At 40.2% G+C, this 72,089-nt stretch overlaps 1 protein-coding gene across 3 annotated transcripts; it reads left to right on the top strand.

Moving 5' to 3' along the window:
• Positions 1 to 12,037: 12,037 nt before the first annotated feature.
• KANK1 (KN motif and ankyrin repeat domains 1) lies at positions 12,038 to 68,946 on the top strand (the record flags this gene model as incomplete). 3 transcript variants are annotated; one of them, XM_084238285.1, is made up of 11 exons in its annotated part: positions 12,038 to 12,074; positions 41,321 to 43,993; positions 55,250 to 55,483; positions 56,128 to 56,236; positions 57,331 to 57,558; positions 58,883 to 58,970; positions 61,944 to 62,163; positions 64,846 to 64,988; positions 65,744 to 65,944; positions 68,220 to 68,318; positions 68,884 to 68,946. In XM_084238285.1, 11 exons carry the CDS (start codon positions 12,038 to 12,040, stop codon positions 68,944 to 68,946), a joined length of 4,095 nt encoding a protein of 1,364 aa, XP_084094411.1. The 3 variants fall into 3 exon arrangements, with proteins under 3 accessions (XP_084094411.1, XP_084094412.1, XP_084094413.1); XM_084238286.1 differs by having other exon boundaries at positions 41,321 to 43,997; positions 55,290 to 55,483; XM_084238287.1 differs by lacking the exon at positions 57,331 to 57,558 and having other exon boundaries at positions 41,321 to 43,997; positions 55,290 to 55,483.
• Positions 68,947 to 72,089: the final 3,143 nt, after the last annotated feature.

Below are 72,089 nucleotides of genomic sequence, written 5' to 3'. Positions count from 1 at the left end.
AGGTTTCCAGGTAAGGGGATGGATTTTCCTTCATATCTTGGAACAATAATTTGGTGTGGTAATGTTAGGGGGAAAAGGATGTCCTAAAGCTAATTCCAACATATAACTGAAGAGGTGTGAACTTGTGCCTCTGAATCTTTTACAGCCTTGTAAACCAACATGAACTCAATCAAAAAAAAAAAATACAGCGACAAATAAATAAATAAATGGATAAATGGGTAAATAAATAAATAAATTGTTAGGTCTTCTGTACAGATCTGTGTTCAGTGACATATGTGAAGATTCCTAGGTTTTGGACTTTCCTGGGGTTGGGCCTCTTTTACATATCTATCAATAATAATGTTAGCAAAACTGCTCTCTCAAAAAATGCATGTTTGCTAAAACTCACAAAGCTTTGTGTTTGCTTTTGGAAGTTTTAAGAACCCTCTGAAACCTGTTATAAATGTTCTTTGTCTTGTGTTCCGCAATGGGGGCTAAGAAGATGAGCAAGCCTCATCACATTAGACACAGTCTTTTTCTTTAGTTCCAATAAAAGTAGTATCTTATGTTTTTTTAAAAAAAAATCTTGACACTTATTTTTGTAATGTGTGCATCTGTTTGTATCCACATGAATTATTTGTAAATACAACCAAAACCTATCTTCCTGTTCCTTCTGTTCTTTGGAACAAGACAGTTCCTTCTAGAAGACAACACAGGCTGAGGCTCAAGACAAGGCCAGCATTTCTTTGTGCTTCTCACAAAATCTCTTCTTATCTTTCTCTCCACTCCCTTCCCTTTCTCTTTCTCTTTCCCTCCCTTCCCCTTTCTCTCTTCTCTTTTCCATATCTGGTGGTCTAGGGTGGAGCCCAAGAACATGCCTTTCTAATAAATCCCCAGGTCAGGCTGACATTACTGGTGCAGGGCCTCACTTTGAGAAACAGTATCCTACAGAATAAGAGTCCTAAAAACAGTGTTTTCTCTAGATTTCTTTGATAACAAGAATCACTTGGAGATGTATATGAGAAAATAGAAACTTCAGCTTCATACCAAACTTCTAAATTCATGGGGGCAGTTTTGCGGTGCTATATTATTAGATCTTGGGGAATATAATTGCTATAGGGTAAACCCCACATATACCCACCGCACAGTAGAATTTATTTACCGCTCTGAGTCATAGTTTGCTCTCACATTACATGTTTTGGCCCTAGGACCCCCTCAGCCCCTAATTGTGTATCTTCCTGTCTTCATCCTCATGTTTTTTTCAGCCATCCTTATAAAACATAAATATTTTTATTCCAAGTCCCAAATATATTGTGCAAAGAGAGAGCTGAATGCCTACATCTGAGAACTTCTTGAAGTTTTACTTTTTATAAGCATAGTGATAGCTTGGGGGAGTGAGAGAGAGAGAGAGACAAGAAGAGAAGAAAGGGGGAGAAAGAAATTAGATTTCTAACAAGTTCTCTGGTGATGGTGATGCTGTTTGCCAAGGGACATGCTTGGAGAACCAATGTCACAGGCCGGTGACTCTCAAACATCACACATTGAGATACCTTGGGAGAATACTAAAAAATACCTATGCCTGCCTGCCCCCCTTCCTCTGGAGGTAATTTAATTGGTCTGTCGTGTGGCCAGGACAATAATTCCAATGATCCGCCAAGGTTGTGTTGCATGTCTGTGGATCCCTCAGTGTGCCAGGTAACAGATCGAGAAGGCTAAGGCCTTGATGGAGGAAATAGGGCTGCACCATTGCCTCTCACTCTTTAGTGTGTATTGGCATCCTCTGGGGGTCTTGCTAGGATGCAGATTCTAATTCAGCTGGTCTAGAGTGGGTAGTGAGGTTCTACTTTTTTAACAAGTCTAGTCGATGCTGCTGCTATTCGCCTGGGTACCACATTTTGAGTAGCAAGTGGCTTAGAAGGTGTTTAAAAATGTACGTAAATGTCTAACGTGTCTATCAACACATCGCTTTTATATTTACTTTTTAAAAACAACCTAGAACAAATAACAGCAATGCATTGGGGTGCCATATACCTCAAATTAGAAATAAAAGGTATTTTGCCATTAATAAACATTTATCTTCTTCTGATGGCTAGAGATTTTTATTTTTGCTTTCCGCTACTCCTGACATGTAGTTTGAAACAAATGTTTGTGAATAATCTTGCTTTAGTATGATGCACATATACTAATCGGTCTCCTCCCAGTCCTTCCTTCAACAATCTCGCCGTTCACTGTCTTTCTGAGTATGGGGATCTTGCTGTCCAGCTTCCTCATGGCCGCTGGCCCTGCCTGTTAGGTTGTAGCCCCATGAAGTAAAATGCTCAGTAGTGCCGCAAGGGCCTCAACCCTGAGTTACAGACATTTGGCTCTGCAGTACTGCCACAATGCATACTCTGGATGGGAGCCAGCCTTCCTGGGACTTGGCCCAACCTTCCCATCCTGGGTTAGGGGTGAAGCCTTTCTCTGGCAGGTTCCATCCTCTGGCATTTTTCCTTGAGTGATAGAGTTGAGACATTGCTGTCTGACTCTCTTAGAAGGGGGAACAGAGAAGTGGGGCAAAGAAGAGAGCCAGGATCTCCAAGTAAGGACAGGGGATTGAAGTCCTGGTTGCTGAGAAGGCTTCTTAGGTCTGTTAGTTTACCCAGCTGACCTTAGCACAAGTGTGGCTGGTTAATGTCATTTGACTTCACCTTCAGAGGCCATGTCTGCTGTGGCCTCTGACCATTTGAAATTGGGAATGGACCCAGAGTTCCTGCCTTCCCATCCTGAGCAGGGGACAGAGCTCTCTCTGCTGGGTGTAACAGTCGCTGGTCAGGCTGTCATTATGCTGCTCTTATACAAAGCAGGAAACAAGGGTTATTTCCTATTTTTGAAATAAATTTGTGGCCAATGCCCATGCATCATCCCCACCCTGTGCCCTGGAATTGGCCCACCCAGCAGGGGAGCTGGCACCAGGGGACTTGTGCAGAGTCATGAGAGCTGTATGCTTGCCCCAGCAGGAAGCCTGTGACAATAAAAAAGCAAAGAATGTTTTGAGTCTCCTGCAGTAAAAAGGGAGAAGCTTAAGTGAGATTACTTCAACTAAAGGAAAGTAACATTCAGGATTAGCTGGAACAACCTGTATGACATGGGATGACTTGAACTTGAATGTGGCTGGGGTGCAGAAGATGCTACTTCCTCCTTTTTAAACCTACGAATTCACTTTCTGGTTCTAGCTTCTCCCATAACTGTTTTCAATTTGTAGCAAATATGATATGTTAAGAATGAGCTCAAAATTTTGAGAACTTATGTTAGGCAGCAAATTTTATAAAGTACTGTCTGGGTTAGCCACTTGACCTCTTTGAAGTTTCTCTTAAATACGTATGAACTTACAGTTCTGGGGAAAACACAAAAACATTTGGGAAGTTTCTGTCTGACATGGCTCAACCTTTTTGCTATGAACAGTAGAAAATAAAAACTTTTTAAATGAAATGACTGGAGAATCTTCAAGGTGAAATTCTCTATATGAAGTCTGATTAAACCATTCCTAGAATGTCCAGTGTCTTCTCCCTGAGATAATATAACTAAAGCTGAGATAATATAACTAAAGCTCCCAGCTGCCTCTCCTTAAAGATGGTAGGAAGCCTCAGCCAAACATTTAAAAATAAGATCATTTATTTCATGTTGCTTGTCATCATTAAACCCCTCAGTGACTTTATTTTGCACTTAAAATAAAACCCAATCTCCTTACTCTAGCTAACAAGGCCTAGCAAATTTCATCTCTAGCTCTGCTTACCTTTTCTCGTTGCCCATTCTGCCCTTTTCCTCTCTAAATAAGCTCAGTTGCTAAAGTGTATGTAGCTTTTTCCTGCTCCAGAGCCTTAGAACCATTCTTTTATAGAAAAAAAAGCATTTTTAATTTTGATGAGGATGACTTCATCAGTTTGTGTATTTATGGATGTTTTGGTGTCATTTCTAGAACTCTTCTCCAAGCTTGAGGATCTTTTTTATGATTTCCCCCAAATGTTTTATAGATTTTTGTTTGTTTTTGCTTTACATACAAGACTGTGATTCACTTTGAATAAACTTTAGTAAGGTGAAATATTGAGATGAAGGTTTGGTTTTGCTTGTAGAAGGCCAATTGCTATAGCACCACTTCCTGCAAAGACTGTCTTCCCTTTATTGAGCTGTTTTACATGCCACTGTCAAAAACTGTATGGAGCATTGTGTTGGACTGCTGCTGACTCCATTCTGTCCCCTGAATTTTCTCATCTCCACAGACCCCTAGCTATTACCTGAGGTCATTTTCTCTAGTGTCATTCCCTCAAGAAGCCCTTAAGGACCACCCATTCCCATCCATCTCCATCCCTCTCCTCAGTTTCAGTCCTAAGAAATTTTGCTTCTGTTATTCTCATTCAACACTTGTTTTTTCTTTCATGGCATTTGGCATAAAGTGTTAATAATTTGTCAGTCTGTGTGGTGGTATGCATGTAAATCCTGACTGTCAGCCCCAGACATATAGCTGAGTCTCTTTTATCACTGTGGTGCCTAGTAATGTGACAATTACATACTGAGTGCTCAATGAATAGTTTTTGAATAAATGTATGGGGAAAAGCCAGATTACCACGACTATTTTCTAAATCACTGGGCACCATTTTCTTAAAATCAGAGGATATTCCTGGCTCTTTGAGCTTTGAGACTTAATTTTTTCCCAGGTAACTCATCATTTAATGCAGTAGTTTTGAGAACTCTTGGCCTGCATCAATCACCTGGAGGTCTTATTAAATGCAGAATTTTGGGCCCCACCCAGAGTCTAATATTCAATAGGTCTGGAATGGCCTGAGAACAGGTCCCTAAGAGATAATGCTGATGCTGCTAGTTTGGGGACTACCCTTTGAAGGTTAAGAACTAAGGATGTGTTTTGGTCCCCTTTCACTTAGTAACAATCCCAGGAATCCTGGAACTTGTTAACAGCTTTAATTGATTTAAAAGTGCTCACAGAGAATAATACATAAAAATCCACTGCTGGAAAAATTATAGGGGAATTGTTTGCTAAAGCAGTAAATGTGAACTACATGTTTTAAACAATTTAAATGGAAATGAACAGAAGTCAAACTACAATAAATGAATTTTCTTTTATGCATAGCTGTTATATTTTGGTTCTGTAATCTTTGAATAGGAAAACATATTGATACGTTAACTCATAAAGTACCACCAGTAGGGACTTTTGCTCATAAGTACAAGACTTCCCTAATATGCACCTATTAATAAAATTAAGATTGTAGTTTCTGGGATGGTCTGTTTTCCCTGATCGTATTAGAGATGAACCAAAGCAAATAAATAAATATGAATTCTTTGCACCTCTATTAAATCATAAAATTACTTTCTTCTGAAGGCAACAAAGAACATAAAGGTAGCAAACTTAAAAAAGAGAAAGTTCCAGTAGTGCTAATTTTCTTACCTTTTTTTTTTTTTTTTTTTTTTTGAGGAGCAGCTGGCTTTCAGCCTAGGTGGTTATGATCTGATAAACTCTCATCACAGAAAATTTCCTGGAAAAAACATTTTCTTGTGTCTGTTCTCTTTAAGAGTTCAGGAAGTTGTGTGGGTCCCAGCAACCCAGCTGAAGCAAAGCCAGGCACTACTCTGAAAGCATTTGGAGGTTCCCAGATGGTTTTAACCTGTTCATTGCGGCGCTGCATCCATGCCCACTTTGGTGCACAAAAAGGCAGATCACAACCTGGGAACTCTTTTCAAATAATGCAGAGAGGATAAGTAAGGGATTGCTTTTAGTACAGCTAATCTGTTAAGCATACAGTGAACCTAAATTATTTTTGGATCCAAACCATAGTTCTCTGCTAAATTATTTGGGGGTGAGTACTAGCTTTGTTCACTGCTGTATCCACAGGGCTCCAAACACTGCCTGGCCCATCGTAGAATCTTGTTAAATGAATAAATAAAGTTATTTACATTGCTTCTTCCATATTTTCTCTTTATGACCTGCATTTTAATTTGTTCTTATGAGAACCTCCTCCAGCCTATTAAATATATGAGCCCCAGAATAAGATTGCAAATATAACTGTTTGAACAAACAGAGCAGACAGTTTCTTAAATGAGCAAAACACAACTTTTTTTTCTACGTTATAAATGAAAACCAGTATCCAGGCAAAATTGTAATTTAGATCTTGATTGATAATTGAGATTTCCCTTCACCATACCAAGAAAATTATCTGCTGTATTTGAAGAGGCCAAATGGGATCATGTCATAGTTAGGTAATTTGGTTGCAAAATCACCAAGAGCTGCTGGTTAACATTACCCTCACAATTCCTGCCTTAAGAACCAGCAATTAGAAATTACCAGAAGATAATCTGATGATGAACTGTGGCCAGTTTGTACTCAAACATACTTTTAATTAAGTTACTTTTAATTAAATTCTTGACAGTAATATGTGGGCAATCATAGATGGTATATAATAAATTAGACAGGTTTTTGGATGCCTGTTTGAAAGACTGACTTACTTAAAGAAATAAATGAGCTTTGCAGTTTTCATTAGGGTAAGATATTTGTGTTTGTGTATGTGTGAGTTTTCCAGTTTGGTTAGTAGGATCGACTTCCTTTCTATTATTCTTTAGCACCCCGTCTCATGTTACCTTTCCCTTAGGCAGGTCACTCATGTACTTCACTAAGCCCTGGTAGAAGCAGACAGTGCTCTCTCCACCGGTCTTCTTATCATATACTTTCTCATCTCCTGCTTTTGCAGGGGCTGTTCTTCTGCCTAGAATGCCCCTCCATCTTTCTTGCCCTGGAAAACACTCATTTACCCTTTAAAACTTAAGCAAAGTGGTTTCTTGTAAATGAATGTTTTTGTTATTTCCACCACTCTTGGGCCAAGTCAGACTACAAACTATGGATTAGTTTGAACTGTGGCTATAGTGCTAGTCTGTGCTTTCTCCTTTTCCTGTGTCTGCTTCCAGCACTAGTGTGTGACCTTCTGGGAATGGCACAGTGCCTATAGTCTGTCTTGATGTCTCCAAAATAGAAGCAAAATAATGCCTATTACAAATTTTGTAGGTCTTTGAAGTGTTGTAAGATATATTGTAGGTCTTTGAAGTGTTTTAAGATAATTCAATAAAATATTCAAATAATCAAATAATATATTGAGAAGAAGTAGCCTCAGGTGATAATAGTAGCTGTGTTAGGGTCGTGAGATAGTGAATGATTATTTTTTGTATGTCCTGTCTTTTCTAGATTTTAGGTAAAGGTATTTATATTAATCCCTTAATTTTATTAGTGAAAAAAATACTGTGACATAACATATTGTAAAAGACTCTAGATTCTTGATATCATAGTGTTTGTTAGCCCTTTCGTAAATGCCATTTTAAGCAGCCAGTATCTTATTCCAATTTTGAAATTCCTGTGGTTCTGCTGAGAGCTACCCAAAAAATTTCTTGGAAATTTTTTTCAGTTGAAAAGTACTTTGTTTAAGTCAAGTAACATTCATAGTAAAGCTCAATGAGCAAGATTCATAATCCAGTTGACTGAAAATACCATGTGGAGCCCAAAAATGTGATGATGATTAAATACTGAGACATTTCCTGTGTGTCATCAAAGTCGTTCTTCAAACTTAGGCAATGTAATCTTAAGAAATTAAGTTGGAAATATGATTGCTTTCAAAAAAGTATTAGCTACAATTCGGAAACATAATTTTCTTTCTAAAAGGGATTTGAGCAAAGCATCCTTCTAATAAGCATGTGCATCCCCAAGATCCCAAGATCGACTCACTCATTTATGCTTATAATTCTTATTTGTAAAGGAAATAGTATCCTTACTCCAGATCACATACTCACATGGCCTCGAGGATGAGCTCTCAGGCTGAATTGCTTAAATCTAAATGTAGCTCTTATCACTTACTAGCTGTGTGACCTTAACAAGTTCTGAACCTCCCTGTGCCTCAGTGTCCTATCTGTTAGTACTTTATAGGACTGCTGTGAGGTTTAAATAAGGTAATAACTATTAAGTGCTCTAAAAAGTACCATCCTAAGATGCACATTTTTCACATTTTAACACCTTTGAAATGAGGATGTGCCTTACAGCTAATATTATTTTATTTTGATTGAAGTAACACTGGTTTACAACACTGTATATGATTTAGAGATATAGCCTCACACCTCCTTAGATGTATTTTACCATACCACACACACCACCTATGCACATATAAATCTTTCCCATAGTCCAGTGGACTCTCCCTCCTCCTTTGCCCCTACCCCACACCCTCCTCTATCTGGTAGTTCAAATCTACTGTCAGATTGCTAGGGCTTGTTTGGTTTCATCTTGTCTATTCCATTGTTTTGTTTCTCTATATTCCACATGTTAACGAAATCATCCGAATTTGTTTTTTTTTTTTCTTTCTGCCTTATTTTGCCACAGTTAATGTAATTTTAAAACAGCATTTTATCAACATTTAATTGACAGCATCTTTTAAGGATATTAGTGGTACTTAAAATAGTGGTGTACCTTAGAGTAGATATTATTTTAGATTTTAATAACTAATAACAATAGTAAGAGCTTGAGAAATGCTAGTTTCCATCAGTAATCATCATCAACTTCTAATCAAGACCATGGTATGTGATGAATAGACAGTGCTGTTTTCATTGATGTCTCCTTAGAAAAGGTCTTTCAATCTGTTTCTCATATTGCTTCATATTAAGCTAATATAAGTATTTATGGCGTTATCTATGCGGTGTCTACATTATTCTCTGTGCCACACTTGGAGAATTGCAAAAATGTTCATCAATACAGATCAGTCGCTGGAAATGGAGAAGACAAATTACTTTCTCTGTTGATGTATTTTCTTAAGTCTTTCCAAAGAAGTGCTTTTTCTTAGCTAGCAGAACTAAGCCACCATTGTACTACTTAAGATTTACTGCTCTGCACTTTTCTCTGAGGAAGAAAAGAAGCAGTTTATTGATCTATTATAGCGACTGGATGGTGGCCAAACCTCTGGTTTATACGCTACATATCATTAAGAAGTTCGAGACCTCACAGTTTGAGGCCACCTGTCAGGCATGGACAATAACTAGGAAAAATCAATACATATTATAAAACTGTTGTCTTTGTGTGTTATTTTATCAGTGCTGTGCTTATAGTTCCTAATTTTAGGTTTCTTCCTCACTTTTATTGTTCAGCTTGGGGAAGGGGCAAGAGATCAACATGGATCTGAGATAAAGATCTTACGCATGGTGAAAAAGGTTCAATAACAGGAGAGAAGCTTGGACCAAAGTTTATGAAGCTTCTGGGAACATCTCCATCCAAATTCCTTGACACATATTTCATTCCACATAGCATGTGCGGCTTGTTTCTTCTTGCCTTCTATTTGCCCTCAAGAGTTTAAATGGTGGTATTTACAGGCCATTATGAAGCAAGAGTGCAAGCACATAGAGCAAGAAAGGGGCCAGTAAACAGGAATTTTGCTCAGGTTTTTGTTGTTAACTTTTAAAAGTATAATTAGTTGGATAATTCTAGAAGTTGGGTTTCTTTCTTTTGTCCCTATTTAATTGACAGCATCTTTTAAAGAGATCAATGGTACTTAAAACAGTGATGTACCTTAGAGTGGAAATTATTTTAGATTTTAATAACTCTCAAGTAAGAGCTTGAGAAATGCTAGCTTCCATCAGTAATCATCATCAATTTCTAATTAAGACCAGGGCATGTGATTAGTTGACAGTCCTAACCCCATTCTTTAGACATTCCAGGCCTTATATCCTTTTTTGGATACAAGTCTACATTTCTTGTCATTCATATTTCTTCATCGTTCCTGAACCAACATAGTGTTGCATCCTTGTTAGTGTTTTTGACAGTACAGGACAATCTCCTCTTAGTCACCACAGCATTTCTACCACCAAAGCACCCATAATCATTCATATCCTTAAATATAATGTTCCCTCTATCCCTAAAGCCTGACTTTAATTTCACCAGTCCTGACTATACACAAACGCCATTGCTGTCCAGGTTCAATGCCTTGGACCTGAACTAGCGCTTTTTCCTGCAGAATGTCAGGTGATTGCCACATAGTCAGAGAGATTAGAGCCATCCTGCCTTCTTGGTTAACTGCCAGACAGAAACAAGGAACCAGCAGGGAGCTAGGGGCCCTCAAGGGGAAGACTGAGAATCAGGTCTCTGAGGTAAGCTGAGCAGTGGAGAAAAGCCTTGCAGGGGAGCATTCCTGTCAGAGCAGCCTGTAAAAAGCCAGTCCTTTAGAGTTTGCAGAGTTGTTTTCATAGTAGTTAGCTTTGAACTGTAGGTAAACCCATTCAAAGAGTGAGGAAAATGTCACTGACTGAGCAGTAAGAAATTATCATCCTGTGCCATCAAAGTCAACAGGCATTTCCTCTTCCTTTAAAAAAAAAAAAAAGATTTATGCATACAAGAACTGGGGTACAGGCCAGTGGTGCGGGGTAGGGGGCGTTGGTGAGAGGATTTACCAGAGACAGAGTGGGGAACAGAACAGGCAGACTGACTGAAATACACTGCTGAGGGGAGCAGCGGGTGAGTCAGGAGAGGTCTGCTGCGCCAGGGGGGTTGCTCCCTGCCTGGGGATCGAACTGGTGCTGCAGAGGCTGCGGATAGCTTTATAGGTTGCCTCTTAACTCCTTGCCCCACCAGGGGGGCCGCTGCATTGCATTTTTAGATACTCCCCCCCCCAATGTATTTTAATGCAAATAAAACCAAAATCAACAAGAAGCAACTGTTTCTTTTTTAAAATAATTATTACTACAGTAATAAAAGAGCTAAAATCATCCATAGTTGCTTCACCCAGGGAGAACCACAATGAATATTTTAATGCATTTACTTCTCTCGTTTTCTTATGTGTAATTTTAAAAATATGTACATACATATTTTCCATAAAATTAAGTTTATCATAGAATACAATTTTTGCCCATGTACATTGAGTATTTTACTGTATTATTAAAGACTTTAAATTATTTAAATGCATTAGAATCTAGTATATGTGGGCATTTTATTATTTTAACATTCTCCTATTGTTGGGAAGGTCATGTGTGCTTCTGAATTGACACTAATTCTTAGTTTGGAATTACTTCAACTCCATTTTTTAAAATTCTATAAAAGCTTCATAGTCCTTGTCTACAGTTAGAATTTGGACAGAATGAAATATTTCTATGTGTATCTTTGCTTTCTATGGCAGCATTTTTCAAAAGGCATTTTGTAAAGGTGAAGGTTGAAGAGGTCAGTGTTCATTTTCTTATTTCTATACTGGTTGTTTTAAATCTTCTGATTGTAACATAAGTCATGTTGTAGTAATCTCAGTCAACTTTTAAATAAAGAATCAATATAAAATGAGAAATGTGTTGCCCAACATGAACCCTAATGTTCCAAAACTGTGTCATTTGAAGTTTATCTAAAAAGACAATGGGAGCCATTGAAGATTTTATGTTGAGATGGGACTGCCTTGGTCAAGTTTGTGTTTTGGAAGACTGAATAAGCGAAAGACTCATACTATCTCAAAAGCATTTGCATAAAATTAATCTTTTTAAAAATGTGAACTTTTGGTGCAGCAACAGCTTTCAAGTGCAACTGAGGAAGTAAAACTGTTGGGGGAACAACATTTGGAAGAGAAGATAAGTTTAAGAACCAAGTAGAAGTAATGAAGTTCTATAGACAGTACACATTACAGGTCATTTGTATATGAAGATCACCTTCCTGAAAAGGCATGTTTCTGGAGAACTAATATTTTGTTTCCTATGAGAGTATGATGTCTAGAAATAGAGCTGCTTTCAGTGCCTCTCCTGGCACATTTGTGAGCATGCTATCCTCGTAACATCTGGTGGTTGGGTCCAGTGCAGCCCCCACCTTGGTCCTCTGCTGTCTCCTTTCCTGTTTGCTTTCTCCATTAGCAGTCATCTTTGTAAACAGTAGTCTAAGATTTAGTGTTGTACATATTTTTAAACGATCCATTTTGATGGGGTTTTCTTTATTGTTTCAGGTTGAATGCGTTTGGTAACTTGATGCATAAAATTTGCATGACTCCTCACTCCTTTCTGGATCTGTCATTGGATTTAAGCCAACATGGCTCACATCACAAAGGTTAATGGCTGTGCCTCAGGTAACTCTGTGTTCTGGAATGCATATGTGTGTGTATAAGTAGGTGTATGTCTTTGTTCTAACTGATTTCTTATTTCTCTTTTAATAATGGGTAAATGATTGCAAGTTGCCCAGATAGCAAGGATTTCAAAGCAGTTTTCTATCCATTGAAGTTGGAGTTGTGTGGCTTTTTTATTTTTGAAGGTGAGGAGGGGCAGGTTTTAAATCTCTTAGAGAACTTGCTTTTATCTTTAGAGTCTATGTGTACCAACATCAGTTAGGTAAATTATTACCGAAGTCAATTTTGTTGAAGTGTTGAAAGATAAATGTGAAATCCTGAATGCTGATGCAAGTATAATATATACTCCTCCTGCACCTCTTTATGAGAGATTGAATGACGAGAGAAGAAATGAGTTTGGATGCTTTAACCAGTCCCTAATATCCACTACCAAACACTTTTTGTTTGATGTTGCTAAACGAAAAGAAAGTGACTTTTCCTGAGAGGAATATGTGACATCATATAAGTAATTAAGAAAAAGACATTCTAACACTCACTTTGGTTATATTAGAGACCTATACAGTTTGCATATCGACCCCAATATTGTTTCTGTAAGACTTGGGAGAAATTTGTAGAACAAATGCAAAGAAAATTCTCCTAAGAGATGGTATGACAATTTGTCTTCTGAAAATTCTTCATTCCTCTTTTAGATTATTTGCCAAATAGCAGAAAGTGTAAGAGTATTAATCTTTTCTCTGGGAATTCATGAGGAGAGCCCAAATTGAAGTTCTAGCTCTGCTGGCTCTGAGCACTGTGTAATGGAGAGAATGTGGAATTGGAGTCAGAAGACCTGAATTAGAGTCCCAACTTCAGTCCTAATTATGAAATACTGGGCAGGTTTATTTCTTCATGTGTAAAATACCAGTTAGTATATCCACCCACAGGGTTAGAACCAATGGGAGCTCCAGAAACATACTTAAAAGTGCTATATATAAGCTGTAAAGCACTTTTAAAGACAACAGCAGGAGATCTGTGATGTGGGCTTGCCCAGCCCGTGCTGTACCCTTTGGTTCCAGCAGTTCAGCAGCAAGTATCTGACAAGAATGCTTAAGCTTATCCAATACCAAATCCAAATAAATTCAGTTGTTCTTTCTGGGACAACTGATCTTTCTCTGTCCATTATTTTACTAGTCCTTAGTACTGCCTGACTTCTCAGGACATTTATGAATTCTGTTCAGGGACTCCTGTCAATAATAACATGTGAATGACAATGTCTAACATTTATAATGCTCATATGTACCAGGATGCCTAAGATGCTTTACCTGCATTATTATACTTAAAACTCACGGTAATCCTGTGAGATTATGCTGTTATCCTTATCATCATTGTGATAGCATAGAGACACTCAGTAACTTACTAGACACAGAGACACTCAGTAACTTAGTGAAGTAAGAGAAGTAGGTTTATTATTTGTGTCTCTGGTAAAATATTGACGAGGAGGAGATTAGAACATTATGAGATTTCATGAGGATTGTAGGTGGACTTCAATCTCCTTTGATGCTGTGACTCCCTGCCCCCTTCTGCCCTCACTTCCACTGTCAAATTCAGAAGACTAGAAGGGGAACTTGGGGATTGTTAGAACTCAGGACTTCTACTCTTTGGCATCTCCAGCAAAATCCCATCTTCAAGCGTTTAGCTATCTACCTATTTGCCTCAAATTCCTTTTCAACTTGTTTTGTGCTGGAATGTCCCTTTTCTCTTGGTCCCTGAAGTCCAGTGATCTATCTATAACTCTTCCTCACCTGATATCCTGCCTAACAGGTCTGGACTCTGAAGGCACAGAAGAGCTTTCTGATTTGTGACTTCTGAGGTGTGAGAGTATGAATTGTTACTACGAGCAGGTACAACGAAAGGGAAGGGAAAGGAAGATTTTTGCTTATTCTAGTCTCCATGGTTTCTGTAAGTCTGCAAGAAATTATGTGTAGAGACTCAGTCATGCACAGTTACATATACACACATATACATATATGTATATGTGCACATATGCACAAATGCATATGTACATTACATATACATGTGTATATATGTTAATTATAGAAACATTTTATAGAAATGAGGTATTGTCTAAAGTAATTAAGCAGAAATACAGACTTTCCTCATTTCCCATTTTGTTTTTAAGTTTTCCATATTTTACATTGTTGAGATTATGCTTATAAAAATCATTATTTTACCTTTTTTCCCCCCACTTTGCCTTAAAAAGAAATACCTGCCCATGGTCTGGTTAAAAAAAAGAAAATAAATACCTGCCCATGATTTAAAAAAAAGCAAAGCTCAAACAATGCAAAAACATGTTAGTTAGAAGTAGACTATTTTGGAATGCAATTAACATAAAAAATATTTACAAGCTCAGATTAGGATGAGCTAAAAAGGTTTTATGGTAGCTAATGAGGGCAGGTTACTGATCCTTTCCATGAGAAAAAGATAAATTATTTGGTTAAATAAGTGGTTTTAAATGTGGGATTAACTGTTTTTTCACTTTCCAAAGATAAAGTGTATTATTAAATGTACTTTTTAAAAATTCTACTTCCCTTAGATATCCTAAGCCCAAAGAGTCACCCCTAATCCTCCCCTTAAGAAGTTACTGCTTTGGACTCCTTAGAACATGAAGCATAAACACAGATGTAGGTGGAGTCAGGGCATTGGTCAAAGAAACACTTTTAATGATCACAGGAATAAAGTAGAAGAGGAGCAGCTGAGCAAAGCAACCCACAGACTAACTGTACCTGTGGCAGCAAAATACTTCTGAGGATAGATCATCTCCTATCTGTGTCACTGTTTAGAACAAGGGTAAGGGACCACGCCAAGTCCTTTATACTCTGACTTCCCCATTGAGTTCCACAGTTAGACTGGGTCACAGATACTGATCTTAAAAGAAGAGAGTTAGTCTTAGACTTTGTAAAATTTGTTACATTTCAGACATACAAAATGTATAAAAATTTCATAACAAGCACCTGTGCACACATCACCTAGCTTAAGAAATGAACTTTACTAGACCATGGCATATATTTTGAGCATTTACTATGTGCCAGCCATTGTTCTGCACACATGGGGATACACTAGGGAACAAAACAGGCAAAAATCCCTGCTTCAACAGTCATACATTCTAGTGGAAGGTGAAATCTGCATATACTCTCCAAGTAAAATAGAGACCATTTTGCACTTAAAAAGTGTTTGTTGTTCATCTGAAATACAACAAGTTTAGCTGGGTGTCCTTTGTTTTTATTTCTAAACCTGGCAATCCTACCTGGAAGATTGCATCTGCCTCCTTGCCGCCCACCCTATCCATGTCAGTCATTTGTCATAGTATTATCTTGCACCAGATCCTCCATCCTACCTCTGTTGACAGGTAGTTTTATTTTAATTAATTTAAAATATTTTATTATGTTATTACAAAGAGTTCCCTAATGTGACTTGTTAACAAAATGAGTTATGGGCATCATAAATTGCCCGTGACTCTTACAGCTAACTAGGGAGCATATGGGGGCCACTGGTTAGGAAAATTGCTGTATTTCTGTGGGGTTTAGGGATGGGGACAGTCTGCTTTTCCCCAAGTTTCTGAATCATGCTGTAAACTGGATACACTGATTGATACCTCTCTAAACACTAATTAATGTTGTGAAACTTTAATTAGAGCTTAGAATCTCTTTAGAAGTCAAATAACAAGTGGCTTATTTGTCAGATGAAGATAATAATACCTGTCCTACCTTCTTCACAGGATTGTGATGAGGGAAAATAAAACAATACCTGTAAAAACACTTTTTAAAATATAAAATGCTGGTCAGATGTCAGGGGAAGTCACTGTCCTTCTTGTTCTGCCTTCTCAGTCATGAGCTCCTGATCTAGTGCACCTGCTCAGGTGCCATGGTGACAGGCCCTGTCAGAGCCTGTAGCATTGGGGCAAATTGCACTATTCTCCTGCACCCAGACAGTCAGATGAAATAAAATGAAGTGACTTGTTTTGCCTGCATCTCCATCTTTATTTTTGCTAATAGTTGCTAATAGTTGATGGTTTATTCTAGCTTTCTTCCCTTCTTGATATTTCTCTTTCACAGCACTTTTTCCAGAAGATCTATATTTACTTACTTAAAGTGCTTATTGAACTGCATTTAAAATTTGATAGGAGAACAGAAGGGAAGAATTACTCAAAATTCCACAGAAGGTATTAGTTTTAATATTTCTTTCTCATAGTTGTCAGGCACACAAAGACAATTTCAAATAAATGCTCATTTGTTTTGATACTCAGCTCTTAACATTAACATTCTTAGCATTGTTTCCAAGTCTTCCTAGAAAAAGTAGTTTTCAAATCAGGATTTTTCCATGACTGTGTAATATTCCCTTAGAATGTTTCTGTTGAATTTCTCTTTCTTTTTTGTTTGTACATTTGAACCAGTTCCAGATTTTTCCTCTGGTAAGTAATGATGCAGGGAGCCAAGTCTTGTGTGGTCATTTTTCTTTGTTGTTTATTTCCTGAAAATAATTTCATAGAACCCAGACAGTTGGGTTAAAGGGTACAACTGTTTTCATGGCTGTTGGTAACCTGTTGTGGGGCTTGAATCTTGTTACCTTGACCAGTTGTTTGGCTCTAGGTTTTGTCTCCATGCAGATTTTAAATGAGGTACAAAGGCCACTGATAAGACCTGGTCACTCACATGAAGCCAGAGACTCAAAGCAGAGCAGTCAGAACACTGCAGTATAGTGCAGCCCACTCTTGAGTTGTGTAAATATTTTTTCTGGGTAGAAGCATTTCTCAAACAGAACTCTGAGCCCACTGCGGTGAACCTGGCAGGAATTGCTTGCTGTGTGTCAAGTACAGACCAGTTTACACTGACTGGTCTGGCTGGAACCATCCTGGTGTTTTCTGAGGCCATCTGTAAAGAAAGTCACGGAGCGTGGCAGAAGTGGTGTGGTGGTGGTGGTGAGTCTTAGCTCTGTCCTCTGAAACAGCTTTACTCCAAAGGTAGAGGAGGATCTGCTTAGAACTGGGGCTGCTTTAATCTGGCCACTGTGCATGACCTTGCAAGGTCTCCTGATTGAATGTCCAAAGGGATTAAACATGTATTCTTACCCGTGCTTGCAATCTCTCACAAGTGGTGTGTTCACTGGTGTATCAAAAGAGCTGAGAGGGTAAAACAACATTTTTATTGTTGACTAACATAAAAACACAGGTAAGAGCTGGGGGTGGAGGGGGGAGTCTTTTTTATTTCACCTGTCTGACTCCCTTCCCTACTTTAGATGACAAAACATAGCTTGCTAGCTCAGTTAGTTAATGGCTAAGCCAGAAGTTGAATATGGACCGTCTTTTTTCTTTGCTCAGGGCATTCTGTTGACATTAAAAATCAAGTGTGGTATCTATGAAGTTATGATTAAACAAATCAAGGGGGGCAGTATGTATTTTAGAAAGACATAAAACCCAAAAGTAGAATGGTTAAGATTAAAATGTCTTCCCCGGTAAGGGTTATGTTATTTTTTTCCATAGTGTGAATGATTTCATAAAACTAAATTAACAAGTATATTCTAATGCTTCACATGGATTTAGTACATCATGCAGTTTCATCTTATTGTCAGATATATTTAGTAATTTGGGTTTTGGGTCGTACCTGTTTGTATTCATCCAGCCCTTGGAGAAGTTTTAGAGTCCCTCCCTCTTTGGGGCTTGTCTATTTTACAAACTCAAGGCTTGGTTTTAACCTGTAGTCTGCTTCCCCTTATAAGCTTTCTTGCTCCAAACCTTGAGCAAGTCATAATGGGTTAAGCGCCAGATTTCTGACAGGCGATTAGCCCTCTAGCTAAGCTGAGGAAAGATGACTTATCTGCCAGCGAGTATCAGCTTTCTTGTGTGTCGGAAGGTTAGAGATGGACTCTTGTTAGTCCTGGTTACTAGGCAAAGCTACTCTTTGGTTGGAGATTTATGCTCAGATGCTCTGTGGGTACCCACAAGAAGGAAAAAAACATAAAATAAAAACCCATCGGGAAGATTTGCTATGTTAAGACTTGAGCTCTTGCTACCATTCTGAAACTGCATAGCATGAAGCAAAGAATTAAAACACTTCCTAGAAGATTTGAATAGTCTGTACCCTACACACCCGAAGACTGCCCATTGTGAGTATTGTATTTATTTCTGATTATGCACTTCCCCTCTTTCCTGAAGGACTTGGGTGGGCTAGCTGATCCTACCAAAAGTAGAGCTCATTAGTTCCTTTTCCAGGGTTTGCCTTCTTCCTGTGTACTGGATAATTCCCGTTCATCTCTTTTGTGTAGTTTCTGAGAAAGGTTTGTATGGGGCTGGAGGAAAAGGAATGACTAAAGCTCACAGTTTCAGGTTTCAGGTCTTTTTCTATAACAGACTGATTTGATCTGGCCTGAAAAATATTAGTATAGTGCTCAAATTCATACATGCAATAATTCTTGCTCTTCTCTGGCAAGACATTTAAAATTGCATTGAGTAGATTTCTCTAATAAAGATCTCAAAGGAGACACAATCAGAAAATCATATTTAATAATATTCACTCAAGCAGTTGTGGGAATTCTAAGTGGAAAAAGTAGTTTAAATGATGGCTTTCTTTTTCCTGTCTCGCTGCTCTGTTGAATATTTTTGGAATGAACTGTGACTGATTTACTTATTCCATATGCTTTAGGGAAAGTATGCTCATGTTTTAGAGACTAACCCTGGTTCTGCTTTTGTATTACAATTCATTGTGAAACCTGAAAATGAGAAGTTTAAAAATAAGCAGCGCATTGTATGTAGGGGATTTGTGATTTCAGGTAGTTTGGTATTTTACAACTTTAAAATTTGTAACTATTTTGAGGACCTTTTTTATTGTGACCCAGATTTCTAACCCTAACCATTCTTGGCTGAAAATTAAGATTAAATAAAATTCCATAATATTCAGAAGGACTTTCTAACCAACTAGAAAGTAGAATTAGTGACTTAGATAGAACTGAGGTAAGGGGCAGTTGTTAGGTACATGGACTGGCACTTATCCTGAAAGTAAATCTTTGCACTCTTACTCCACATTGTTTATGACAAACCAGATTTGAGTGATCCGGGACATTTCTCCAGCTGTACTGGAGGTGGTGGGCTTGGTTACAATTTCACTGTATAATTCTGTGTCTAAAAGAGGTGGCGATGCAGTAACAGTTTATGGAAGCAATTTGCTATTGATAGTCACAAATACTAAGTTTATTTAGATCCCTTTTCATGGTTCTATTTAATTGGAAAAGTTTTCTCTCCAAAAGATTTTTCTTTTTTATATTTTGTACATGTCTCTTTTTTATATTTTGTAGAATCAAGAGATAATCATGTGATTTTTTTTCAGTTTCTTTTTTATATTAATTTTTTTAAAAAATTTTACATCATTGTTCATTTTTAAACAATATTTGCTTCCCCCCACCCCCTCAGTTGTAGTCCCCATAGAGTTTCCTTCACCAATGCACCTGTGCACCATCACCTCAGTCCCCTCTTCTCCTCCCTCCCTCTCTCTGATCCCTCTCCCTCCTCTTCCCCTGCAGTATGTCTCTGATTTGTAATTGTCCATTTTTGCTTTGTTGTGTTTTGTACTGTTAATTGTTTTTTTACACTGATGTCTTACTTGGTTCCCCTATATTCCTGCTATAAGTGAAACCATCCAATATGTTTCTGTTTCCTCTGGCTTATTTCACTGAGCATAATTCCTTCTGGTTCCATCCACGTTTCTGCGAATGGCATGAGTTTATCTTTTTTGATTGCTGAATAATTTTTGACACAATATTTGGCTTGGTTGATAAATGCCATTAGCTTTGCAAATAATTTTGTGAAAACATTGACCCCGCTTGTCATGCCAAATTTTCCCACCACTGCCCACTTTTCTGAATGCCTTTTCCTTTTGCATCAACTGTCATACTAAGGCATTTTAAGTGGTTCTTTCTAGCAGGCACTTCTAAGGGTTGCCTGGAAGGAAAGTAGAAATTATTCCCAGACTAAAAATAGAAAAGAGGGGGAAACGTGATATTTCTAATAATTCATAAGCCCAATTACTTAATATCTTTAAAACCATAGCTATGTGTATTAACTCTTATTTTCTTTTAATTTAAAAAAATTGACGCCCCTTTTGCCTTCAATATCATATCCTCCTTTCTAAGTCCTTATACCACCAAGATACAGCTATTTTGCTTCCTTTTTCCTAGCAATTTACATTGATTGACTTGACTGGGATGCTTTATTCAAATCAACGACACACCATGAAAATGTTTTTTGAGGTAGCCGGTTTGGCATGTTCCAACTGTGAGGACAAAGCCTGATTTGTCTTCCCATGACCTCAGAGAAGAGGCAGAAGTACCTGCTGGCTGAATGCAGCATGCACCCTAACCAGGGCTCCACCCCTTCAAGTGGTGAATCAGCCTGATGATATACTGATTTTGTAGCATACCAGGGTGGAGACCTGGAAGTCTGTAGGCTGGTAGGGGAGGAGGGAATGGTTTGCATGTCAAACCATTCCAACAATGCAGCTTACAGGAAAAAATTGCAAAACACTGAAGCCTGGTGCCACCAGCTTTTTCCATTAGCACTACACTTTACACAGCTTCCAAATCTACTCCAGGGACAGCAGTTTGGCGGTGAGAAGGCAAACAGTCACATCATAACATGAGCTCTGTGGCTGGTTACTTGTCAGCCTGCCTGGTAAGGAATCCCATTGGGCCCTGACTATTGCTTCTTCACTCTCATCCATCACACACATACAAGAGTTGTGGATTCTCTGAAGAAGGTGCTTGGACGTTTTTTGGGTACTGGAAAACAACAGCTGCAATTCACGCCATGTCAAGATACTGGTTTTAAATGAAGAAACCTGAGACAGAAAATCTTGAAGAAAGGTAAAAGGGTCTTAGAGCTAGGGATCTTTTCTTTGGACATTATTCTTTGGTATTCTGTTCTTTGGACATTTTGATTATGAAAAAATAGACTTTCCAAATAGTGGTGAATTTGAATTGGGAGGCAGTTTTAGAAATGGAAAGGAATGATTAAAAAAAAAAAAACAACAAACCTCAGTAGAGTTGTGAATACAACTCACAGTTCAGTGAGTTCATTCATTCAATTGCTCATATTTTAATGACTGCACAGAAATGTATTTGGTAGAAGTACAGCCATTTCCCTTCTTTGTGTAATGGACCAACCTCAGGTCCTATGAAAGTTGGTCTTTGTCCTATTCTCATTACTTTGTGGTTTTGTTTTGTTAAGGATGACTGGCAAGATTAAGGATCATTAATTTTTTTCTGTGACTCCAAGCATTTCAGCTTTCACAAAACTTTAATCTCTATTCCTTTCTCTTAACTCTAAACTTTTGTTTTGTACCTCATTTGGACAAAAATCATAGTCTATTTCTATGTCTTCTGTTTCAATGCCTACAGTAGCCATAATGAGCCTGCCCAGTCCTCCAGGCTCTGGGTAATAAGAGACCAGCAGTATCCAAAGAGTTTTGAAAGAAGTTTTGTACTGTTGAACTGCTGTTTCTCAGTCTCATCCTTCCCAGTTCCTCTTTGGTAACTTTGTTCACAGAACTGTTCTTGCCCTTGGATGTCATTCCCATACCTATTAATAAAAGCCCTTCTATCCTTCGACTCCTCCTTCCTTTCTACCTCTTCCAACAAGTTCTCTCAGCTACTCCCAGTGGGAATGTATCCCTTTGTCTTCTTTATTCCTAGAGTGCTTTGTATCCTATTAAATAGTTGCCATCAATTGCTTTTAATTTAAGAGCCATGGTTGAGTGTCATACTAATCTGTAAGCTTTGAGGTCTCAGAAGCAAGATTCATGTCACCTTCATTTTTGTGTGCTCATCCTACTTGCCTAGTACTCAATGTCGAGCAGGAACGATGTTCAACCAGCAAATATTTGCAGCACTCCTACTTTGTGCTAGCATAATGCTGGGCTTAGAGTCCACAGCAAAAATAGGCGCAGTGACTTCTTCAGGATTTGTGGGATTGAATTAACCCCTTCCATTTTTCAGTTTTATTTTACTATAACCTTTGAAATTTTCTTCACCATATTTTTTCCTGAATGAACAAGTAGCATTCACATTGTAATATTCCCTCACTTGATTTTTTCTTCCTCTTATCTCAAAGCCAAGTGGAAGTTGTAGTCTCTGCTTTATCTCCATTCTGTGCTCCAAGGTAGGCTTTAAATAGTATTGTCTGTTAAATACTTTGGGTTTCAGGGAGAGAGGCCCAAGTGTAAAGTGGCTGTCCAAGGGAGGATTACTCTGTGAAGCCCTGGGAAAGTTTGTTCAAGCTCTCATGGCTTCATTTTTGTTCCTTTCACTCTTCCAAGCAGAGAGCAGGTGGAGCTCCAGTCATTTCCTGTTACTACAGGTTTATTATCGAGTCGGGTTTGGTTGGCCGGTCAGAACTCTGGATGGAATCAGAGTGAGTGACTTTTAAGTTAGGAGTGTGACCAACTGGTCTTTTTCCCTTCCCTCTCTTGGTTTTCTTGGGATGGTCACTATAGATCTGTCATCCTTTAAAGATGGGAGGAAATAATCTGTCCTTAGAACCTCTTATTATTTATACCCTTTATAGTTTTTGTGGTAATCTAATTTAAGATTTTAATTTCTTATTTAGTGCTGTGCTCTCATTCACCTTGTCATTTGCCTTTATTTTTAAATGTTGATTTAAAATTTTGAATGCAAATGTATTGTGAGACAATCTCTTTCTTAAATTTGATGAAATTAGTAATCATGGGCCAGACTATAAAGAAAGCCTAATGTGTAGAAATTTAATGTAACTCCAGTTTTAAGCCTTTAAATGAGTTTGGGGAAATGCACTTTGTTGAGTAACTTATAGTGAAGATGGGATTAATTTTTTGTCTTACAAGAGAGGCCTATCACCCACCTCAGCGTTCTCTTCCTAATTTTACTGTTCTGACCAGAATCTCACACCCCCGCTGGGACACACCCTACTTGTGTTGACTGTGGCCTCTCCTCAGAAAATCTCCCCCTCACATTAGGTCTTGGGAACAGATTTGTCTAATCCAGGCAGGTAAAGGGGTGTCCTTTTCCAACACCCAACACTGTGCACACCTAAAGGAAGAGAAAGGGCTAGGAGCCCTTGCTTGACCTGTCCTTTTAATCCTGTCAGGTTCTGTCAGCCCCCTTTAGCTATCCTGGAGGTGGCTGGAGACAGGAACTCGGTAATGTGCAGAGGACCACCGCTCACTTTTCTCTCTCATCACCGTCACCGCAGACACCCAGCTTTGGGTGTCACGCCCCTTCACAAGTCTGAAAGAGGCGGCTGGGTAAGAAGGCATAAGGTATTTGGATTCTTTCAGGGTCATGGGGAAGTCTGAAATACAGCAGGAAAAAAACCCTCCAAGGGAGTGACAGTAGACCTTCATGCTTTCAATGTGTGTCTTTTTGTTAAGACCAGTACGTGTAGCGAGGAGGCTTTTCCACATAATGAGTCTATCCTCTTGAGAAATAGTGGTAGTGACCCTCATCTGTTTGTTTTGGTTGTTGTTTTTTTATATTTTAAATGAAACATCTAGTAGTAAAAGAGTTAAATTTGAAGATGAGAGATCCAATCATTTTGTAGCAGAGTTAAAAATGTGTTTTTAATTTCCTTATACTTTGTTCCAACAAGGAATCTTGCCATTTAAAATGGGAAGGAAAAAGTTGGTCACCTGGAAATGAGGAAAGGGAAAAGATGGAAACAGGAATAAAATGAAACCCAAATGGAAACCCTTGCTGAGTGTCAGATGGTTGCCTGAGAGTATGTTCTGCTTGAACAATCTAATGTTTTGTTTCAATTTGAATTAATGACCAAGATTTTAACAAATGGGTAATTTCACATAAAGGTACAAATTTCTTCAGCTTCTCTTGAAAAATCAAGAGATTTGACTCACTGGATATGAGGATATAGCCCCACAGTCAACTGAAGAGTATGGATACTGTCTGGTCTCTCCCAAATTCCTCTGTGCCCCTTCCTTTCAGTTACTGATCTGAACATTGAAGGTATTTGAACTGGTGATCTAGACCCTGATGTACTTCAGTTGCTAAATCCCCCAATTTAGCTATAAATTTCCTAGAAGCCAAAAAGAAAAAGAGTTACAGGTTTTGTAGCCCAGGTCCCTGACAACAGCCTAGTATCACCCCAGGAGCATCTATAACTGCTAATGCCCCCAGCCCCACCCCTTGGAGATTCTGATTCATTGAGGTGGGACAGGAAAGGCAGTGACATGGGGTTGAGAACCTGTGGCATGAGGGTACCTGCTCTGGGAAGTTCCAGCCTTGGCAGCTTCACTTTGAATGACAATGGTAATGTTAGTCTGTCACTCCTCTGGGTCCAGAGCCCTGCCCAGCTGTAAATGAGGGTGTGGCTATGGATTCTTGGCATTTACATACAGCTCTATAAAGATATCAATAACTCAAGGCTTGGCTCCTCTGGAAGGAATTAAATGGACTGAATATGTCTTGGGTACCAGCAGGGCTGAAGGTACCACTGGAGTTGAGATGAAGACAAAGCTCCTAAGAGTTGGTAGGGATGTAAGATATGTGCACAAATGAAAACAGGAGAAAACAAGCTGCTCTGAGAGCCTAGGTGAAGAAGTGGTTGAATGGCTAAGGAACAACTACAGACAGAACTGGTATTTTAGCACAGGTCCTTGCAAACAAGAAGAATTTTGTCAGAGAAGCATCAGAAGGAGAAGGAATACAAGCAAAGGCAATGAAATAATAGCTTGCTTTTTCTCTTCCCCACCAATGAAAAATGCCATCTCCCTTCTTCCTACCCATCTTTATCCTCTGAGTGCTATGGGAAATAACATACCTAGCTTGTGGCTTTTCAATAGGTTGTATATCAAATTTAGCAGCAGAGTAGCAGTAAGCTGTTGGATGCTTAAGATTCATCTGTAAAATGCTGAGATAATCATACCTACCTCCTAGCCGTGTTGTGAAGATTCAGTGAGTTCATATTTGTATGAAGCATTTGGAACAGTGAGGTCCAGAAAATAGATGGTGTGGATAGTGGGGAAAGGCAGGGGCAGGTAGGCTGTTGGGTACTGATAACACAGGTGCATTTGTGCTGAGAGTGAGACTGGAGGGGGTGTTAAGAAACCAATGAACAGGGCCTCCCCGGTGGCGCAGCGGTTGAGCGCTGGGTTGCGAAGCTGCCCGCAGCCTCTGCAGCACCAGTTCCATCCCCGGCTGCTCCCCAGCCACCGGAGGAGGGTCCCACATGGTGCACAGACCTATACTGTCGCCTGCTGCTCCCCTCAGCAGTGTACTTCAGTCCTTCTGCTTGCTCTGCTCCCTGCTCTGGCTCTGGTGAATTCTCTCATCCTCCCGCACTTCTGACTGTACCCAGTGCTTGTATAAATAAATAAAAATAAATCTTAAAAAAAAAAAAAAAGAAACCAATGAACGAGTCAAAGAGGCACATGTAGGAGGAGAAAGGTAAATTCAGGGTCTCTCAGGAAATACGCATTTTAAGATGTCCAAAATATAGTACACTGTTCCCATTCCCCACTTTATTTAATTTTGGTGTTATTTCTACACCAAGAGTCAGGCCCTGTGGGGAGAAATCCTGTTATAAGTAAGCATCAAAAGAACTAGAGTTCAGACTACTTGCTCACAGTCATGAAGTTCTGAAGCCACCGTGAGGATACAGGACCGCATTAGTGGGCTTTCAGCTAGCTCTTTCCCTTCACTCTATGAGTCACTTGTACTGATACTTCCCACCTATTAGAAGAGAAGCTTTGAATACACCTTCATGCTCCCAATCTCCTTCAACCACTTCATTTGTACACAAATGAAAATAGTGACAGCGTGAAGGGAGACAGTATGTCTCCTTACTGTGGGAACCTCGGTGACTAAAGGTTTCCAGGCAGAGGGAGCTCCTGTTTTTATTTCCCTCCCCAGCTTTTGTCATCCTCCATAGAAGATTAGGCTTTCATTTGCATACGGTGACTTTTTCTGCTGTATCTCTCTTTCATAGATGCACACATAGAAAATAATTACCTTTATTGCTTTTTAGAATAATCTATTTTTAGAACCAGAAACAGTATTTATAAAATAAAAATTTAGCAGAATTTTTTTTGCAGGATTAAGAAACATTATATTAGATGTTTTCTTTATTTTAATTTGTAAGAACAAGTCTTTTGATATTAATACTTAGTTTGGATTATGATAATGTTTTAAATAAACTATTATTTTCTCAAAAGTACAGAGAAGAAAATTTCTCTGTTCAAAGCAAATGATAAAACAAACTCGAGGGAATTTTTTAGAATGATGGATATTTTCTAAAACTAGATTATGGTGATGGATGTACAACTGTGTACATTTACTAAAATTTTCCACATTGCATTTTAAGTGGGTGGATTTTATGGGATGTAAATATCTCAATACAGTTTTGTTTTGTTTTTAAGCCAAATGGGAAAATATAGAGCAAACACAAATCTCTTGTCTTATGCAGATGTTTTGGGGTAAAATAATTTGGAGTTTTTTGAATCTTGTGTTTAAAACTGTCTGGCCCTGAAACTTTATTCTTAGTTTTTCCTTGAATCAGTTAAGCGAGCCCCACAGTCTTTAAAAGCTCAATATTTGTAGCTTCACAGAGAAAAATGGCTGTGCCCAAAATAATCATTTTCAAAGAATTTAGCCATCAGGTGTAGGTGGGGGATGGAGTGAGAAGGTCAGATGAGTGAGTCAGGGTGTGTGCAGGCCCCCACATGACCCAGTCAAACTAGGCAGATCCATTGGATTCTTGTGCAACTGTGCCTCTCCACACAGCTGTCCCTGGTTTTGAATTTTACAAAGCAGGCCATTTAGAGTCATCCCTAATCTTTGTTAATCTCAGGTTTATTGTTTAGAACTGGCTTTGCTTGTTTGTCCTGTAGTTTGGTAAATCTTGTTCCACTGGAGTCACATTTTTAGGCACTAGGGGAAGACTAGTTTAAAAGAACTTCAAAAAACAGTTTTTTGAGGCGATGAATATAACCATTAGAGAGACATATGCTTTTTTTGTGTTACTGTTAATTGCTTCAAATTTGTTTTATTATTTTTTTGCCTTTCTGTTTTTTTATTTATATATATTTTACATCATTGTTCATTTTTAAGTTTGCTTATAATATTTTAAAGCAGAAGCAAAAGGTTGCTTGAAGATTTTATCACCTAAAGACAGAATGTACTTGTTTGGGAACTAATTCTGGCTCTTTGAGAGTCACGTGAGCTAATCTGGATAAAATGCTGAGAATAAGAGAGGGGGGAAAAGAAAAGACTTGGGTCCGTGGTTTACAAATGAGAGTGTTTTTAGCCCTCAGATTACATGTCACATGAAATAAGAATAAACTCAGAAAGGAACCATTTACTTCTAACCCAGCCTGGGTTCATCACAAGACTCAGACATTTCCTTCATAAACTGGCTGCTGCACCACGGTTCAAATTATAACAGGGAGCCTGTCTCAGCACTGGAGGGTGTGGAGGAGGGAATAAGTCAGCAGGAAGAATGGGGAGACATTTGCTGCCTTTCAAAGTTGTTACTGGAATTAGCCAGTTTATAGCTGTAGTTCTGTGGTATCATTTCATGTGTTGATAAAGAGTATAAGGGTAGTTTGTTGGAAAAATTAGAAGGGAGAAGTCTGTCTTTGCTTCCTTTTTATTATTATCCTTGCTGGCAATTTTTTTCCTTCCTTGGTAGTTTTTGCTGTCTCACTGACACAGAGAGTACCGGAATTAAATCTGTGGCCAGCAGGCTGTTAGTTGGTCAGGAAATTCCAAATGGGTATAAATAAATTCTCTGCAGCAACTACTGGGCTCTTTGCCTGCTTATGTGGGCAATCCCTTTAGCATGCCTGAAACTTGGCTTCCTGCTTGCTTAAAAATCAGTTATTTTGTTTCTGGGTGGGTAAGAAAAGTGGAAAAAAAAAAAAGAAAAATAGAGGAGAACATGATGTTTGTGTGGGGGTTGGTGAAAAGTAAACTCAAAAGTCTGTGTTATGAAAAATATTTGCTTTTATTACTAGCTGGAAAATATAACTCAGTACTTGATTTTTGGTTCAATGAAAATTTCAGCTTGAGCTCTGGCTTTAACATAAAGATGTCATTGTTGTAGGCGTGAAAGGTTGTGTGTCTACACTAACATTTGTCTTTTTCAGTTTATGGTTTACTTAAATTCCAGTTTCCTTTTTTCTGTTGCTAAATCCAATTTTTTTCACCCCTGTTTTTCTAATGGGGAGCTGCTCAGCATGCCTTAAAGCTAGTTTCTTTTTCTTGTATAAACACTATAAAACAAAATAAGGGTTGGAATTCATAAAATTACTTAATCTCGTCCCCTCACCACCACCAAAAAAAGCTCTGCTGTTTTGGTAGAAAAACTATGTCTCACAGTCATAGTTTGTACTACTTTGCTTTTTGCAAAATTATCCTTTGAACCAGCATGTTTTCCTATTTGCGATTAGAACAGCATATTATTCCTGAAGAAAGTTTGAAAACAGCATTTTGCCCCAAAGCTAGTTTTCTTCTGCACATGAACATTTAGGTTGCATTGCAGCACTCATTCTTTAAAACAGTAGACATTAGAAAGCAGCACTGCCTAGGTAAGTGAAGAGCGAGTAGGGAAGTCCCCGTGGCATCTTGGGTATTTTGAAACAGATTTGGGCTGATGTCATTGCAACTTGTAGTTGACACTAAAAAGTGGCGAAGGCTGTGGCTATATTAAACCTCAGAGCCTCTATAATGACACTTGCCTCCTTAATGCACTGTGTCCTTTGTTAAGATATAGCCCATTCCATTCCCAGGAACAATGACCCTTTCTACAGTGTGGTTTCTGGGCTATGAAGTCATGCCCAGAGTAAAACTGATGACACAGCAAAGGGCAGCTGCATCTGGGATTGTTAGGATGTACCAGTTATTATGATGCAACCAGAAAGGTGCTGCTGAGTGGAGTGCATGGAGGGTGAGACCACAGGCTCTGTCTCTAGTCTTGACAGCTGCAGCAATTCACTTCTCACTCCCCTTGACCCCATAGCATGGGATGTTGTGAGACCCTGTGTGGCATATACTCAGAGTCACAGTCTAGAAGCAACCTTGGAAATCATTGAATCCCACCAACCCTCTCATTTTAGGTATACAAACTTTGTCACTGCACTGTGTGATTCCAGACCCCTGCTGCCCATTAGCTTGTCTGTCCATGAACTATGAAATATTTATAGCTCCTGTTCTTGTTTTATGAAAAGAAAATTATACTGTCCCCCAGTTTTGGCAAGTCATTCCAGGTGACTGCACAGAGATACAATCAGTGGTTCTAAAGCACAGGTCTCTCAACAGTGCCCTCTACTCCCACGACATCAACAGAGGTAGAAGAATTAAATTATTCAGAAAAATCTGTGCATACCCCTGTCTTCTTATTATGAAAAGGTACTGTTTTTCTAACTTGTCCATAATATACCGTTAAAGATGGGGGCAGGGGGCATGTGTCTTGCTTTTGCTTTTGTTTTATCCTTCCTAGGCACAATTGATGCTGGATTAGGAGCTCCCTCCATTTCTAACTAGCATCCACACTGACACTCCCTGAGCCCCAGTGTGTGCACACATATCCATGAATCTCTTCTGCAGGGCCTCCCACAGCCAGCCTAGAAATCAGGAACCAACTAATCCTACCTGAAGATTTTAGCAGATGCATTTCATTTTCAACAAGTACCATAAACACTTCAAACCCTAGTTTCATGGAATGGAAAGGTAAAGCAGAATGGAGAAGAGGATTTCTATATCATCTCAAGGATGCCAGAACTGTCTGCTTCACCAAAACCAAGGAGACCTGATAATAGTAAATCATAATAGTAGATGGCAGGCATTGTTTTGAGTGCTCCACAGCAACACCATGAAGCAGGTCTGTTATTTTCCCAATTACACAGTTGAAATAGAATCTGTCTTGCCAACAGCTGGAAAGTGGCAGAGCCAGGATTTAAACCCAGGCAGTCTGGCCCCAAAGTGTGCCTCCTTTTAATCATTATATCTCTTCTTCCACCATACTTATTACTTAGTAGATGCTTACACATGGGAATTTTCATTTCAACAAATATTGAGCATGTGTAGGTCAAGCAACATGCTAGGCACTCAGAGGGATAGGAAAAGAAATAATACTTGGTTCCTGCCCCAACCCAAGACTTTTATAAACTGGTGGAGGAAGACAGGCAGCGCTGGCTAACCATGAGACAGGTCAATATGTGTAGGCAGAGTTTTAGGAAACCAGATGGGGAAAGGTGGCCATTTCTTCCCAAGACAGAGCATTTGGAGATAAGTGAAGACTGTTTGAGCTGGGGCCTTAAAGAAAGTGTTACCATTTCTGACAGGTGGAAGAGGCTGGTGTGCAGGTGGAGGGAACAGAATGAGCAAAGGCAAATAGGCTTGGGGAGGAAACTTGCAAGTGCTGGATGAGGACTAAATTTTTGATGACAGGAGCTTTTAGACTCTCTACTGGAGTTCCTGGCACATTAATATTTGAGAAGCTCTGCAAATTTTCAGGGATACCTCAAACAAATGTAAAAGTTCTTCAAAGAATATGTACTTAGGAGAGCAGAGATGTCAACCCCTGATTAAAAGATAGGCTGCTTCATGTACAAGCAACTCATGCTCCCTAGTGCTGGCTGACTGCACTGCGTGCCCCAAAGACACTGAAGGCACAAGTGAAGGGAATTGTTTATTATGATATTTATTTTGTCCTTTTTCGGAACATCCTTGTTTATTTTTTTGCAAAACAGGATTTCTCCCCTCACCATAGTTTTCCCACCACCAGAGTGCCCATAGTCTTCCATCACACTCCTCTGCTCTCTCCTTACCCCACCTTCCCCCACCCCAGTTCCTTACTCTCCTCCTTTCTCTCTCCCCACTTCCCCTCCTGAATGTCTCAGATCTATGGTCAGCTTTCAAGCATCAGTCTTACAGTTTGTGTTTGTCTGATCTTTTGTTTGGTTTCTCTAGATTCCACATATAAGTGAAACCATCCGGTATTTATCTTTCTCTTTCTGGCTCACTTCTCTTAGAATAATCTCTTTCAGTTCATTCCATGTTGCTGCAAATGGCATGAGTTTGTCTTTTTTTTTTTTTTTTTTGATCATCGAGTAGTATTCCATTGTGTATATCTTCATCCATTAATCTGTTCTGAAATACTTTCAAACTTATGGGAAATTTGCTGTTTCCTGTAGGGTTGGCAAAACCTCCTTCACTGATTCAGATTCTGCAGGGGTTAACTTTTTACATTTGCTTCTTCTCTTTCTGCATGTATTTGTGTATGATGTGTAAAGACGTGCATTTGTCATTTCTCTTTAATCTCCTTCAGTCTAGACCAGTTGTCAGTCTTTCTCTCATGACCATGACAGTTTTAAAAAGAGACCTATCATTCTGTAAGTGTCTTTCAGTAAGTGGGTCCATCGACATTTCCCTACTGAAACACACAGGGATCATGCTGTGCTCTTCTCAGAGCATAACATCAAGGACGTGTGGTGTTAGCTTTGATCACTTGGTCCAGATGTTTCTCTGTCAACTCTCAATCACCATTTCCCCCTCTGTTATTGTTAAATATTTTGTGGGGAGGTATTCACAGCAATATCATCTTCTTCAGTGGGAAGTCCCTAACACCCGCCTTAGCATTGGTGATTTCTACCTGAATTAGTCACTGTCATGTTGGTTGTTAAATGGTGATTTTCTGTTTCCGTAACTTTCTATTACTTGGCATGCTGCTATATTTATGATAGCATTGTGGACTCTTAGATATCTGAGTTATTCATCGGACTGTAATCTAATACTGTCACTAATCATATTTTGATGTTCGAATAATCTCAGTTTTGGACAATGGGAACTCAAAAGAAAGTTTCTGAGCCAAATTGACCCTGCCTTCAAGTTGCTAATCTGATGTGTGCTGACAATTGAGAATAGTAACTAGTAGGCAGCCTGAGTGATCTGAGTTCTAGATGTTGTGTGCACCTCAGGCAATAGGGATTCTTGCCTATAGTGAAATCTTATCAGGAAGGCAGACAGTAACTCAGCTGATTCTAGAGGCAAGCTGACCTGAAAGTCAGCTTCAAAGACTGCCTTGTGAGCAGAAGTTTTGAACTTTCAGAGTATATTGCTTAGGATCCCCCAGACTCTCTTCTCTGTCTTTCCCCTTCCCTTTTAGGAAAACCAACTCCAGGTAAGGTGTGGGTGGAGAAGTATGAAGAGGGACTGGAAGCACTAAGGGATAGTAATAGCAGGCTGCCCTGTCACCTTCTCCAGAAACACTTGCTGACTGCCTGGGCCATTGTTGTCTTATCTGCACAGGCTTTTAGTCCCTGCTATTCCCTTCATACTTTCAAATACTGAGCAAGTTTGCATATTGTAACTCAACATGCTACGTTAGTGCTTGAATTCCCTAAAAGGTCTCTAGTTCTTTCTTCTTGCCCTCACTTATGCCATATGTGTCCCTCCCAAATTAGATTTATCATATTCTAACAACTTTTAGAAAAGGAAATTCCATTATCTTTCTCTGCAGTGAGTCATCCATTGATTTAAATACATCTGTTTTCCTTTTTATTAGCAGACTGAGATCATGAGTACAGCCCTGAAGGATGAATCCAAAGGCCTGAGCCTGGTTTCCAGCTCAGTCGCCAGTAGCTGAGATTTGTCAGATCTCCTCAGTTTCTCCTCAATATTTTCAGAGGCAGGTGTCCTAAATGCAGGCAGGCTCTCTGGTGGTTTGGACACTATAGCCCACAATAATTATTTAGTCGAGAAGATAAATTCCACAAGATGCAAAAGAATGTGTGATACTGAGTGGAAAATGCATGAGGACGTAGAAAACCTAATGGAGGTGCTGAAGAGACATTTCATACATAAACCAGCCAGAGAAATCCTATTAAAATACAAATCTGATCATTTAACTCACTTGTTTAGAACTTTCAATCGCTTCCCACTGCTCTTAACCAACAACCTGACTCCTGGGGCTCTAAATGACTGAAACAACTTGGTCCCCTCTGCCTCACTTTAGCTTTCCCTATGGTGTAAAGTTCCCTTTTCATTTCTTATATGAGGCAGGTTTTGCATATGTAGTTTCATTTGCCTAGAATTTCACCTTTTCCCATCTCCTCTCCAAATATGCAGCCCACACATTGTTCCCAATGGACGGCTCACATTCTGCACCATGGCAGAATATTCCCAGCTCCCTACCCTTGGCCCAAGTGGGGTCCCTGCTCCTTTGAGGCATACATCGTATGTGTACTTTCACTGTTAGCACTGTTAGTTGTTTATGCAATTGCTTGTTTGTCTCTATAGTTTACAACTTCTACTCAGGCAGCCTCTGTCTGTTTGCTTAGCTCCTAACGGTGTTTGACACATGGCAGGCACTTAATTAATGTGTACTAAGTGAAAGAATAAATCTGTCCATCTGACAATTGCGTCTTCCCTAGGTGAGCATTCCCTCTGGGGTTTGTGAATAGATCCTCTTAGAATGTAGAACCGGCATGAAGGGGTAGTGATCGGAGACAGTGGAAGATGTGGGGATAATGTGCAATTTAATGTCTGTAGGACATCTTAAAAAAGTGGAGATGAGATGGACTATGAGAGGAAATCTAAAGATTTAGGGGGAGAAGTCAAAAGGATTTAGGAAGAAGTGGAGATCCAAGAAAGAACAACACTACCTTGTCATGTTTCCATATAAACAAACCAAGTCTGTAAAATTGCTGTTATTCTACATATGACATATCAATTGGCCTAGTATTTACAATGAACTTCTGACATGCACTTTTGCTTTCCTGAATATTATCATTTTATTTACACAAAGCATTGGGGCAGCTGTTTGAAACAGCTGCATCCTAGCACTATTTACAATAGCTAAGATATAGAAACAACCTAAATGCCCCCAAACAGATTACTAGATCAAGAAGATGTGGTATATATACACATGAAATACTATTCAGCAATCAAAAAAGATAAACTGATGCCATTCACAGCAACATGGATGGAGCTAGAAGGGATTATGCTTTGTGAAACAAGTTAGAAGGGAAAAGAAAAATATCAGATGGTTTCACTTACAGGAGGAATATAGGGAAACCAAATAAAGGGTCCAAAAAAAAAAAGAGAGAGACAAAGCTTGCAGGCAAACTATAGATCTGAGACATACAGCAGTGAAGGGTAAAGGAGGGGGGCCAAAACAGGAGAGGGAAGAGCACAAGGGACTATGGTGATGGCTCTCGGGTGTTGTGGGGGGGGGGGAATTTATGCGAACTACACCTGAGGGAAGAAATCAAATATTATACAAAAATGAACAACAATTAAGAAAAAAAGTTTTAAAAAAAGGTCAAACACAAAGTGAAGCTTCCAAGATTAAGAAGGAGGAAGGAGAGAGGAAGGATCAAAGAGGTATAAGGGGGAAATAGAATGAATGAGTGAATGAATGAATGAGTGAAAGAATAAAATAGCTGCATCCTGAGAGAATTCTAGGTAGAATCAAGTAGGTGGTATCAGCAACATGGATCAGGAATCCATACCTCATAGAGCAGGTCTAATACCTAGTAGGTGGTCATCACTGAATAAACACATGATAGATGGATAGATTTGTTAGCTGAGAAGGAGTAAGGGCAGATTTAAAAATAGCTTTGGTAAATGAAAGTGCAAGAAAAAAATCTCTTCTGCCATGTAGTCTTTTAAAACAGAATGAGGAGCACTTACATAATTATCCTTTTCATTATTTGTTTGCTAACAAATGGTTTCTCACATAGATTTAGTATAGGGAAGCTCCTTGGGTATAAAAGTCTTAATGCTAACAGTGTCACTGGGAGAACTTTCCTGTTAAACCTGTTCAGAAGGACCTGTTCTGCTTCACTCTCTTCTCATCCCCTGCTCCAATGCCTAGAAAAGTTTTACTACTCAGGTACCGTCATACTCTGAGTAATTAACTTCATGAGAACTTATCACCCTACTGTTTTTCTTTCCTGCCTCTTGGCCTTAGTTGATGTGGGATCTCTTTCACTGCACCCAACAGCAGCATGGTTGCGCCCGTCTATTTGTGAATATGGCAATCTGGGATAATTATGTGCTTCTCGGCGACTGACTCACCTCTGTAGGCAAAATCTTCATGCTTCATGTGAGAGGGGCCAGTATGGTCATGGGAATGGCAAAGTTCTTCATTTTCCACAGTCAGGTAGAATACCTGGTGAAGGAAAACACATAAAAGGTGTGTGGTTGTTGGAGCACAGTTTTTACTCGTCATTACACCTAGCATGTGCAGCAGTGAAACCAGAATACAGAAGTCATTGTATCCTACTTAATAAAGTAATCGTATCAAAGTTTTGCTTTTCCATTTAAAAGTCCACCAGGACACATTATTTGAGAGGACTCCAGGGCCTTATGCTTTTAAAAAAGAACGTGTTTGAGTGAGTATTTAGTGTTTTCTTACTCAAAAAGTGTTGTTTTTTTTTTAATCACCCTGTCCCTTGAACATGATGTTAAAATGACAGAGAAATGGAAGACTTGAATAATTTATATGGCCAAATTTGCAGTTGCTCTATGAGAATTTTTTATACCTCTTGTCTTTTAGCATAGTTTTCAACCTCAACACTATTGACATTTGGGGTTGGATACACAGGTGTCAAGACAATCTTCTTGGCCCCTTTTATCCTCTAGCACAGGGCCTGGTGAGCAATCTAGCAGTGACTAAGTGGGCAAGGTGCTCCTGCTCCAGAACCTGATTTGGTGGCCTCTTCTGTACTCAGTTGTTCCCCTCAACTAACCTGCTTCCTTGAACTGCACCAGTAGGCCCTGCCCTGCCTCTTCCCCACCATCTCACTCTCTTTCCTTTTCACTCTGTCATTACTGATTGTGTCACAAAACTCATCTTCTAGTTAATTTATTTCTGACCACTTATTCACGTACTGTTGCACTGTTCTTGCTAATAATATGCCTTTGTAACACAACCTCAAGTTGTGTTTCAGGTGTTTGGCATTTTTCTTCTAGCCAGACTATACCTTACTTTATTTCTTATAAATTCTTCCTCCTACTCTTTCCACTGAATAGGACCATTTCCTGTGCCCTATTAAATTTTCAATAAATGCTATATAATGAAGGTAGAGGTGGTGCCAGGAGCAGTCTCCACCACTGGATTTCCAGACATTCAGAAAATTCTTGTAAACATCAAGGACAGACCTGTGATTCCAGAATATTTAGTTGGAAGTTGTTACTTTTAGGATTCCAATTGCAGACATACCCAATAGTTTCAGTTGTATATAAGTAGGTAAAACTCTTTGTTCAGATAGGATTTTTAGAAAATTTAAGTCTTTTGATAGCCCACTTAGAGATTTTTTTCAAACTTGTTTTTGTATTTTTTTAATTCCTGAATTGATCTATATCTTGTAAAAAAAAAAAAACTTTAATGCATCATGTAACATTCTCTTTTTAAGATCTGGTCTTAATTTGGCGGGGGGAGGGGGGTAGAGGAAAGAGGGAAGACATTGGGAGAAACTGCTGCTGTGTCCATTAGAATTCAGTTGGTTTTAAGTAGCAAAGACCCAAAACAAACAAGAGCTAAACAAAATAGTATTTTGTCTTTCACTATACCAGGAACAGTATAGTGGCTCTGATCCATAAAGCTCTTAGAGACCCAGGTACTTTCTAGCAGTTAGCTCTTCCATCTCTGTGTGTGAATTCATGTCCAAGAGAAGCTAAAGTTTCAGGCTGCATTCCAGGCAGCAGGATGGATGAAAGAACAAAGAAGGAGGTCAGAGAACTATTGCTCTGTGTTTTAGGGAGGTTCTTGGGGGTTGTTACGTGACATTTCTATTTATGGCCATACTAACAGTAAAGGAGTCTGGGGAAATACAGTCTTTATATTTGTCCAGCTACACATAGGGAGTTCTGTTAGTGCACAGGAATGAAATAACACATTCTGAGGACCATCTAGCTATCTTTGCAATAACTGCCCCTTTCAGCCTCCTTTCAAATGAACTCTATCAGCATTTATTTAAATACAGTACTCTTTCTAAACAGCGACTTCATGTAATCATATTTTTAAAAAGACAACTGTGTTATAAAAATTCATGAAATACAAAGAAAAGCATAGAAACTCCCTTGATTCCACAAGCTAAAGATAACCACTGAAACAATATCATTTAAGAAATTAAAACTAATATAGAACAAGTAATTTCTGCCTACAAAGTATTAAGAATTTTTAAAAAATTCATTATACTATACATTTAATTATTCCTTCAATGAACATTTTTAAATGTCATCTTTCTTCCCATCATCTTGCTATAATGGCTATGTGTGGTTTGGGCAAGGAGAGCAATAAAGGAAATATTTAAAATTAAGTTTGGCACACCTCTCCTGTCTCACCTGCTACTCCCCTTAGCAGTATATTTCAGTCAGTCTGCCTGTTCTGTTCCGCACTCTGTCTCTGGTGAATCCTCTCTGGTGTACCTCTGATCTGTAAAAATAAAAGTTCTTGTACGCATAAAAAATCTTTAAACAAATAAAATTAAGTTTGTTGCGCTCAAGATATATTTTAGCTCAGAGAGATAAGACATATATTTGGGGCCTCCCGGATGGCGCAGCGGTTGAGCGCTGGGTTGCGAAGCTGCCCGCGGCCTCTGCGGCGCTGGTTCGATCCCCGGCTGCTCCCCGGCCACCGGAGGAGGGTCCCACATGGTGCGCAGACCTCTCCTGCCACCCGCTGCTCCCCTCAGCAGTGTACTTCAGTCCTTCTGCCTGCTCTGCTCCCCGCTCTGGCTCTGGTGAATTCTCTCACCCTCCCGCGCTTCTGACTGTACCCCGTGCTTGTATAAATAAATTAATTAATTAAAAAAAAAAACTTTATAAAAAAAAAAAAGACATATATTTGGAAAAATGAAATTGGTCAGCGTCATATTTGTGTTAATGTATTTAAAGGTACATTATCAGCAGGAGACAACAAATAATAACACTGTATGTCTTTGTTTAACTATAGAATAATTTGGACTATGACAATTGTTTATAAAAGCGATACCTTGAGAACATATTTTCCTTTTTTGACATATGATAAGCATGATATTATGACATTTAGATAACAAATTTTTAGGTAGTATGACTCAAACAGTATTAGGAAATAATCAAACCTCACATGGTTAAATTCTAACCTGTTCTGATTCCCAGATTTAGAAGTCCAAAGTTCATTCAAGGATTACTCAGTGTGACCCATCCCTCTTGTGGACTTAAGAAATAAGATGAGGGACCTCAGCTGGTGGCTCAGGTAGTTGAGCACAGTGCTGTGAACCTGTCCTCAGCCTCTGTAGCGTGGGTTCGATCCCGCCAGCGAGATACCCATATGGCGCTGCAGACCTCTCCTGTCTTGCCTGCTGCTCCCCTTAGCAGTGTATTCTAGTCAGTCTGCTGTTCTGTTCCCTGCTCTGTCTCTGGTGAATCCTCTCACCGTCCCGCACGTCTGACCTGTACCCAAGTTCTTGTATGTATGAATAAATAAATCTTAAAAAATAAAGGAAAGAAGATGAGGAACCAGATAAATTTTTTGGAAAATGTGATGTTTCATTATATTCTAAATCCTTACATTTAATCAGTGCGATAAAAAAATTTTGAAAAGAAAAATAAAACAAAAACTGACCTTTCTTTATTGGGATAAGATGTGCTAGGGGATACAGAAAAACGAGTAGTTATACCCAAATGTTAACCATTGCCACCAGATGATGAGATATGAATTAGTTTTTTTAATCTTTAAATGGTCTGTCTGTGATATTCCTTTTTATTTTTTTTTTAACAAGCACTTACTGCTTTTGTGACTGCAAAAAGGGTGTCTTTAAAAAAATTGAAGACACTTTCATTGTTAGCAAGGGCTCAGTTGAGATGAACGCTAAAGGACTTGTCTGAGCCCAGTGCCAAGAAGAGCTCTGCAGTGCTCTGCAACCAGTGCGTCCTGCCTCATCCTTTTGAACAGTGGGGTCAATTGTGCCTCCAACTTCCTCAGGTGACTGAGGCTTGAGGCTGCTTAGTTTCCACACAAGAACACAAACTCTTTCATGAAGTGACCGGTACAGCCAAGACAGAGTCTCTCTGTGGAGATGTTTAAATTGCAGGCTTTATTTCTGCTCCTGGCAGCACTGGAATGAAGAACACACATTTCCAAAAGATCCCGGTTTCCTGTTTTCATTAAGAAAGCTGGGCGTGCTGGACAGCTGAGTGTGCTGGGGGTGGTGTCACTGAAGCGCAGGGAGACTTCATTGGTGAAAGCTCGGCCTATGGCATTTGCGCGTGGCTGGGCTAAGTTTACCCGAATGTTGAGCCTGCTTTCCTTATGGGGTGAGGAGCCAGGACGTCCGAGACTGGGCCCGGGTGCGCGGGGAGCGGGCCTGGCGGCGGGGAACAGCGCGGGCGCCGGGTAGGTGTGCGGCGGGAGGCCCGGCGGGGCGCGGGGGTCGGGCGGCCCGGGAAGGCAGGCCTGGGCCGCGCTGCTCTGCTCCAGCGACCCCGCGAGCTCTAAAACCACCAGATTTAGAATCACCGGCTCACCAACCCAGCCCGTGTGGGTGAGGTCTGTCTGCTTGTCTGACACCCGAGCCTGCAGTTTCTCTTTGCTTGTGGAATTTCAGACAGCGCTGGGAACAGGTCGGGCTGCATATTTTGGGTGAGAGCGCGTTGTCCTTGTGGACTTAAAAAGTATAGAAAGAGAGGAAAAGAAAGGAAAGACAATTTCTGTTATTAACAGGAGTACATGTCTCCTGGCAAAGGATCTGGTCATCAGCTCTCCCTTTCTTGAGCTAGCAAATGATGGGCTTGGAGAACCTCTTTCAAAGAGAATTATTTTCCACATGTTTTGGAATTTAGAAGCCTGGTGCCTTAATTCTTAACAGTTAGAACGATTTAATATTGTTTTAAAATTAGACACAAAGACTACATAGCTTTTTCATTCCTCTGCTTGACAGTCTACTGTACTTTTTGACTGTCTTTTTGTACTTTTCTTGACAACATTTTAGAAGAAAGGGGGCAAAATGGAGGCAAAAGTTTTATTCAGAGTTTAGACACCACTAGGTGTAAATATTCAGCATGTTAGTACTGGTGAGAGCAGGCAGACAGGCAGCGCAAATTGCTGGAAGTACTTGGACCTTGACAGCCATCAGGTTTGGGTTTTTAGACCCAGGAGAAGGGCAGCAAGTACAGATGGTTTGCATTTTTACTCATGCTTGCAGGTCCTTTTCATGGCCCTACAAAAGGCAAGTTCGTTATTCTGACTCTAGAAAAACACATTACTTAATCCTGCAATTTAAACAAACAAAAATGGCCTTGCTTTTCAGTTTGAAATACATAGGTCATGTCAGCAGCAAGGTCTGTGCCTTGAAAGGTTCTTATGTTTCCTTTTCTAAATGTTTGGTTTAGCCAGAAGTAACATTTACTGAATGCCACATGATCCAGTGCTTGTAATATAGGTTTGGCCTTTCTCTCCTCCTCCTCTGCATCTGTTTGTATACACAAAAATACAAAACAGGGTATTCTTGGGGTACGTGAATGTTTTGTCCAAAAGAAGTCAAAGTGGAGAAAACTCCTTTGGTCAGGACAGAAGTTGGCTTTGGTTTTAAATGAGAAGGCACAAAATAGAGTTGCTTTGTGCCTCTGACAGTGTCCTTGCACCCGTGCTGCTGGAGTTAATCATTTAACTTCCCTCCTGTCCGAGCCTCCCCAGCAAGGAAAGTATAAAGAAAAATTATAATCTTGTAGAGGTAGTTAGGTCCTGGGGTGGGCTAGGTCACCACTTAGAAAGGCCTCTCAGTCTTTGAAGAGCAATAAAGGTGAGAGAACTTAAGTCCCAGGTTAACTGGACCTGCACTGACTTGTCCCGTTATTCTAAGTCTTTTAGCTTTATGTGCCTCAGAGTACACTTTCTTTGAAAATGCTTTCAAGTATTTTTAATGCATTCCTTTAAAAAAATATATTTTAGTAAAAAATATATTTTAGTAAAGACCATGTATTTGACCCTTTAAATTCATTATCTCAGTACATTCCTTTAACAATGTATGAGTTAAATGCTGTGTTTCCATTTTTACTCGGAGAATACTGAAGTTTTAAGAGATATATAAACTCACTCACCCAGCTGTTACGGTATAGATCCAGATTAGAACATATGTCTTTCAACTCTTAAATCATACCAGCTTCCACAATGCAACTTACACAAATGTTAGTTTTCATCTTTATGTGTGTTACTTGACATTATAATGCTCTCATCATTCTCTGTCTCTCTCTAGGAAAAACAGATGATGTTCTAAATGGGGGCCACGACAAGGAACAGAAAGATCCTTATTTTGTGGAGACCCCTTATGGTTATCAATTAGACTTAGATTTCCTCAAATACGTGGATGACATACAGAAAGGGAACACCATTAAGAAGTTGAACATCCAGAAGAAGAGGAAGCCATCTGCGCCATGCCCAGAAACCAGGGCCACAGCTGGCCAACAAGGTGTGTGGACTTCCACTGAATCCCTCTCATCCTCCAACAGCGATGACAGGCAGTGCCCCAACTTCCTCCTAGCCAGAAGCCAAGTTACATCAACTCCAATCCAAAGGCCACCTGCCCCTCTGGAGACCTCACCTACTTTTCTTACTATTCCAGAAAGTCGCCAGCTACCACCACCCTCACCCCAACTCCCAAAGCATAACCCTCATGTCACCAAGACACTGATGGAAACCCGGAGAAGACTGGAACAGGAGAGAGTCACCATGCAGATGACACCGTGTGAGTTCCGAAGGCCCAGACTGGCTAGTTTTGGAGGCATGGGCTCCACAAGCTCTCTCTCCTCCTTTATGAGTTCTGGAAACCAAATTCCTGCCATGCACCAGCTCCAGAATGGATACCAAGGCAATGGGGATTACAGTGGCTGTGCCCCAGCTGCTGCCACCACTTCCTCCATGGGCAGCTCCATCCGCCACAGTCCCCTAAGCTCAGGAATCTCCACTCCAGTGACAAACGTGAGCCCCATGCATCTGCAGCACATCCGAGAGCAGATGGCCATCGCCCTGAAACGACTGAAGGAGCTTGAGGAGCAGGTGCGAACCATCCCTGTGCTCCAGGTAAAGATCTCTGTCTTGCAAGAGGAGAAAAGGCAGTTGGCCTCGCAGCTGAAAAATCAAAGGGCTGCATCCCAGAACGATGTCTATGGTGTGAGGAAAAGGTCCTACAGTGCTGGGAATGCATCCCAGTTGGAACAGCTCTCCAGGGTCCGGAGAAGTGGTGGGGAGTTATACATTGACTATGAGGAAGAAGAGATGGAGAGCGTAGAGGAGAGCACACAGAGGATAAAGGAGTTCCGGCAGCTCACAGCAGACATGCAGGCCCTGGAGCAGAAGATCCAAGATAGCAGCTATGAGGCTGCCCCAGAACTCAGGGAGAATGGGGACTGCCGGCCTCCAGAGTGTCGTTCTGTGGCTGTGGGTGGTAATGAGACTATGGATGACATTGTTGTATACCACAGGGCTTCCAAGTCCTGTAAGGACGCTGCTGTGGGGACAGTCATTGAGATGAGGAATTCGGGGGTCAGCGTGACAGAGGCCATGCTTGGAGTGACTACTGAAGCTGACAAAGAAATTGAACTGCAACAGCAAACCATAGAAGCCTTAAAAGAAAAAATCTATCGCCTGGAAGTACAGCTTAAAGAAACCACCCATGACCAGGAGATGACTAAACTCAAACAAGAGCTGCAGGCTGCTGGATCCAGGAAAAAAGTTGACAAAGCCATCATGGCCCAGCCGCTTGTTTTCAGCAAGATGGTGGAGGCGGTGGTGCACACGAGAGACCAGATGGCCGGCAATCATGTGGACGTGGCTGACACATGTGTCGGAACCTCCGTGCAGACAAATAGCATCGGCATCTCCTGCCGGCCCAATTGTCATCATAAAGTCGTGGGGCCCGAGCTGCCCATGAATTGGTGGATTGTTAAGGAAAGGGTAGAAATGCATGACCGATGTACTGGGAGGTCTATGGAGACATGTGACAAGCAAGTGGGTGTGGAAATAAGTGTCTGTGAAACAGGCAGCAACACAGAGGAGTCTGTGAATGACCTCACACTCCTCAAGACCAACCTGAATCTCAAAGAAGTGCGATCAATCGGTTGTGGAGATTGTTCTGTGGATGTGACGGTCTGCTCTCCAAAAGAGTGCATCTCCCGGAGTGTGAACACAGATGCTGCCGGCCAGGTAGAAGCTGCTGTCATGGCCGTACCTCATACCAAGAGCCAGCACACCAGTACAGTTTTGGAACAGGTGAACCAATTCACCAACACTGAGATGGCTACCCTAATAGAATCCTGCACCAATACTTCCCTAAACACTTCAGACAAGCAGACCAGCACCCAGACTGTGGAGATGCGAACAGTGGCTATAGGAGAAGGCCGAGTCAAGGATGTCAACTCCTCTGTCAAAACTCGGTCCATTGGGGTTGGAACTGTGCTCTCTGGAAATTCTGAATTTGACAGGCCATCTGCTGTGAAGACCAAAGAGTCAAGTGTGGGGCAGATCAATATTAATGACAACTATCTGGTTGGTCTCAAGATGAGGACCATAGCTTGTGGGCCTCCCCAGTTGACTGTGGGGCTGACAGCCAGCAGGAGGAGCATAGGTGTTGGGGATGACCCAGTAGGAGAGCTGTTGGAGAGCCCCCAGCCCCAGCCCACTTCTGGAATGATGGCAGGCTTAGATCACTACATTGAACGTGTCCAGAAGCTGCTAGCAGAACAGCAAACACTGCTGGCTGAGAACTATAGCGAACTGGCAGAAGCGTTTGGGGAACCTCACTCACAGATTGGCTCCCTCAACTCACAGCTCATCAGCACCCTAACATCCATCAACTCAGTCATGAAGTCTGCAAGCACCGAAGAGCTGCGGAACCCTGACTTCCAGAAAATGAATCTGGGTAAATTCACAGGTAGGTGGTCCCCTGAGAGACCTGGGGGTGGGGAAGGATAGAAGGGACAGATTCTAAGCTGCTGGAGCCACTTGGAACTGGGGAGAAAACTAAAAACTGGTAATGGGTACAGTGAAAACTAAGAATGAAAACTATAAGCAGCTCTGATGATTCCCTTTGGTAGCTTTTTTAGCCTCTGGCTAAGGACTGAAGTTAGAAAAAGGAAAAGCAAACTAGTGTTGGCTGGCCTAGAGGCTGTTGGCTTAACACAATGCTTTATTCTTTGCCTTCCAGTTACTTACTTGCACATTTTTATACAGGATAACCTGAAATAATTCCTACACTGTTTGTACTCACAATTACCAAAATATTAAGATTTTAAAATACTAGCCTACGATGTTTTGAATTAAAACTTTTATGAGAGAAGAGAGACTTCACTCATTCATTTATTAATTCAGCAAATAGTGACTTAATCAGCATTGAATTCTCTCTCTGTTTCAAGCCTTAGGTACAGGCTCTGAGGATAATTTAGTGAACAAAACCAAGCATAGTCCCAGTCCTCATGGTGTTTTCATTCCAGTTGGGGGCACAGACAATAAACAGTGCACCTAAGAGGTGTCAGGTGCGATACATGCAATGACAAAAATAGTGGGTGGTGATGGTCCAGGGTGTGGACTGTTTGAGATGTGGTGGTCCAGGAAGGCATCTCTGATGAGGGCTCCTGAGCAAGAATTCCAAGAGGAGCCCTTCCCTACTGTTGATTTTGATACGTGCTTATATTTTCCTTTCTCCTTATTCATTGGGATTTCTACTCATCTCTTTTTTTCTTTATATTGATACCAATGACTGATAAATTACCCTGGAAGATTTTGTGACATATGCTATTTCCCTGTTGGCCTTCTGAGATTTACCTTGTTATCAGTTGCCTATGTCTCTGACCATTCATAATGTCATCCAAGGATTGGGTCCCATCCCTGGCTCTCCTACTTTCATGAACCAGTGTGACCTGGGGAACCTCCCTTCTTCACACTTCATTTGTAAAATGAGGATTAGAAGGTTTCCCATCCTATGAGGTTGCAGTGTGTTCCCCACTGACACGCAGTGAACAGAGTATCCTTTGTTGTCCTTGGTAGTGGTGCTATTAGCTTGTACAGTGTGGTTTCTTTTGTTAACCTGTTAAACTGGAGGTTGGGATTTGGGAAGCTACTTAAAAAATACTCTCCACTCTGACCATATGCCCCATGTAAATGAATGTAAATGGCCCAAATGATTTGAATTTAACTTTATGTGAAAATACAATAATCTTAACTATAAGATTTCAGAGTCTTCCTGTTTCTCTTTATAGCCTAAAAGAGCAGTGATTAAAATTGACTGAAATAGATTATTTTTAAGCCTTCCTAGGTTTCCACTTCCAAACCTAAATTAATACTAGTTTGTAATAACTGTGCTGTGAGACAGATAGTTTATTGTGGAAGAAAAAACAAACATGACAGTGACAGCTGATGTGTGGGGTTTTGCTTTTAGAATCAAGGAAGTCTAATAAATGCACAGGGGAGTCATTTTAGACCAAAGAGGTTAAAATGGTACGTGGACCAAAGCAGAGTCTTAAGTAACTAATAATATGTCTTTTTTCCATTACTTTTTAAAAGTCACAATGTCAGATGTTGAAGTCAAAATAAAGCTCTTAAATGTCTTTAGACACAGATGGCACAGGGGATAATTATAAGAGCTTTTTTTTTTTTTTTGCCAGCTTTCCTCTCTCCTCTCCAAATTGGAGTTTTTATTTCACATTCTTGCCAAAAATATTCAGCTGTACCATTGGAGTAATCTGCCTGACACTCTGAGCATGGAGACCAGGGAGAAAGTTTTGTCTGGCTGGATTAGAGTGGTTTTTGGTCTGTTTCCAGTTATGCTGACATTCCACACATCACTGTTTAGATCTGACCGTGCAAATGGACACCTCATTAATCAGCTAAATGCATGAGACCTACAGCATTCATGAACAAAAGTATAAATATTTTTAATAGCACTTATGTGGTCAAACTGACAGCTCCTCTTAGAGCATGCAAGAACACCTTTTAAGTATTTCTGTAATTCACATCACATCTGTATTTTAAACATTTGGCTTCGGAGTTCTAATGCAGAAGGAATTAGGTTAAGAACTCAACCCTAGACACTAAATTTTTGTTATCTGATGTTATTATATGGGCTGAGAATTAAAACTATAAACTGTGAGGAGTGAAAGTGAGTCAGAATATACTGTGGATTACTGTGTACACCTTACGGTATCTCATATTGCTCACACACAGTCAAGAATATATTTCTGTACCAAAAGTCTAGAGTATAGGAAGGAATTCCACTTCAAAATTTCTTCCCCAAAATTTCTTCCCCAAATAATATAATGAGGTATTTGGGTTTCACCAGAAGGAGCATATAAATGGTCATTTATGTGAACCCACCGCTTTATCATAAAGAAGTTGTTAAATTTGCATGCTTAAGTCAGATATCTGGATTCAAGATTCTTACTCTGCCACAGGACAAGTTCTCTTTGTTCCCTCACAGGGTTCAAATGAAGATTTAGTGGCTTTAATATGAGTAAAGAATTTGGAATAGTCTGCAGCACAGAGTATAAACACTCAATGAATCCTAGCCATCATTGCTATCATTGTTTTTAATACTTCAAAAAATGGAAATGTAGATAGAGAACAAATTGCCAAACCAAAATTGTACAAATGATCTTTTGTTTTTAATTCAAATTTCTTTATTAATAATTCTGACTGGCCGTCACCTTTTTCTCCCCTAGTATTGTACCTTTCCAATAATTTTGTTAAGATAGAGAAATATATAGATTAAAAAAAGAGAAAGCAAAGTAGGTAGACTATATTTCTAGAGTCATTCAAAATCTGTGTCAAAGCTCAGAACAAAGTCTAAGTTGAATTAAGTAAATGTGTGTTCGGTCTAGAGAATTCCCTTCAGTTTTCCTAGAGTTGAAGATTTGATGGTATCACTTTCTGCACTTGATCTTAGACAAAAGACTGAGAAGCGGTAGTGTCACTTTCTGTTTGCAAAAGAGCATCATTTTAGCAGCATCATAATGCCTCCCTCTCCCGTTCATTTTTTTGAAATTGTAACTGGAGTTATATGTTAATAATAAGTGAGAAGTTCAGAGGACCATGAAGGTGTGAAAACTTCCTTCACACAAATTTGAATCTTACATATTCTGCTTGTACACTTTTCACATAAAATGTCACAAATATTTTTCCTGATTTTAAGAGAAAATGTCACAGTTTTCTTACAGGTAGAATTTGGTAATGATCAAAAAATATTCTGTAAAGTACCTTAAAATACCTAGAATTTAATGCATTCAGTATTTTCTTTTACAGAATTAAAAAGTTACGAGGAAATAGTTTCCGTTCTCATAGAAACCTTAGGAGAATATGTTCTTCCTTTAAATCAATTGGATTGTTTGGATTTGCGGCATGGGTTAATATTTCTTTTTTGTCTTTTTCCCTTTGGAGAGAGGAAAGAAGTGAGAGAAAAGTCTAGACAAACAACTTGCCATTACAAATGCTCTAAAAATATGTAACTATCTCTGAGAAATACAAACAAACTTAACTGCCTGGCACAGGGTTTATAGGAAAATTCATCTCGCTTTCAGACAAAAGAACTGTTTTTTAATTTACCTTCCACGTTTGCATTCATAGTTATCTTGGAATTGTTAAAAAGTTTATGAACTTGTAGTCATTCCCATAACCGTGAAAGCAACTTTGTAGACAGAGATTGAGCCAAGGCAAAAGCATGGATATAAAGTCTTCATTACAAAAAGCTATTTTTAGCTTTTTCCTAATTAATATATTATTTGTCCTAGTACCAACTTTTATCACAAATTTCTTTTAATTAATGCTGCAAGAGCATCAGAATAATATAAATAAAATGTTTCCACTGGCACCTAGTGGTATACAGTGGTGTTGTGGAAGGCCTGCTGACCTGGAAGTCAGATGAGCTGAATTCCTTTGCTGGCTGCCTAGGAATGTGGAGTATTACTTTAAAGAGAGAGGTCTGGGCTGCCGTGTCCTCCTGAGGACCTTTTGGCAGAATCACTCACCAGCCTACCCATCAGAATCAGATGGGAATTTTTTTCCCCCAAAATATATACATTTCTGGCAAACACCTGCTGCCATCACCACCCAATAGGCACATCCAGGCCTTATTTCAGGGATATATTGTTGGAATAAACAGCCTGAGAATGAGGTTTCTTATTCTGGGATCCATAGCTTCATGAATAGTTTTGTGTTTGGAATATTTGTGAAGAAAGTGCATTATTTTAGTTAGGTTTTCCAAAGGAATAGCAGACCATCAAAAAGATGGAAGTTACTAGCTCTACAACATCTGTCAGAGACTTTCCTTTATCCCTAAGGAAAAATTTGAACAGAAATTTTAAATTCTGTCCGTCTCCTTTCTTAAGTCTTTGAGTTGACTCCTGTTTAAAAAGCTTACTCTTTTAAAATGAAATTTATCATTTTAAATGGGTACAGTGAAATGAACTCTGGAAAAATGTTAGTTTACTTGGACACTTCTACTCTGAATGCATCCAAAGATTTACAGTTCATTTATGGCTAAAGCATGGACAGTGGTAGCTTTTGAGAACTGAAATGGCTCTGGGTTCTCAAATGTTCAGTCAAAAATGACTGACGTAGTGATTGATATTGGATAACGGTTATAGCTGTTTATTCTTCTCCCAAACAGCAAGTTATTCATATCTTATATGGCCTTCTCAGCCCCATTCTTTACTGAGGTCAACTGATAGCTATGCATCAAATGTCAGCTATGTATGCAAAGTGTGTTGTTGTAACAAAGAAAGATATAAAATTGAAGAATTTGCAGTCCATTTGGGAAACCAAGATATGTCTATCAAAAAGATGAATGATAAATATGTCAGTACATATTAGTCATCAAATAATGTTCACAAAGAAATTGCTCAGAGTTCATCTACATTCAAGCCCTCTGAGATCTAGGGAGGAAAGCAGGACCTTGGCTGTAACTGGAAGAACACACAGAACATCTGCTTAGCCCAAGTATAGTTAATGTAGCCTGTCAATGAGGATTTTCTGGGTCAAGTCTTGGGATGGTGTGTAATTAAATGTGGGTGAGGTTGCAGTGAGGGAGAATCTGATTCTTAATCCACACTAGCATTTTAATTTCAAAGTGAGTACCTGCTTTTAGATACATTCCTAACCAATTTGTTCCCAGGAAAATATTAAATTGGCCCTAAAAGTAGTTATCTCCAGTTTAAGTTGACTATTTATGTTGATGACCATATGCATTGGCTTACAGGCAAGAGTTCTTAGAGGTGGGCCTTAGAACAGAAATGGATTGTCTTTCTCCACCATCAAAGCTACATACTTTCCCCTCAAAAGAATATATACCCAAAAAAAAGGTGATTTTCATAAATATTGTCAATTATCTATCCCTAAAACCAGTATTTGGGCTGTAGAGGATGAATTCATGCTTAATCCCTTTTATTTATGGAAAGCTAAAAGTATTATTTCAGATTCCTTGGAAATCTTAGTTAATGCCTTAGTGATCGAATGACTTCCATAATAAATAAAAAATTTCAGATCTACTCCTTACATACAAGGGAGCTACATGGTCTTTAAAAATCAAAGCAGAATATCTAGCTGAACATTTGACACAATAATGTGGCTAGTTAACTGGCCACACACTGTTCAGTTAGGTTTTCAGAAAGCACTGGCATTAAAAATAAAATATGGGTTAGCATGCCAGAAGAGTTGGAATATGTAAACAGAGAACTTTTAAAATCCATTTTAATATATTTTTAATAGTCACATTTCTAACATTTAGGAATATGTTGGTAACAACTAATACCCATTCTTGATGGATACATGTCACAGAGGAAACTGGAGAAAATGATCTCTAAAAATTCCTCCAGCTCTATTTTTCATTGAATTATTTTTCTTATAAAATAATTTGCTTTAACATTTTTGTAGTCAAGAACATTAAAAAAGCTTTTGACTTACGTACTTATTTTTCACTACAGTTTGTCTTAACTAGTATAATTATCCATATATACAATTAGCCTAATATAAAACTGGTTTTGTGAAGTGTTTTTGCTTAAGTTGCAGGAGGTAGGGAGGAGGGGCTGGCAAAGAGGAGGTATTGGCAAAGGTGGTTTGGTGGAAGGTAGGTGGAATATGTGCACATATGGAAGAGCAAAATTGTAACCCCAAAATAAAAATTTAAAAAAAAAATTATATTTATTAACCATATGTAAATGCTAAGTGCACTTTGAATTAGAATTAGAATTAGAATTCATGCTTCCAAGGTTATCTTATTTTCCAGAACACTGAGATTTCTGTCACTTGTGGTCTTTTGGTCATCCTAATCTGATAAAGTCTTAAAATTAGGTTCATGCTTTATTGTCATTATGGTCGTTATAAGTTTAGTTATTGACCAAAGACATTGCATAGTTCTCAGCTCGCCCCTCTGCACTTTAGCTAACTCCCCAGTTGTGCTTATAGAAACCTTTGCCACCTGGTGGGAACTTTGGTCATTTAGGCCAGAATGCCAGAATTCTGACAGTTTTCTTATGATTACTGCCTTGTTGTGCCCGTAGTTTGAGTAGTATTTACCATTGTTGGTCATGAATATCTACCATTAGTGTTCCAGGGCTGTTAGCGGCACCATCTAAGAATTCACATGGTCCAAGATGATGGATTAACACAAGAGGGAAGTCTAAATACTTATTTTCAGAAATTAAGTTTTCTGTTGGTTTATTTAATTTGGTAGTCCTCAATCCTGGCTGCACACTGGGGTCCACTTGAGCTTTTAAAAAATAGTAATACTTATACCCACCAGCAAATAGTTTGTTGAATTTTTTTTAAAGTTCCATTCCCAACTCAGATGATTCTAAAGCTCAGTGGGTTTAGACCTCTGAATCTGTGGGCGACTTTATTTTGGCCACATGGCAACACCTTTCCCATTTTGTACTTTGCATAGCTGTGGTTTGTCAGGGTGTGAGGCTGGTGTCTGTCACCAGAGGTGTGTCCTCTAACTGCAAGGACCTTACAGACTTCACACAACTGTCTAGGCATTCCAGAGCAGCCAGTGTTTCAACACCATCTAAAAAATATTTTCTGGAAATAAAGGTGACAAATTCCCTCTGATTTCAATGATCGAGAACTAGCTTAACATTTAATGTTATTTGCCTTGTCAGTTAGCCTCAACAGAAACCCTGTGACTTTCTGTTAAGTTACAGGGCACTTATTAAAAGCTTTCTGTTGTTCAGCACTGAAGGAGACACCACAGAATAACATGGCTGGGTAGCTCACATTCCCATGGAGGAGACACAAGTGAAACAAACACAAAGCAGAGTATATATTGATCCAGACAGTGGTGCTGCAGGACAGTAAAGGAAAAAGTTATTTTTGGAATGGTATCATAGTTATGATGGAAATAGAATTGGAGCAAGCCTTGGAAACAGTATGGATGAAATTCAACTTGTAAAGAATACTGCAATTCCAGGTCTCCAGAGCAGACCAGTAGAGATTGGCACAGAGATGGGCTGATTAAGTCATTAGACAATTCTGGATGAGTTGAGCAGTAAAATACCCGCAGATAAGATGAAAATGTCCTCATTGATAAGGAAGGATCCGCACGTGTCTTGAGGTGCTGGACCTTGATTGGAGAAACTTTAAATATCCTACTTTATAAAACTAACCTATGGTGAGAAGTGGTTGCCTGCAGGTGGGGAGATTATCTTGAAAGGGACAGGAGGGAGAAAGAAGGTGTTTCCTGGTTGGTAGGAATATTTTGTATCTTAGTTAAGAAGGTAGTTACAAAACTCATCAACCTGTGCACTTAAAATTATACATAAATTATACCTCATTTTAAAAATCTCTGAAAACTGTGTTTAAAAAGAGCCTATGAATTAAATTAGTGAAAATGTATGACTGGGATTCTGCTTCAGACACTCTATATAATTGTTAAGAGACCACTGGAGAAATTTTAATACTGACCCCCTGGTGATTACCTTAAGAAATTAATAGTTTTAATGTTACAAATTTAAGAGTTCTTTGTTTTAGGACTACATACTGAAATATTTATGGATGACAGTAATAGGACCTCTGCCTTTTACTTCAAAATAATTTAGTGTAAGTGGACGGATGAAGCCGGTATAACTCTCATCATTGCTGAATCTAGTGATGGGGACACAGGGATGTATTATTGTCCCTTTTTTTTTTAATATATTTAAGGTTTCAATAGTCAAAACTATTAAAACGTGTGCATTTTAACATTCATTATTTGTTCTTTAATAGGAAAATGCTTAGTAAAAGCACTTGTCTAGAAAAAGTGTTTATCTTAGAAAAATGTTTCTCAAATTAACTACTGAGGCTCTTTAAAGAAATTATGGGGCCTCCCTGGTGGTGCAAGGGGTTTAAGCACCATACTATGAAGCAATCCGCAGCCACTGCAGCACAAGTTCGATTCCTGGCCAGCCAGGGAGCTACCCACATGGCACAGCAGACCTCTCCTGTCTTACCCGCTGCTCCCCTCAGCAGTGTATTTCAGTCAGTCTACCTGTTCTGTTCCCCATTCTGTTTCTGGTGAATCCTCTCACATCTCCTCCCCCCACATCTTTGGCCTGTACCCCAGTTTTTGTATGCATAAATAAATAAATCTTTAAAAAAGAAATTATGAATGGAGTTATAGAAGGAGGAATGAAGATAAACATAGTGCTTTGTTTACTTTGCCCAAAGTAAGTCAAAGGCACTTTAGACATTTTGTATTTGCTATTAAGAAGACACATCAGAGGGCCTCCCTGGTGGTGCAGCGGTTGAGCGCTGGGTTGCGAAGCTGCCTGCAGCCTCTGCAGTGCTGATTCGATCCCCGGCCGCTGGGTGAGGGTCCCACATGGCGTACAGACCTCTCCTGCTGCCTGCTGCTCCCCTCAGCAGTGTATTTCATCAGTCTGCCTGTTCTGCTCTCCCCTCTGGCTCTGGTGAATTCTCTCATCCTCCCGGGCTTCTGACTGTACCCAGTGCTTGTATAAATAAATAAATAAAACCTTAAAAAAAAAGAAAAGACACATCAGAACATGGGGTTAGTAAATATTGTTTGGAGGATTGCATTCAGCATTGTGTCTGTGTGTTGAGGAAGGAGGTAGACTTGTGAAGATATCACCTGAGGAGTTTCCCAGACCCACTAAGCTAAAGATGGGAACATTGAGCTGTTGATTAGTGGGCAAAGGAGGTTCACAGAATTAGGAAATATAGATTCTAATCCAGCTCTGTGGCCTCAGCCAAATGATTGAACCTCCATACCCTTCAGAATTCTTAGCTTGGATATATGAGAATTAAAATTTAGAGGCTCTGTAATGTCTCATTTAGAACATTTTGCCTCCCTACACCCCTTTTTATTAGAGTATCATTGTTTCAAACTGGTAGTTTCCAAACTGGTCCACTGCATCAAAGTCTCTTATGGATGAATCAGTGGGGAAGGTCCGAAGTGTCCACCTCTCGGCCTCTGTCTCAGACCCACAGAATGATTTTCGGTCAAGGTACTGAAAAATACAAAATCAGCATTTTTACAAATATCCCAGATGGATTCTTATGATCAATGAAATTTGAAGAGTTTTAGAATGGATCATAGTTCTTTTTCTTCAGATTGCTCAAAATGCAATCAGTACTTAGTTATTTTCTTCTAAGCACCTACATGATTTCAAAACTTTAAAGGAGAGAAAATTGTAGTCAGATTCTTATCACATGACATTGTGGGGAGATTTACATTTTTTATTAGCATCTTATTTTTTTCCTTTAAGATTTATTTATTCACGCATACAAGAACCAGTGTACAGGCCAGATGCGCGGGAGAGTGAGAGGATTCACCAGAGACAGAGCAGGGAACGGAACAGGCAGATTGACTGAAATACACTGCTGAGGGGAGCAGCGGGCAAGACAGGAGAGGTCTGCTGCACCATGTGGGATTCTCGCTGGCCGACCAGGATCAAACCCGCGATGCAGAGGCTGTGGACAGCTTCACAGCACTGCAGTCAACCGCCTGCCACCAAGGGAGGCCCCTCAACTTATGTTTATAATAGGTAATTTAGGAAATTAGAGACACAAAGAAGGAAAAAAATAGTAACCCATAATTCTTTAGCCTTAGAAAAGCAGTGCTGAACAGATTGTTGTATATCCTTCTAGGCAAAATGTATACATATAAATGTAATTATTCACCAAAATAGGCTTGTTTTCTTTATATTCTTTTTAACCTTTGAAAATCCATGCATTAAGCTCATCTCTCTATATTAATAAATGTCCACCAACATCAATATCTTTTTTTTTGAGAGCTGAGGTGTAAGCCAGAGATAAATGGGGTGACAGGATTCACCAGAGACAGAGTGGGGAACAGGACAGGCAGATTGACCGAAATGCACTGCTGAGGGCAATCAGCAGGTGAGATAGGAAAGGTCTGCTGCACCATGTGGGTAGCTCCCTGGCCAGGGATCAAACTCAGGCCGCAGCGATGATAGTGCTGAGACTTAACCCCTAGGCCATCAGAGAGGCCCCCAACATCAACATCTTTAATGGCTGTGTAGAAGTACTTTGTATAAATATACCAGAATTTCCGTCATCTGTTTCTTTCTGGCATATTATGCCATCTGCCTTTCTTTTTAAATTTGTTTACTGTTTTACACATGGACTCTATGTCTCCGCCCTCTACACTGGCAGTAATTGCATCTACTAGGAGGCAGACCCCAGGCCAACAGACCAGAGGTGCAGTGGGAAGTAAAGTGAAATAAGAAGGTGCCAGGTTGCAGGTGGTCTGGAGTGTCTGCTAAATGTGTGACCTTCTTTTCCTGAGCATGGGAAGATTTTTAGGTCTTCTCGAGTTTTGTTTTAGTTGGAGTGAAAACAGGATTGGACTAAAGTGGGAATATTACCCTGCAACAGAAGTGAGAGGGACAGTCAGGAGGCAACAGCAGAAGCCCAGAACCAAGAAGGCAGCGGCCTGAACAGAGAGCGGAGGCACTGTGGCCTGAAGAGAGAGCGGAGGCACTGTGGCCTTAGAATGATGAGGCTTGGCAGATCCCATGTGGTAATACAGCGAAAGGCAAAGAGTCAAAGAAAGTTGAGGGTTTCCGTTTGGGGGGGTCTGGGTAGTAATACCATTTATGCAAAAGAAAACATGGGAAGAAAGCACTTGAGAAAATGATGAGTTGTGAGAATCTTAAAAAAATTTTAGCCCCTTTTATCCTAGCATCACACACTTCTCCACCCATCTTCTTTCTGACAGGCAGTAATTTGGAATGTACTTGTAAGTGCGGAGGTCTTCAGTCAGGAAGACCATTAAGCGCCCAGACATCCCAGCACGCACCAGAGGTGGGGGCCACAGAAGGGAGGCCCATCTGCAGCCAGGATTCCCTCCCATCTCAGGAAAGCACGGTGACACCAGTGAACCTGACCGACGACCAGATAGCCTCTGGCCTCTATGGTAACTTTCCTCACTCAGAGCCTTTAGTATCAGGATTCTAGGAACAGCATTGTCAGAATTTCAGTGTAAAGCCAGTGTGCCTCATCAGTTGACCTCAAAGGACCTTTCTGATGTTGTAGGAAGGTAGGCCTAGAATCCGTTCAATTAAGATTACTAAAGAGAGCTGTGTAGTGCCCTTAAGAAAACTCATCTGATGTGAATTTTGAAATATTTTAAATAGCATTCCACTCCTTCACAGTCTGGAAAGCATAATTTTTCTTTTTGGTTATCTGAACTTAAGAAAAAGAATAATAACAATCCCTATCTAAGTGTCTAAATGGCTTTTGAGGATCAAGTGAGACATGACATCATTTCATAAACAATAACGCTTGACAAAATGCTAGTTATATTACTGTTTTTGTTATGTGTGGAAGGACTAATGGACTTTTTTCCATTTAAAGAACTTTATTAATGAAAGTTTGAATTATTTTCTTTGCATGTGTATAATTTTCCAATGAATTTTGTGTAGGTTTCATATATATATATATGCGCCAAGATTTAAATTGACATGAATGAGGAAAAAAATAACAACATTGTACATAAACTAAAATTACCTATTCACTTAACTTATGTTAATTTGATCCTCTTGATTTACTTTTTCACAGTATGTACAAATAATGAAAGTACACTGAAGTCCATCATGAAGAAGAAAGATGGTAACAAAGATGCAAATGGAGCAAAAAAGAATCTTCAGTTTGTTGGCATTAATGGAGGGTAAGGAAAAATGGTACTAGTGTTTTTACATGGTCTATCTCTTGCCTCCTGCTTACTTAAGTCCTATTTAAAGGTGCCTACTCTGGGATGCTGCCACATCTTGGTGATGGAAGATTCTCTCTGCAGAAAGGTGCATTTGGGCTTCTCTCCTCTCCTCTTCTTGCTGTCTTTAAGGATATGTCACTCTTTAAAGGATACCTGATGAAGCTGAGCGATTTACATCTTCTCACCTCTTCTGAAAAAAAAATAGTCTTCGACAAAAGCAGCAGGCAGCAGGTTCCCTGCGCTGTTGGACAACTTATACTTACCTATATTAGAACTCAAAAGCAAGCAGAAAGAGACTGAGCGCATCACTACAGGGGCCAATGATAGTCATCCTCCACAATGGGTTGCTTTGCTTAGCTCTCCATGTTCACAACACCATGGTTGGGTCTTTCACCAGGAAAGTAACCTAGCCATGCCTTTAGTTTTTTACTTTCTAAACAGAGTGTGAACTTGTTTATTTCTTCTCTTCCAGTTGACCCAGGTAAATTGTTAAGCCTGTTTCTCCTCTACAATTGAATCAAAACAATTAATTGATCTATTAATGAACATATGGCCTCAAGAAGAAAGCAGTAGTACAGAGTTAGTTGAAATCCTATTTATAGTGAAGTATACCATTTGGAAAATGCCTGTTTTCCAAATCTTTACAATTTTATTACACGATGTGGCCCAGGAGTTCTTAGAGGGCTTGTACCAGAGGCACTACTGGTTAGTTAAATAATTTGGTCACCTTGACACTCAGAGAACATTCTAATGGAGCAAAATAGGAAGAATAAAAGAAAAAAGTAACTACTGCAGACCTAGTTTCCATAAATTCAGTTTCCTCTTGATTTATACTAAGTAGCATATGATAACCATTTGGCAACTCAGGTCAGAATAATATATTGAGAACTACCAGACATTTAAATAGACCTTACTTTGAACATTCATTTTCAGAGTGTGCAACAACTAGTGAGATTTCTGCAGTCAGCTGCCTTCCTTTTGTAGAAATTTCTATCACTGGGTCTTTATGGGCACACCTTGCATCTCCTGAAATCCCAATTGCCACCTAGGTATGAAACTACTTCAAGTGATGATTCCAGCTCAGATGAAAGTTCTTCTTCCGAGTCAGATGACGAGTGTGATGTCACTGAGTATCCTCCTGAGGAAGAGGAGGAAAAGGATGAAGAAATGGCAGAAGGGCACCTTGCAGTTAATATTGAAAGTGTCAAGTCCTCCAAGGTGGAAGATGAAATGCAGGTTCAAGAATGTGAACCTGAGAAGGTGGAAATCAGAGAGAGGTGTGGTACATTCCCCTTCTTCCCCTAACCCCTCTTGCATTTAATGTACTTTGGCAGTAGAATCTCCGTTTAGGGTATTTTGCAATTTTGTCTAATTGTTTGGTGTCTCCAATCTGCAAAAGACAGCGTAAATTTATCTTTTCCTTTGAAGTAGGTGCATCTTGTGATACTACTAAATACCAGGACAGGAGGTGATAACTCCTATATCTGTTAGAATAGCAAAGAGAGTGGCTTTATATCTGGTTACCTTTTGTTTTGTTATAAATATCTGTTATCTAATTTTGTATGTAGAGTCACCATTCATAGAACTGTTAAGCATCACTGAAGATTCCATTGTTGGAATGTACCACCTTACATTAAAAGACACATTAGAAATTTTTGTGACTAGCACATTTCTTCTAACATATCAGATTTCATCATTAGCCAGTTATCTCTATAGGATGATTGTATGTGAGTGGAACCATTTTTTGGCTTCAAAGATCACATTTACTGTATAAATGATGTAATCATCACATGTCTAAATTATGTTACTCCTTGAGCAGTTGGAATCACTACAAGAATGGATTGGGAATATTATAAATAGTGGCTGAAATAAAAATGTCAAATAAATGCTCTGGTTGGCTTGAAAAAGTACCTAAAAATGTAGTAAATTTTAGACTACTAGTAAATATGGAATCAATGCTTAGCAAACCGAGTAGAATAGATAAAAAAAAAAAAATTCAGAATGATTTCTCACAATGTGAAATATAAGTAGTAAAAACCTTTCAGAAAACTTACCTCTATGTAATTTGTAAATGAAAGTTTAACTGTACTAACACAAGGTAAGTGTTTTTAGTTTATATCTCCAAGTATTTTCAAATAGCTCACTATTTTGTCATCATTTTTCAACAGCTTTCTTGCCATATGTATGACATAGATCATCTGATTTTTAAGATTCTTTTTCCATGTGGTTGTTAAACAAGCACTTCCGGAGTCTCATGATTCAAGTTCAGATATGTGGTTGACTGGTCAGCATAATGGATGTGGTCATTCCAATTTCTTCAACCTTGTGAAAGTAAAATGTTTTTAAGAACTTAGAACAGAAGCAGTGAAAAATCTCCAAATGTTATTCCATGTCATAAAGTCCAAACCCTAATGAAAGACCTTGAGCTCTTTCTGTGTGGCAGCTTTGGTCCGCAGGCCCCAGGGACACCTGGTCGCCATGGAAGCACTTTACACCAGCCTCGGTCAGCTTGGGGCAGCTTGACTTGTAAAGGATCATAGAGTTTGAGACAAAAATGCCTTTCTTTTTATAATCAATCATGTTTTTTTTTTACCCTTTTAGGTATGAATTAAGTGAGAAGATGCTGTCTGCATGCAACTTACTGAAAAATAATATAAATGACCCCAAAGCTTTGACCAGCAAAGATATGGTGAGTCTGAACTGTGGTCTCCCAGTCTTTACAAAGTCCCCAGTGGTCACCATTAAACCAACATCTCTAACATACCCCTGAGCTGTTGTTGCCTGCATGTTCCACCCCACCCCCAAAACTATTTCTAGCATGTGTGGGCCGTGTGAGCATTGTGCTGTCGCTCCCCAGATCACACGGAACATTCCCTTCAGACCCAACTTGAGAGGTTCTTGCTCCACCCTGTACTTCCCTTGGGGCTACAGCATCTGTGAGGCATATACTGGCACATGGAACGGGAGATTAATTGCAGTCATTCTTTCTACATGTTCTGCTTCGGCTCACAGAGCCTTGTGATCCAGGGAGCAGAATCCCAAATTTTTTTTTTAAGTTAACATATGTTTTTAAAGGAAACCTATCTGGGCTGAGGTTGGCATTCCTTTGAGTTATGAAACTGCATATTTTGTTCTGATGTGGAATGCAGGCGGCCACTATTTTTAAACGTAGAAATAGCTGCACTTGTCATCTTCTCATAGTTTGAAAGCTTCAGAAACAAACAATATAGAGGTTGATGGGTGCCTTCATCTGACTGGCACAACATATGACAGATAGATACTTCTCTGGCAGTGCTGGATGTGATGCCATAGTCAAGTGTGTTGCACTCTCATATGTTGAAGTTTTGATGAACAGATTCTTTCACAGGTCAGACCAACCCTCTGGCTGATGACTACCTTAAGTGAGTTGAGAGAATGTGGCTTCTCATGTTCATTTAGATGTTAATGTGCTTTTTGAATTTTTGCATGTTAGTAGTAGATTTAAATGGCATTTTATGCTAAATAAGTTGGCAACTAAATAAGTGTCTGTGAGAAAGTTGATGTTAAAGGCCAACAAGGTTATGGAGTTATGAAATGAAAAATAAGGATTAAAAGGGATATGAGGAATTATCTCACCCTGGAAGGACAGATAGTCTTCCTCTTTCACAACAGACACAAACTGAAGAAGAATTGGTTGCTGTCACAGGAGGAAGAAGCATCCATGTGTATGCCCACACATGTCTGTTGAACCATTCTGTTCTGGCCCATCTCTTTACCTAAGGACCTTAAAAGATGACAGGTCTTTTCTAGAGTGGCAAATTAGTGCTGTGGCTAAACTAACCTCTCTTGAGTATTGGTCCACATTTTACTTATCCCCTCTAAATTGTATTCCCTTAGTATATGGCATCATTTTTTTAAATTGTGATATCTTCTCATAGTTGTTTATGTTGCTATAGAAACTTAAACTCATCAGACCCAGCTGAGTCTTGACATTCAATTTAGTGTGCTGAAAAGGGAGCATGGCAGTTATGTTTTTCAGAAGGAAATGCTAAATAAAGCCCCTGGTCAAGGGGGAACATAGAACTGCATGTTTTTCTCCATTAGCATAAAGCAAATGCCTTTCTGTACCTTGGTCACAAATAGTAAAACCATGAAATGTCACTGAAATTTTGATATTTCCCATTAGGTTTAACCTAAACTTAAAACTGATGCTTTAGGGCCCCAGATATTATAGCCAGTGGTACACTTTTTCTTTATTCTCAGAATAGTAGGCTCTGTGGTGGTCTTCAGGGAGGGCTTTACATTTCTGCAGCCCCAAACGTGTGGTCAGGCATATGCTTCATAATCAGTATATGTTTTGTTAAGTGAATTCTATGAAATACTGTTGAAATCATTGTGCCGTGACAAGTAGTAGAGATGTGAATGATCACAGCATTAGAGCCATGGAGCCATACATGGATGGATATTTTTAGCAGTGACAAAGTAAGGGCACCCTGGTAACATAATTTCCTTTCTTTCTTGTGAAAACAGAAATAGAAATAGAAATGTGAATGTGTAAAAGAGTAAGTAGAAGAAAAGAAAAAAAATTAGATGAACACTTTCCTGATCATCAAGTGACTGAAAATCAAGTGACTGAAAATGAATTAATCAGGCTAAACCTGAATAATCACTAGCAGAAGGATGAAAGATGAACACTGTAACTTCACCTCTACCTTGTCTTTAGAAGGAGGACTTCTTGTCTTCTGATGCTTTGACATAGGCAGTCCATCTTTCTTTGATAAATTTTTTAACTTTTAGAGTAAACAAAGCACAGATGAATGGTAAGCATACAAAAGAGGGCCAAAGTATTGTAGCTGTCCCCATCACCAGCACTGGCTCTGCCCGGTCCATGTTGAACTTCATGTGGTCCAAGTACAACTTGATCGGCCACAAAACACATGTCACGTTCTTGTGTACACGGCTTAGGTCAGGCAAGTGGGATTGATCATCAGATGCAGATGATCCCAATGAGGAATATAATCTGGTCCAGATCTTCTTTTTCTTCCCTTTTCATAGCTGAACATTTGTCTTTGTGATTGAGGTACATACATACTTATGATCTCCCTGTACTGTGGAGATGTTGAAGAAGGTGAGGTTAGTCTGGATAGGAAGTAAACAGCATAATTAAATGTGGGCTAAGTCATTTTTTCTGTGCTGATTATTATGAAAATCATCTGCAAGGCTAGCAAAACTAATACTTATAATTCAATAATAAATGGAGCCAGGCCTTAGTGTTTTACATGTATTGCCCCATTTATGCTCAGTAAAAACATTGAAGGAAAGGGTTTTTTGATTCCCATTTTGCAAATGAGGAAACCAAAGCAGAGCATCTTCCTTGGGTCACACACCTTATAAATAGCAGAACCAGGATCTGAACCTCTGCGGTATGGTTCTTACACTGTACTCTGTGGCCTCTTCTACAGAAGTTAAGAGTATATGTGTGGTTTAAAATCAAGAAGGATGTTCCAGTTTGGAATTTGAGGCTTCTCTTAGGACGTTGGGTTTCATTTGGTTGTTTTTGAGGGCAAATTCTAAGTGCATATACTCTGACTTTGAAATGCCTGGTTATCTTGGGTTTCCAGATAGGTCTCAGAAAGGTCTATAAATAGAAGAACTAATAGCTGTTCCCTCTGTGTTTTGGCAGAGGTTCTGTCTGAACACCCTCCAGCATGAGTGGTTCCGCGTGTCCAGTCAGAAGTCAGCCGTGCCAGCCATGGTGGGGGACTACATCGCTGCTTTTGAGGCCATCTCCCCCGATGTGCTCCGTCACATCATCAACATGGCTGATGGCAATGGCAACACGGCCCTTCACTACAGCGTGTCCCATTCCAACTTTGAGATTGTGAAGCTGCTTTTGGACGCTGGTATGTTGACTCTCTGGTCCTTTCTCTCACTTGGGTGTGAATCATCTTAGAGAAACTGACTGATCAGCGCCTCAATTCTGTGACCCTCCTAAAATCCTTTTCATTGCTTTTCAACATGAAGTGGCAAGAATATCGTTCATGAGTCACTCATGAGAGACTTGACATTTAAATAAAACTGGGTGACACAGATCCCAGATCTGTTTTGAAAGCAGATGTAAAAGATATTCTTGCCGCAGTTCAGCTGCATTCAAGAGAGGTGTGTCCCTGGTAGTAAACATGACTCATGTTCCTCTTAAGCTGAGTCACGCAGGCTTGGCAGGTTCATGGTCAGGAGGCAAACGCTGCTCATGGGGTCACAGTCACAGCTCCGGTGTTTGTGGGCTGCTTCACTTGTTCTTGCTCCATGACCCCCATCTAACTGTCCTGCAGAGGCATACAGTTAGTCAAGAGGGAGATTAAGGAAAATCACCACCATTCCAGCCAAAATGCACTGTGTATTTGGAAAACTAGCATAGAGTGCAGAAAGTGTTACTCTTATATGTAAAGCACTGTAATGAGAATAGTGACAATTCTTGTTTATGCCTGGAACTTGCGATCCCAGAATATAATCAATACATGTATTAAACATGAAGTGAGAGAGTGGGAAGAACATAGAAGGTGCCCCTTGAGAAATAGTAAGCTTTCAACTGTTTGTCCAAATGTAGCAGCCAAGCGGTACATATTGTCCCCAAATCACTTCTATTTATTTTTTAAATATAGACTTTTACTTGTAGAATGTGACTGATAAAATTCACACTAGCTCGTCTCATTAAGGAGAGCACAATGTGAAAATCTGAATAAAAACATGTAATAAAATTATTTCGTTTTCCCATCCTGCTTCTTTTTTTTTTAATTTTGTTTTTATATTCCCCATACAATTGCAACCCCCTTATTTTGACCCCAATCCATCCTGCTTCTTGACCCAACTGTCCAGTATCTTCTACTGTTTAGGGATTTATGATTAATGCAGAGACGTAACCGAGCAAATTTACTTTTTTCCTCATCTAAGTTTGCTTGTCCCCAGGAGACATTTTAGGATAAAACTGCTTCTATCTTGTAGGAAGGAATTATAAGCCTCTTTCCCTCCAGACTTTCCAGACTATAAACAGAACTGGTGATACTGTCAGCCCAAGTTATTGTTTAAACAAAAATGTGGATAATATCCAGGGCACCTAAAAATGAGATTTCAGGATAACTCCTAAAAATAACAATTTAATCTACCCTTTGAAAATTTGCATTGGCAAGATAATATTGGTAAATTTAATGATTTTAACTCCATCATTTGGTTAGCTTTGGTTAATAACTTTCCTGGATTAACTTAGCTTTTTACTGCTATTAAGATGGTGACTCCATAAAGTGTTTGTGAATCTGGAATGCTTTGGACAGCACAGATACCCAGTAACCTCAGCGAGCATGTCTGCTCACACCCTTCAATATCACACAGATTTTTCTGTTCTTTGTCCTTTTCTACATTAGAAAATATGGCTACTTAGATGCCATAATGTCCCTAGTATGCAGTTTAGATTCCTAAGGAAAGTTTTCCTGTTACTTCCTCTTCTCACTGCTTATGATAGAAACATCCTTAACATATTAGCTATATTTGGTCACATATAAAAGCTGCTTTCCAGCATTCTCCATTCCTTTCATTTTAATAGAAAGTGCTGAAGGAATTTAAGGGTGTCTGGAGGATGTTAACCCCTTAAAGGCTCCTTAAGAATTATAGGACTACGGCCTCGCCGGTGGCACAGCGGTTGAGCGCTGGGTTGTGAAGCTGCCCGCAGCCTCTGCAGCGCCGGTCTAATCCCTGGCTGCCAGCGAGGGTCCCACATGGCGCACATATCTCTCCTGTCTCGCCCGCTGCTCCCCTTAGCAGTGTATTTCGGTCTGTCTGCCTGTTCTGTTCCCCTTTCTGGCTCTGGTAAATTCTCTCACCCGCCCACGCTTCTGACTGTATCCAGTGCTTGTATAAATAAAATATATATATGTGTGTATACACACACACACATATATATATAAAGATTTACAGGACTAGAAAAAGTCCAGTCTATTGGGTTTTTTAGCCCCCTCAGTTTCTTTGAGCACTTGCTGTATTTGCTGTCAGGTCACAGGTCCTAGAATTATGTTTTCTGTTATTGGAATCCTACTCTCAGGGCCCCAAACAAGTCAGAGCAACAGACTCAGGGTCTCAGAATAAGTTGTGGTTATAAGTGGGCTGCTACATATTCAGTGTTCCATACGTAAGCCTTTACAAATCCTCTTTTCATTTGTAGCTCTCACTGTCTTCTTCACTCCAAAAACAGTGATTTCCTAAACACCACTTAATGTCTAGATCCCACATTATTATTTATACTTCAAAACAATCATTACTTAGAACAACCTCACAGACCTCCAGGCTACTACAGTCCAGTTGCAAACAAGACATGCTGTGGAAGTTTACTATTGCTTCTGGCTTCATGAAAGAGAAAAAAAAAATTATTTGGTATGAACACGTCTCTTACATACCCTTCCAAGTCACCCTGGGCCTTAGATCACCTGAGGTCATTCCTTTGGGCTCTTCTAAACAAAATGCTGTACCTTCAGTTCACGGGGACAACTGCTGCCCTCAGGAGATGACTTCCCCTAAAGAGACCCATGTTTTTGCAGACGTGTGTAACGTAGATCACCAGAACAAGGCAGGGTATACCCCCATCATGCTGGCTGCCCTGGCCGCCGTGGAAGCAGAGAAGGACATGCGTGTTGTGGAGGAACTCTTTGGCTGCGGGGATGTGAACGCCAAAGCCAGCCAGGTGAGTATGCTTGCTTCCTGGGCTTATGCTCACTAACATAGCTCTGACCTGCACAGGTGCCCCTGCCATATGTGTGCATGTGAATTGTGTATGTCAACCTGCTTGTCAGTGACTAAGCATCCCTACCATGTGACTGGTAACCACTGCTCCCTGACTGTTCCCAGATAATAGTGTCTTTATGCCAGGCACAGAGTGCCCTAGTCTACTGTATTTATAGTGTGACTTCCAGACATGAGCTTTCCAGCTTCTGGCAGATCCTGCAAGCTAAGGAAAAAATTGACTCATTACTGGGCCTCCCCTGGTGGTGCAGCGATTGAGTGCTGGGCTGCGAAGCTGCCCACAGCCTCTGCAGCGCCGGTTCAATTCCCAGCCGCCAGGCGAGAGTTCCACAATGTGCGCAGACCTCTCCTGCCGTGCCCGCTGCTCCCCTCAGCAGTGTATTTCGGTCCATCTGCCTGTTCTGTTCCCTGCTCTGGTTCTGGTGAATTCTCTCACCCTCCCGCGTTTCTTACTGTACCCAGTGCTTGTATATATAAATAAATGAATCTTTTAAAAAAAAAATTGACTCATTACTTCATGATCTTACTTAGCTTGCAAGACCCCATTTTCCGTGTTTGCCACCACTTTACCCCCAGGTCATTCCATGTCCATTTTTCCCCTCTGTCACCACATACCCTGCACTCTTTTTCCTTCCTCCTGCCTTTATCCTGGCAGCCCAGTGTTCTTCTGAAGTCCACTGTCATTTCTTCCTGTAGGCAGGACAGACGGCCCTCATGTTGGCGGTCAGTCATGGACGCATAGATATGGTGAAGGGCCTGCTGGCCTGTGGGGCTGATGTCAACATCCAGGATGATGAGGGCTCCACCGCCCTGATGTGTGCCAGCGAGCATGGGCACGTGGAGATCGTCAAGCTGCTACTGGCCCAGCCGGGCTGCAACGGCCACCTGGAGGACAATGTAAGTACCCTCCTTCAGGTTCCATGCCCAGCCCTGCTGGGACACAGGGGAACCCTGTGAGTGCTGGCTGACTAGGGGAGAGAACAATCCTTCTTGACTCTCCTTGGGAATTTGTATTGCTATCCACGCCATCTCCCTCGTGGCCCTGCTTGGTAGCATTTGCTGTGGACAAACAAATACTCCCATTAACTAAAGCCAAAGGAAGAAAAATAGACATCACCAAAAGATTCATTAAAGGAAGAAGGTGATGGACATATATGAAAGCAGAATAAATAAAGGAATGAATGGATTTATAAAAAGGAATGAATCGTCAACTTCTGATAAATCCACCAAAAAGAGACAACCATGGTCCAATCCACTTTGATCTGGATATCCCCAGTGTTTTCTAGCTGGGGTGACTAAAGCCAATTGTTATTACAGTGAAGCATTTCAAATGAAATGAGGGCAGGGGTACCCTTTGCAAGGATTCTTCAAAATGAGTTATTTGCAGTGTTTCAGCAGCTGGGGGACCCAGACCATCTAGGCTTCTGGAAGCACATCTTCTCACTTCTTCTGGGGTGTTCTCACTGCTGTCATTCTCAGCTCCTCTTCCAATTCCCATCCCATGCTAACCCTCTGGCTGGGAAACATTCTAAGGAAAGCTGCTTCTGGGAGTTTGCTGGCCCAAGGGGAGGAATGAGGATTGGCAAGGCACAAGGAGGAAGCTTGGGTGGCGACTGGGCAGGAGGTCATAGAGGTTGGTATGGTTCTCTTTTGGAAAGTTTTTTTTAATCTCTGAGGTGCATGTGCCTGGGCCAGAGCTTCCTTCAGCTCAGAACACTAAGTTAGAGGGAATACATCCTCCTTTGCATTAAACTTCAGACCCCTGTGGGCACAGGCCAGCTGGCAGAGCAAACCAATGCAGGTATTTACTGGCAGGAAGAACTGACAGGCTTCCAGTGATGACGACCTCCCAGGGATACATGAGCTGCACTTGCTCAGACCAGGTTCTCTAAACTTACCCTGGAGTAGACAGAGAGTTTCCAGCTGGTCTTTGCTCAGGACAGTTTGTGTTTCCTGTGTCTTATTTTCTGTTTGTTTGCTTTTACTTACACTCTCTCTTAGCAAACAATAGCTTCTAGATGTAATAATGAAAGGCCATAGACACACTTTCAGAAATTCTGGTCACCCCAGCCTGTTGTCTACTCCTTCATCCTTAAAGGAGTAGGAGGGTACCCAGCTGGCCTCCGAAAGAAAAATAATTCCCAGAATTCAGAGTGGGAGGAAGGACCATAAGATTCAAAACACACATGAAACATTTCCTGCTACCAGCAACCTGAGCGCAATTCTTATTTCAAGACTGTAGATGCAAAATAAGTTGTGCAATTCTTTGCATTGATCCTCCTTCATATCCATCTAAATTCCTGCATTTTAAGGAAAACAAGCATTTATGAGGAAATTTTTCTTTCCCGTACTTGGGGTTTCCCCAAGCATTTCTGTGAGATACATTTTTGCAAGCAAACAGGGTTCAGTGCTTACACATAGATGTTACTCATAGCATTCCACAGGGTAGTTAGGGCTGCAGGATCAGTACCCTCCCCCAGAACTGAGCCCCGCTGGCTCCAGAACTGCCTCTGCCAGTGGACCTTGTCCTGTGTTCCCATCTCTCCTGGCTCTGGCTCATGCTTAGTGCTATGGGATCAGCTCCCTCCCTGAGAACAAAATGCAGGGCATCAGAATATACATACACCACAGTAACTTGCCTGCTCATTTGTAATTACAAGAAAAAAGGATCCAAATTGTTTCTACCTATGGCCCCTGCTGGTAGCCTCGTTGAGCAGCCTGCGTCTGTAGAGGCTCCAGGCTGTGCAGACCACCACACTAACACTGGAAAGCAAAGACAAAGGGACTGGGGTGATTCTTCTGTTGATTGTGATTTTCTTAGTGTGGGGACCAGGCCACATTCATTCTTGTAAGTTCTCACCAACCTTGTATGTCTGGGTTCTTGGAAATTGCAACTTCAAGCAAAAGGAAGTAAGGAAAGCAGGTCCTCCAGTAGCATCCCTCAGTGTTGGCTGGCTTTATCCCCCCTCATCTTCATAATATAATGACGTCATTAGAGGACCTGCTTTATCCTTAGGGTTTGGCACTTAGAGGTCCAGAAAACTTCCTGAAGGACTAAACAAATGGCTAGATTTGAAAAACCTCATCAATTACTGGAGAGTATTTTCTCTTGTTAACTTTTGGTGGTCTGGAGGTTTGAGAACCCAACATGACTTGTTCTTTCTATCCTAAGGATGGCAGCACCGCACTCTCGATAGCCCTGGAAGCAGGACACAAGGACATCGCCGTTCTTCTGTATGCCCACGTCAACTTCGCAAAAGCCCAATCTCCGGTCAGTGTTGTGCATTTGGCTTTTGTGAACAGCCTGAAATCCACCAGACTGGTGGGACCTCTTCCCTGGGGAGTTGAAGGGAGAACCAGTATTTATGATTCTGAAACTGTAAACTTTAGTTTGGAACTCAAAGGTTCATCATTTTTGTCCCACCAAGAAGGCCAGAGTGCTAATGGATAGTGTAGCAGAGGCTAGGCCCCTGTTTGTCCTCAAGAGACAGGGTCTCTCACCCTTCACTTGAAGGGTTTATTGTGGGCAGGTTATCTATCCAAATGCCAAATCCCAAGCTTACGGATGCATATCTCCTTGTTGTTGGTGGCATTTTTCCTAAAGCAGACAATGGGCAATCTCTAGATTCAGACTCAACTCTTAGTGGGAAGTTGACTTCCTCAACAGCTGGACATGACACTACTCCTGCTGAACCTGTGTCCTGGGTTCCCAGCTATTCTGGCTCCGACTCTTGGGTGGTTGTCAGCTGCCGTAGAAGGAGTTCCTAGGTATCTAGGACACACATCTGCCTGAGGTCACTCATTAACCCCCATTTTTTTCCTTTCCTGGTCTCTAGGGCACCCCTAGGCTTGGAAGGAAGACATCTCCTGGTCCCACCCACCGCGGTTCCTTTGATTGATTGTGTGCAAATAGCCATCCATTTACATGCCACCATTAAGCTGCTAATTGTTCTGTTGGGGTGACAGATACTGAATGTATTGTACCAGAGCTCACCAGCAAACAGAAGGCATAAAGCCAAGGGCAGAAGGCTGAAGCTTTCACAGTTGAAGCTGAGCCATCAGGAGATTGCCAGCTAGGCACTTGCCACCTCTTTTCTGGCCATCTTCCCTCTGTGTGGGGCACACTTTGCCCCAGTGTCTCTGTTGCTGTTGAGTCTCTGCTCCGTTATGTACAGTTGTAGGAAATTGTAACCCCACCTGGGCAGGCAACTTCTATTTCTTATCCACCTCCCCTCCCCGCCCACCACCACTGCAAGAAGTGTCAGGTTCTCAAAGGCATGGTGTTTTTAATTTTTTCCATTAGTATTTATATTTGCTAAATGTGGAACCATTGGAAAGCTCTTTGAAAATTCCATTCCAGGATGGTTTTGTTGATTTTTCTTTTGTCTTTATTATTTTAAAGAGTAAGAAAGTTGAGATGACTTTGATCATCAGCAACTTGGGACTGGGCTGGTAGGTTTCTGTTTTAAAAATAGAAGATGAAAAATGGAACTCTCAGAAAGTATAAAACATTAAAAAAAGAAATATGTTCAGTTGGTTCTATCTAAATGGATGTATTATATGACTTTATATAAAAGGTATCTATAAAATTGACACAGTGTTTTCAACTTTTATATTCCTTGGTAATTATAGACATGAAGAATTACATGTAACATTACCATATTTTTATTAATAATTGCACACTCTGTACCTAGTGATAAAGGTTGGATTGTATTAGAGGAACTGGCTTTAATTTGCCTCTAGAAAAACATAATGTAGTTCTTTCCATATTTATGGATTCCTTTATATCATGCCACATTTACTTTGGCTTATGTGTATTTAAATGTTTGAAGTGCCTTAGACTCTTGCCATATTTTCAAAATAAAATTTCATTAAGCTGTTTTGCTTGTCCCTGCTTCATCTCTGACAGCTGTCTGCCCGATCCTATTGACTTACAGCAGCAGCAGCAAAAGCTGACGGATGGATCGCATGCAGAGAGCAAGTGCCGGGTCTGCTGGCCTCGGGCTTCAGTGAGAGGAGGCAGCTTCTGACTGCACTATTCCGTTTCCCCAGCTCTGCTCACGTCAGGAATCTAAAATTTAAGACCTTATTAGGCAAGCAGTTCAGGTAAACTCCAACGGAAGTGGATGAGTTAACTGTTTCTCAGGCGTAGAAGCACCACTGGTCTTTGATTCTGATTTCAGGCAGCTGCTGGGTGACTGGCTGAAACCTGAAAGGATGAGAAAGAGGAGATTAAGCCCAACAGACTTTTAATTTCAGCTTGCTGTTGGGTCAGTAGCACCTGTTTCGAAATTCTTTTTAAAAAGTAAAGGGAATTGGGTCCATCTCATTACAATGTGGAAACATATTGGCCAAGATGAAACTAGGTGTGTTGGCACACTTGCTGATGGTGAATTCTAATCCGCTCCATTTGCCAGAGCCAGGTGCATTAAGGGAATATCAATGAGGCTTTTCTGAAAACCTTTCTTGTCATCCTTCTTTCATTCATTTATTCATTATTGAGCTTAAGAAAGAGGCCAGAGAATAGATTTTCCCCACAAGTGTGTCATTACTTGCATGAGAAGCCTGGTTCATGGGCAAGAGGCTTGCAGCTTTTCAAAGGTACTGGGAGTTGCTGTGACAAGCGGTGTTGGCAATTCAGGCCACATTGGGGTGCAAACAAACATGCACCCACACCACACCAGGGCCCTCACTGCCGACAGGCTGCTGTCCTCTGTGAACCATGAAAGTGAGGCCACAGCTACCTGGAATCATGAGCCTCTCCTTCCCTCCCAGGACAGATCTGCTAGCTCAGGGACTGGGACTAAATTTCAGTTCAGATAATTATTCAAGCCCAAGTTCCTTCAGGTCTGAAATAGCACAATAAATTAAAGCAGAGGAGTGTTTGTTTTTGAAGAAAAGTGACCCTTGAGTTTTCTGTCCTTTAATGGCATGACATGCTTTTTGAGCAAGGAGGGCTGTCTCTCAGGTGGCTTGTGTTCCTGGGAATTTTCTTTGTTCCATTTTAAAAAGGCACTAATATTGTCAGTGCGTGAGAAAACAATCCCATTTCTCCATGCTGCATTTCAGGTATCTTGTGCTAAATTTGAACAAAGAAAACAAGTGTTTGTTGTTTCATGGAATGATCTTAGTAAGTCTGTAACCTCTGGGTCACTAACCTGGCTTGTGCCTTGTTTGCTCTACTAACCCTGGACACTTAAAATGCTTTTTATCTTGGGATCTCGGCACACTATATAAAGCAGTCTGAGTCTCCCCAATGGCACAGCTGTGATTTACTGAGGCACAAGTCCATAAAGGGATTTGTGGCAGGATGCTTGGGTGAGGCCCCCAAGTGAGGCCAGCAAAGGATTGAAGACTTGTGATTTGATTTTCTGATTTAAATGAATAGAAGGCTAAACCTTTTCTAGATACTCTTGCCCTGAAAATTTAGGAGCTAGAGACCAGAACACTTCCCCGCCTCCCTGCCATCAAAAGGAATGGAACCATGGAAACTTTGAGACTTGCATGTTAAGAGAGTAAAACTGACAACTTGTCCTGATACCATTAGGATGAAACGGACTAAACACATTACTTACCACAGGGAAGTACGTTGCTTCTGGAGAATGTTCCAGGGAGCATGCTATCTAGTGCTGGTCCGCAAAATAAATGAAGTGTTGAACTTTTACTGTAAGCTATTGATGCTCTAATAACAACAATTTTATCCCTGACTTCCATCGTACTGCAGATACGTGATAATGCTGGGAAATAGAATCAGGTAAGGAAACTGCTGTTTTTCCCTCAAAGAAAACAATGAGCACATTCACCATAACAACTTTAAGCTCCAATGTGTCCTTTTGATGAGGGACTCTAATAAGTAGAAGTATTTTTATTTTGGGCATAGTTTTGTAAGTGCTTTCCCCTTGACAGCATGCAATAAGAACTGAGGGGGAGCCTGTGAACATGCAATTGGGGCCCACCCTGAGAACTGAGCACTTTACGTCTGCGAATCCACCACCTTAACAAGCACCCCAGGTATTTCCAATGTGACCATAATTTATTACAC

This window comes from Talpa europaea (genome assembly GCF_964194135.1).
Source record: "Talpa europaea genome assembly, chromosome: 7".
In the NCBI taxonomy this organism is placed as follows: Eukaryota; Metazoa; Chordata; class Mammalia; order Eulipotyphla; family Talpidae; genus Talpa; species Talpa europaea.
Note: the sequence above shows the minus strand (reverse complement) of the source record. Positions and strands in the feature narration are given on the sequence as shown.